Source organism: Coptis chinensis, chromosome 6 (genome assembly GCF_015680905.1).
Source record: "Coptis chinensis isolate HL-2020 chromosome 6, ASM1568090v1, whole genome shotgun sequence".
NCBI lineage: Eukaryota > Viridiplantae > Streptophyta > Magnoliopsida > Ranunculales > Ranunculaceae > Coptis > Coptis chinensis.
In genome coordinates this window covers 13305692-13377780 of record NC_141461.1, presented here as the reverse complement: position 1 = coordinate 13377780, position 72089 = coordinate 13305692, and the positions used below count along the sequence as shown (strand labels likewise).

At 35.9% G+C, this 72089-nt stretch overlaps 2 protein-coding genes, 1 long non-coding RNA gene and 2 pseudogenes across 4 annotated transcripts; 4 read left to right on the top strand and 1 right to left on the bottom strand.

The window, feature by feature from the left end:
• Positions 1 to 31038: 31038 nt before the first annotated feature.
• Positions 31039 to 32430, top strand: LOC147491561 (uncharacterized). The gene is made up of 3 exons (XR_015199489.1): positions 31039 to 31213; positions 31721 to 31781; positions 32023 to 32430. It is a non-coding gene; the product is annotated as an uncharacterized LOC147491561 (long non-coding RNA).
• Positions 32431 to 32777: 347 nt separating this feature from the next.
• Positions 32778 to 33828, top strand: LOC147491560 (beta-ureidopropionase pseudogene; annotated as a pseudogene).
• Positions 33829 to 36823: 2995 nt separating this feature from the next.
• Positions 36824 to 40965, top strand: PHT3;3 (phosphate transporter 3;3). The gene is made up of 6 exons (XM_086567022.1): positions 36824 to 37147; positions 38091 to 38440; positions 38536 to 38579; positions 39265 to 39479; positions 39586 to 39710; positions 40522 to 40965. Exons 1-6 carry the CDS (start codon positions 36974 to 36976, stop codon positions 40565 to 40567), a joined length of 954 nt encoding a protein of 317 aa, XP_086423148.1. The 5' UTR covers positions 36824 to 36973; the 3' UTR covers positions 40568 to 40965.
• Positions 40966 to 62273: 21308 nt separating this feature from the next.
• LOC147491558 (pentatricopeptide repeat-containing protein At2g13600 pseudogene) lies at positions 62274 to 66401 on the top strand (annotated as a pseudogene). The gene is made up of 2 exons (XR_015199777.1): positions 62274 to 65175; positions 66041 to 66401. The product of XR_015199777.1 is annotated as a pentatricopeptide repeat-containing protein At2g13600 pseudogene (transcript).
• Positions 66402 to 67125: 724 nt separating this feature from the next.
• LOC147491557 (eukaryotic translation initiation factor 6-2) lies at positions 67126 to 70318 on the bottom strand. The gene is made up of 9 exons (XM_086567026.1): positions 70199 to 70318; positions 70095 to 70126; positions 69906 to 70002; positions 69709 to 69794; positions 69567 to 69611; positions 68602 to 68732; positions 67731 to 67841; positions 67297 to 67639; positions 67126 to 67224 (listed from the first exon to the last, which is right to left on the bottom strand). Exons 2-8 carry the CDS (start codon positions 70102 to 70104, stop codon positions 67382 to 67384), a joined length of 738 nt encoding a protein of 245 aa, XP_086423152.1. The 5' UTR covers positions 70105 to 70126; positions 70199 to 70318; the 3' UTR covers positions 67126 to 67224; positions 67297 to 67381.
• Positions 70319 to 72089: the final 1771 nt, after the last annotated feature.

Here is a 72089-nt window from a genome sequence, read left to right as displayed (position 1 = left end):
AACAAAACTTGAGTGAATCTATCAGAGAGTTGTAATTGGAACACACCCCTATGAGAGCCCAACTTAAGGACTCTCTCCAAAAGTTTCGGAAACAACTCTGCTTTTGCATTTCACCACTCATGTTTTGCACGTTTATCTTTAGATGATTAAACTATTGTATATATATTATTCTGAGTTCAAATGAGCTTTTCTTTATTCCCCCGCTAATGAGATATAGTATAAACCTCTGAGAATAAATAAGGAAACAAGACCCTTTGTACTAATAAAGGAAGTTTGTGAGTACCGTCTCTAGAAAACTCTCACGAGGCTTAAGCTCATCCACTAAGGAAGTCCCAGTGGTTTAAGGCCTTGTTGCATATGGTCAATGCAATCGCACTCCGTGAAACAAGACTAGTATAATAAATCACACATTTGTGATCTTAGTTTTTTATCTCTCATCTTTTGCTTGAGGACAAGCAAAATGTTGTTTGGGGGTAGTTGATCAGTCCCAAAATATGCGTTTTATTACCTTTACAATGCTTCGAATATACCCTTCTTATGCTTAATGAATAGACAACTTATAGCTTTTGCTACTATTTGCAGGATACAGGCCATTTAGGACACATATTCCTAATACGTGCATTTTAGCACAAAAGGAATGGCTATTTACGCTACTTGGAAAGATTCCAGCTTAGGAGCAACAGTGCCAAAAAGTCAAAGTCAAAAGTCAAATCAACTATTAAAGTCAAAGACTCAAGGACTCAAGACTGATCGAAAGCTACTGACTCAGGGACCTAAAGCCAAAATCAAGACTTCTATTGTATGGGCTTAGGTCAAAAGCCCACAAGATTGTTTCTAGAAGGAAGGGCATAATTGTAAATGGTGGCATATATAAACCAAAGAAATATAGAGAATTAGTTATCCAATATATTAGGGTCCATACCATTTGGTTTGTTAGGAGTAGTGTAACCTAAATTTACATTAAAGTCTTTTTATTTTCTTTTATTTGCTTTATTTGCATTTTCCATTATTATTCTTCAAGTTCTTCAATCAATCCAAGTTTGATTTCATTGTTGTTATTTCAAGTTCAATCAAGTTTTATTCTCTACAAAGTATCCCATGTTTTAATCCTTGTTTTCATTTTCATGTTTTAAACCCCATCCCTTTACTAGTGTTTTCCACCATTAGAAAGTTTAGAAGAGTTTAGAGAAAGAGTTTTCAACCATCACACCCTTCCTCCAAACAAATAGATATAAGATGAACAACAAACCCAACTCCCACTTTCTATACTTGTCACAAACAAGGCGCAATATAAGAGATTAGTTAGGAGATTGATGTATCTTGCACATACTCGGCCTGACTTGGCATATGCACTAAGTGTCGTAAGCCAATTCCTGCACTCTCCAAGTGAAGAACATATGACTACAGTTACCCATATTTTGCACTATTTGAAGTCATCTCCAGGAAAAGGGATTATGTTTAGAAAAGGCGATAATCTGGATGTCAAAGGATACACTGATGCAGATTGAGCTGGATCAACAGATAGGCGATCTATAACAGGATACTATACTTTTATAGGTTGATATTTGGTCACTTGGTGAAGCAAGAAGCAAGTTGTAGTTGCTCTATCTAGTGTTGAATCTGAGTTCAGAGGAATGGCTAAGGCAATATGCAAACTATTGTGGATCCATAATTTATTGGAAGATCTGAATATTAAGCACAACAGTCCAATGAAGCTATATTGTGATAACAAGGTAGCTTGTGATATTGCCCACAACCCAATTCAACATGATCGAACTAAACATGTAGAAGTTGATAGACATTTCATGTAATGCCCGTATTTAAAATATGTATTTATTTATTTATTTATTTAAAATTTGTTAGATTGGATTTGGGATACGTGGGCCTGATTTTTGGGCCCGAGTCTGTGTTGGGCTTAGGTTTCAAACCCAGGTATATATACATATTTTTCCAGAGAATAGGGTTTTTAGATAAAAATAAAATAAAAATGGAGGCGGAGATAAAAGCTCGCTTGCTAGAGTGTTGGAGCGCGACGATTCGGACTATGAGGGATTCGTGGAGCTGTTAATTTATGTGAGTAGATATTTTATAGATTTTTATTTTTTATAAAATCCTTGTTACTGTCGATTTCTTTTCTGTTGACATACTGTATTAGGATTCTGTTTTGGTGTGTTATGGTTCTGTTTTAGTACGACATGTTATTTCGAGTTAACTGCGTTTACCATATTGATTATTGCTTGAAGAACCAACTCTGTCTCCGGAAAACTTGTCCAAAGATGTTGATAAAATGCAAGAAAATCCATTGATTAAAGGTTACTGTAAATTTCGTGGTTGATCTATGTATTGTATATGCGTTTTCTCATTTTTGATTGATTGTAGATTGTTGGGTTATGGGGGATGTCGGGATTGAAATTGGGCGTGGGTGTGAAGCTTGAAATGATCATTAATGGAGTCTTCGTGATTTGGTGGAGGGTGAGTGGTTGGTAGGGGTGCCGTTGAGGTGTATGGGTGAAGTGTATTGATGGAATTGTGGTTGGGGGAAGGGTGATTGGGTTGTGTAGTGAGATGTGGGCTGTTGAAGCTCCGGAGGGGACATTAATGGCGGTCGAGATCTAAGTTTGAGTGATCTCGACAGTAGATAAAAGTGTGTTGTGTGTTAATTAATGTTGTTTTGTTTTTGATGATGAGGGAAACCGCTGGGTTGAAAGGGGAGGACGAGTGAAGGTTGTGGTGGCCGATTTGGGGGCTGGTGGTGGGAGCTGCTGGAGCTAGGAGTGTAAAAAAAAACCGTTGACCCATCATCCGGTAGGGTACCCGGTCTTCACCCGCCACCCAAACCCGCACCGACCCGAAAATAGACCCACCCCGCCCCGCCACCATTTTTATGGGGTCGGGCTATGGGTGTAGGTTATATGCTCAAACCCGACCGGTCAAACCGCCCGACCCGCACCGTGTCAAAAGCCGTTGACCTAAACTCGTTGACCCGCACAATTTCAAGACTCTAACTCTAATATTTTTGTATTTTGTTTATATTTTCTGTTAACTTTTATAGGAATTTGGGAGATATGAACACAAACTTATGAGTTCAACATCAATTTCAAATATTCAAGTTTGAATATTGGGCAAATATCAAAAGTTCAAATTCAACTTTCGAAAATTTTGGAGAAGATGAATCATCCATCCTTGTATTAATTTCGAATTCTTTTATATTATATTTTATTATTTTGTACCTTAGATCTTCGCTCTCATCTTCATTTTATCATGCTATGGAAAACAATCAATTTACAAATGATAAATCACGAGAAAAAAATTTCAAATTTATAGATATAGTTTTGGGTTCAAGTTCAAGTTTTTTTATTTTTGTTTATTTTTTATTGATTTATTCTATTTTTTTCTCTATGTTGTGAATTGGAAATATATTACTTGCAGAATTAGGAAGTTTTTTTTGGGTGAAATTGGGTTAAAATGATAATTTCTACCCGACCCGGATGACCCGCCCGTAATTAAGCTGACCCAACAGACCGGGTGATGGTACTAAGACATGAAAATTCAACCCGCCCTGCCCTATCACTATTTGACCCACGGTTGACCCGGCGATCCCCGTATTACACCCCTAGCTGGAGCTGAGGAAGATGACTCTGTTGGGCCTTGGGCCGAAATTTCTATTTAGTTGGGTTGGGCCAAAATTCTATTATTTTGTCTTGGGCCTTAGTTGGTTTTCTTTGGGCTCGATTTTAGTTTGTTTGGTTGGGTCAGTTCTATTTTACTTTCTTTGGGCCGAATCACTTAATTGTTTGGGGCCAGTTTCTAATATTGTTTGGGGCCAATCTATAGGACTTAATATAGATCCAAATGGGTCTTTAAATATTTAGACTTTTGGGTTTTGGTTTTGGGCTTTGATTGTGGACTGTTTAATTGTGCTACGTTTTATGTTGTAAATCGTATAGACAAATCAAATGCTAAAATGTTGTGGAAGCTTGTATAAATTTGCTTGTCATTATCTAAGAAAAATTTGACGTTGATATTGTGTATTTTTTGACACGTGACGATATATAAATTTTAGGATACCTAATATTCCTAAAACGCTATAAAAATGTTATGCGGTACGTTTGGAGCTATTGTGACGTTATGTGGTATGTTGAAATTGTTGTTTGGTTAAATGATATCATATATTAGAATATCTATTAAATGCAATATTTTTGGGAGAAATAAAGGTAAACGCTCCATTATCATTTTTGTGAGATGCTACTATGAGGTAGTATAATATTTGTGGATATTTCCCACAGGATTGTGGCTTAGTGCAATAATTAATTGGCACATGAAAGAAGGAAAGTTGTTACAAGATGTATTGAGATAATTCTCTAAATATATTTGGCTTAGTGCAATAATGTATTTGACATGCACGTGATATGGTGGAATGATTATGAGATATAAATGTATGACACCTGAATAAATTACGTAACGAAAATCCTAGAACCTAGCTACCACAACTTATGTGATTTGGACCTTGTGAAGGGCGTATGTGATATGATTGGCCCTTCTAACATTTCAGTGAATCTGAATGGCCCTTCTAGCGTAAGTAATTTGATTGGCCCTTCTGGCGGTTTAGTAAATCTGAATGGTCCTTCTAGCGTAGCCGAATAGTGGCTTGATTATTCCGTTCGCAAAACTAGAACGAGACGCGCGATATTTTATGCCGAATAGTGGCAGTACTCACATAATGGCTTCCGTGTGAGGGTTACTTGGTATGTGATATCCCGCTTAGGGTAGCTACGCACGGAGTGGTTCATTATGTGAGGGGAGGCATGTGGATGTACACGTTCAGCATTGGGTAGCGATTGTGGTAGCTAGGGAAACTAGGTAAGACATAGATACGACGTGATTTTAGGGACACGCAAAGAAAGCCTTAAATAATATAATTATGGTAATATATTGGTTAATGATATATCTTTAAATATATGATTATATATAGTTTTGCAGAAGGGTGGGTCAAACTAATTACTTGTGCAGAGATGACCTACTCTGTAATTGAGCATGAAATGCGGTAAGTATAGAATATGCTTGTCTGGTTATTAGTTTAGTTAGTTCCTAAGGCGCCTCAGTAGAGGAACTAAATGCCTTATTTATTATGTGTATGGTTTGTTATGTGGTCAGTGGGAAATTAAGGCGCCTCAGTAGAGGAACTACTTGCCTTAATTATTGTATTAAAGTATGCTGTATTATTCGTTGGAAGTTAAGGCACCTCGGTGGAAGAACTAACTGCCTTATGGATTGTGTATATATATGTATAAGTATATGTTGTATTTTAGGGCTACTCACATCAGCATTGTTTATAATGCTGACCCGATTTGCATGTTTGCTTATCGGGTGTTTTCATTAAATGAACATAGTTGATAAGTCTTGGCAGGATTAATGTTGAAGAAGGTTGGTTGCTGCTTGTAGTTTTCATTAGCGTCACATTCAGGATATGTTTTGTTTTTCTTTAAGGTGTAATAGATTTTGTTTTAGACAAATGTTGTTTTGTATTTTCAGTTGTAATTATAATTAAAGAGTTGTTGAAAGGAGATTTGTAATTTAATCATATTTGTGAGTTCTTGGGAAATGAAGAGGACTTTTGTTTATCTTAAATTTTTATTGGTTTTTAATTATCCACGTATTTAAACTTATTATAGGTTTTTGGGAGGTTGAGAGTGCATCACACCTTGAAAATCGAAGAGTCGGGAACAAATATTGTTTTTTCGAAATCTATCAAAATTTGGGGTGTGACAGTTTGGTATCAGAGCATTTGGTTAGCTTAGACTTAGGTGAGTCTAAGTGATTCTCGGATCGTGGTTTATGGGTAATGTTTAGGAAGTATTATTTTCAAAACTATTTCCGCTAGTTGTTTTATTTTTACAAAGAAAAGAAAATAGATACAGAAATAAAGAGAGTCAATATTTTTTCTTGATTCGTTCGTATGTGTAGTGTGTATATTTATATTAGTTACTTTTGTGGAGTGCATATGAAATGCTTTTCTTTTTCTTTATCATATGAGGAGTAGTTATAGTTGTTGTATGTTAATTATTAACGGATTTGATCAAAATGATGTGTGTTGATATAATGTTGTTTTATTGTTGGTGTTCATTTTCACATGGATTATGGATTAAGTGCAATAACATGTATGTGAACTTTGTATTTGAGTGTTAAGTTAATATTCAAGAAACAAGGAGATATTTTAATTTATATTGAATGAGCTGTATTAACTTATGACTATGTGACGTACTAAGTAAGAAACTAATTGCCTCTGTGTTGGAGGAACTATCTCGCCTCACTCGTACACTTTAATGGATGAATAATGTTTTAAAGTATAAACGATTAATTTGTTAGATGTGATTAGTTATAAATAGAAAGAAAAAAATAAATAAATAAAATATACGGGTATTCCTTTTAAGATGTGTATACTTGCGAATACACGTTTTTTATATTATTGTGTATAGATGAACTATTACTGTGCATATGTGATGATAATATTGTTTCACCAATAAGACATGCATGTGTAGGTTGTTTTCTTAATACTGCTTTATTAATGATTAATTAAACTAGTCGTGATAATTGGTAGTCATAAACCATAATTGGATTAATTGTTCTTAATTAATATATTTAACTTTGTTCATGCCGATATAAATTGTTGTTGCTGATATATTAGAAGTGGGTTTATATAATCCTAAAGAATTTTAAAAATTCGTGTTATACGGTAGCAAGTCTTATTTTAATTGTCATTGTATATGGAGATTAATTTTTGAATCTTTTCACCATTTAAAATAATTAGTAATAATAATAATAGCAATGAGCATCGAGTATTTATTCTTAATTGTTTTGTTTCAGTCTATATGATTTTGATAGATGAATATGAAAAATTATTTTTTGAATACGTGTTATATTTGATATAGTTGCATTCCTGAATTAGGATTCGATGGTTGTTTACATGTTCATGATTTATATAGTTTCAAAAGATTCATTTTTGCTTGCTTAAATGAGAGTATTATATGTTTGATTGTTTATCTTCCTCTCGTGTGGATGAATTATAGTTGCATGAAGTTGAGTTAGAGTTCCTTAATATTTTGTTTGATAATGCAAAGAAATAATGTTTGTAGATGCAATAAAACAATTGAATAAAAGGGTTTCTGATAGCATGACTAAAGTAAATATAAAGTTTTATTATTTGAGGTGGTTATTATCCTGTGGCATGTGGCATTTCAATAGATTTTACATGCATAATAATTAGTGCAATTCATCCGTTCTCTATAGCTTTTGTCGACTAATTAATTTTATTCTTGTGTGATTAAAATGTGTTAGTGTGTCGAAGTTTTCTTACACTTTTAAATCCATGGTTTATCATTGAGCAGTCATGAAATAAACTATAAATTATATGCATTTTGTTGTTTCAATTTTCTTATGAAATACGTAGTATGTCTGTTGCTTAAATTGTCATCCATGATAATAAGAGAACTTGATTTGTTTATTTAGTAAGAAAAAAAAAATAGTTTACTAGTAAAAGAGAATAAATTTTGATATATTAATGAGAAGAAATTGATGTAAAGTGGGATAAGAGTGTTTTAATGCGTTATTGACGATGATACATTAGTGTTTAGAGTAGTGAACGTGATTGATTCATATTATTGTTTGTATTTTTAATTGGATGTTTCCTTTTCGAATTGACTCATTATACGGGAGTATGCTTAATTAAAATGTTTGAGACTATTTTTTGTAGTTTCCATGACATGAGTGATTTTTGTTTTAAGTGTATTAGGGCACTGATTTTTTTCTTTGGTGCATGATAATGAAAGACTCCCTAATGTTTTATGTAGGGATGAACTTACCCCATATTATTGATTAGTTTAAGTAGAATATTATTTTTCGTAGAGGTTGCTACGTGTCAAGAAACTGCATGCTAATGAGAAATAATATATTTATCTGGTGTTTAAGTGACAGTAATAATTTGTTTTAATATAGACAGTTAAACTGTAATAGATTTTGTAATGGCATGAGGACATATATTCTGAAATTATTTAAAAATAATTAATACCAACGTTATCTTGCTTAAGTTTAATCTATGTACATTCTTGTGTATGTTCTAAGTTAATAACCAACGTTATTTCTTCGTATAGCTTACCTTGCTTCCGAATCTCGGGACGAGATTCTTTTAAGATGTGTATAGTTGTAACGCCCATATTTAAAATAAGTATTTATTTATTAATTAAGTTATTTATTTATTTATTTAAAATTTGTTGGATTGGATTTGGGATACATGGGCCTGATTTTTGGGCCCGAGTATGTGTTGGGCTTAAGTTTCAAACCCAGGTATATATACATATTTTTCCAGAGAATAGGGTTTTTAGATAAAAATAAAATAAAAATGGAGGCGGAGATAAAAGCTCGCTTGCTAGAGTGTTAGAGCGCGACGATTCGGACTATGAGGGATTCATGGAGCTGTTAATTTATGTGAGTAGATATTATATAGATTTTTATTTTTATAAAATCCTTGTTACTGTGGATTTCTTTTCTGTTAACATACTGTATTAGGATTCTGTTTTGGTGTGTTATGGTTTTGTTTTAGTACAGCATGTTATTTTGGGTTAACTGCGTTTACCATATTGATTATTGCTTGAAGAACCAACTCTGTCTCCGGAAAACTTGTCCAAAGCTGTTGATAAAATGCAAGAAAATCCATTGATTAAAGGTTACTGTAAATTTTGTGGTTGATCTATGTATTGTATATGTGCTTTCTCGTTTTTGATTGATTGTGGATTGTTGGGTTATTGGGGATGTTGGGATTGAAATTGGGCATGGCTGTGAAGCTTGAAATGTTCATTAATGGCATCTTCGCGATTTGGTAGAGGGTGAGTGGTTGGTAGGGGTGCTGTCTATAGGGCAAGGATCGGGTCGGGTTCGGGTAGGATATGGCTATATCCGAATCCGAATCCAAATAATTTCACAGTATCCAAACCCGAACCCGAACCCGATTATATCTGAAATTTAATATCTGAATCTGACCCGAACCCGACCGAACCCGACTAACCCGATCGGATAACACTAAATTTTTTTAAAAAGCCCAAAAATTGTATCCGAATCTGAACCCAAACTCGACATACCCGAATCCGAATCCGACCCGAATACATAAACAGATATGAAAATCGACCCGAACCTGATGTATTCGGTAATCGGGTGGGGTCGGATTCGGGTCTACCCAACCCGATTCCCTGCCCTAGCTGTCGGGGTGTATGGGTGAAGTGTATTGATGGAATTGTGGTTGGGGGAAGGGTGATTGGGTTGTGTAGTGAGATGTGGGCTGTTGAAGCTCCGGAGGGGACATTAATGGTGGTCAAGATCTAAGTTTGAGTGATCTCGACAGTAGATAAAAGTGTGTTGTGTGTTAATTAATGTTGTTTGGTTTTTGATGAGGAGGGGAACCGCTGGGTTGAAAGGGGAGGACGAGTGGAGATTGTGATGGCCGATTTGGTGGCTGGTGGTGGGAGCTGAGGAAGATGACTCTGTTGGGCCTTGGGCCAAAATTCTATTATTTTGTCTTGGGCCTTAGTTGGTTTTCTTTGGGCCCGATTTTAGTTTGTTTGGTTGGGCCAGTTCTATTTTACTTTCTTTGGGCCGAATCACTTAATTGTTTGGGGCCAGTTTCTAATATTGTTTGGGGCCAGTCCATAGGACTTAATATAGATCCAAATGGGTATTTAAATATTTAGACTTTTGGGTTTCGGTTTTCGGCTTTGATTGTGCACTGTAGACTGTTTAATTGTGCTACGTTTTATGTTGTAAATCATATGGACAAATCAAATGCTAAAATGCTGTGGAAACTTGTATAAATTTGGTTGTCATTATCTAAGAAAGATTTGACGTTGATATTGTGTATTTTTTGACACGTGACGATATAGAAATTTTAGGATACCTAATATTCCTAAAACGCTATAAAAATGTTATGCGGTATGTTTGGAGCTATTGTGACGTTATGTGGTATGTTGAAATTGTTGTTTGGTTAAATGATATCATATGTTAGGATATCTATTAAATGCAATATTTTTGGGAGAAATAAAGGTAAACGCTCCATTATCATTTTTGTGAGATGTTACTATGAGGTAGTATAATATTTGTAGATATTTCCCACGGGATTATGGCTTGGTGCAATAATTAATTGGCACGTGAAAGAAGGAAAGTTGTTATGAGATGTATTGAGATAATTCTCTAAATATATTTGGCTTAGTGCAATAATGTATTTGACATGCACATGATATGGTGGAATGATTATGAGATATAAATGTATACACCTGAATAAATTACGTAACGAAAATCCTATAACCTAGCTACTACAACTCATGTGATTTGGCCCTTGTGATGGGCTTATGTGATATTATTGGCTCTTCTGGCATTTCAGTGAATCTGAATGGCCCTTCTGAGTAAGTAATTTGATTGGCCCTTCTGGCGGTTCAGTAAATCTGAATGGCCTTTCTAGCGTAGCCGAATAGTGGCTTGATTATTCCATTCGCAAAACTAGAACGAGACGCGCGATATTTTATGCCGAATAGTGGCAGTACTCACATAATGGCTTCCGTGTGAGGGTTACTTGGTATGCGATATCTCGCTTAGGGTAGCTACGCACGGAGTGGTTCTTTATGTGAGGGGAGGCATGTGGATGTACATGTTCAGCGTTGGGTAGCGATTGTGGTAGCCAGGGAAACTAGGTCAGACATAGATACAACGTGATTTTAGGGACACAAAGAAATCCTTAAATAATATAATTATGGTAATATGTTGGTTAATGATATATCTTTAAATATATGATTGTATATTGTTTTGCAGAAGGGTGGGTCAAACTAATTACTTGTGCAGAGACGACCCACTCTGTAATTGAGCATGAAATGCGGTAAGTATAGAATATGCTTGCCTGGTTATTAGTTTAGTTAGAACCTAAGGCGCCTCGGTGGAGGAACTAAATGCCTTTGTATTATGGTTGGAAAACTAAGGCGCCTCAATGGAGGAACTACATGCCTTATTTATTATGTGTATGGTTTGTTGTGTGGTTAGTGGGAAGTTAAGGCGCCTCAGTCTCAGTGGAGGAACTAACTGCCTTATGGATTGTGTATATATATGTATAAGTATATGTTGTATTTTAGGGCTACTCACACCAGCATTGTTTATAATGTTGACCCGATTTGCATGTTTGCTTATCGGGTGTGAATGAACATAGTTGATAAGTCTTGGCATGATTAATGTTGAAGAAGGTTGGTTGCTGCTTATGGTTTGCATTAGCGTCACATTCAGGATATGTTTTGTTTTCCTTTAAGGTGTAATAGATTTTAGTTGAGACAAATGTTGTTTTGTATTTTCAGTTATAATTATAATTAAAGAGTTGTTGAAAGGAGATTTGTAATTTAATCATATTTGTGAGTTCTTGGGAAATGAAGAGGACTTTTGTTTATCCTAAATTTTTATTGGTTTTTAATTATCCGCGTATTTAAACTGATTATGGGTTTTTGGGAGTTGAGAGTGCATCACACCTCGAAAATCGAAGAGTCGGGAACAAATATTGTTTTTCCGAATTCTGTCGAAATTCGGGTGTGACATTTCATCAAGGAGAAACTAGAAGCAAGGGTTATTGAAACACCTCATGTTCCGTCTCAAGAACAACTTGCTGACCTACTCACCAAGGTCGTGTCAAGTCAAGCATTTAATTACACTCTAGACAAGTTGGGAATGAGTGACATCTATGCACCAACTTGAAGAGGAGTGTTGACGATTCTAGAAGTAATTCCAAGTTGGTGTACTTCCATATATAGACTGATTATATGTTTCCCTTATTGTAAAGATGTTTTTCCTAGATTATAGATACGCTCTTCTGGCATAGATAGATTCGGTCCTAAACTTTAGGATCTCAACTATGAGAATCAGCTATTTATGTCCATGATCTCACAGAGAAATATATGTGAGTGTTATACTATTTTTGACTGATTGTCGTTGTCAACCAAGACCAGTAATGTAAAGCAGCAAGAGGAGGCATAACATTCGTTGCTCCTAATATAATTGGAACATTTATAAGCCTAATCCACTTCTTATCTCCAAATGTTCGAGAAATAGTCCATACTAACATAGTATCAAGAACTCCAAAAAGGAAGAACCAGTGCTACCACAGGACAGGTTAAAAATGGCACTTTCTTAATAACTTCACATACACCAAAGAATTCTAACAAACTTCTTGTGTGGCATTAAATCACATCCTATGAAGTCCTGTAATTTGTTTATTACGATAATACCGATGAGGACAAAGATAAGTTTTACTACACCTGACCATGTAACTAACCTTGATGTATTCTTAGTTTCTTACTGATGATACCTGCGGGGCATTGATATGTATGGTCTTTTAGAGCTACTTATTGGTAATATATGTTGGAATCTCTTTGTTGTATTTTAATCTACTTAAAAGTGTGCAAAGTGGAGTTTTTGTGCTTGGAAGATAGTCCCACATTGCCTAGCTGATAAACGTAAAAAGAATAGTTTACTACGAAATGAACGTTGAAACTCAAAACGCAAGAAAACTAAACTAAATTACGCGTTGCTATCAAAGATTTCTATACTCTCAATTCTATCGAAATAGAGTGGAGTAAAAAGTTCGTTCCACTCTCAGTTCCTTAGTATTGAAGTTTTCTACAATTGACTAGTAATTCAAAGTTTAATGAGAGCAATGGTGGAGGTTTTATACTATGATGTGAATTCGAACGACAAGATACGAATAATGAAATGACATATATAAAGATGTGAACTTTACTACTTTTAATTAATCAATACTTCAAATCTAATTAATGACTAAGAATTGAATAACAACAATGGAAATTAGATCTAATAAATTGAAATGACAAAAATTGACTATTTTATTTATCTAACTAAATGAAGAACAATGATTCAAAGGATTAATCTAAAACAATGAATTGAAACTAATTAATTTAACTAATTGAATTCAAATAAAACTAGATCTAGAAGCTATTTTAATGACTATTTTTTTACTCTAACCTATCTACCCCTCTAACTTAAGAGCTAAGTCTTATTTTATACAAAGGAGGAGACCAGATCCACAATTTCGGGTCATGGGCTGAGGAGCCATGTTTTGGGCCGGAAAATCGAGCCCAAAGCCCAATTTCTTCAGTCTACAGAGCTCGTTTCAGCTAGCTTCGACTTCAGCAGACTTTTCGTATACTTTTGCTTCTCTGATTTTGTCAAGGCTTAGACCATTGGAAAGCTCTTTCCGAGACGGTCGTTTTGATGTAAGGTAGGCCCAATTCCAAGGTCTGAGTCCAAAGATATGGTCTTCGGAAGTTCTGCCGACTTGTGCACTGTTTCTGCCCGTGTTGACTTTTCAGCTTTTGACCGGGCTTTACAAAGGCTTTGTCTCCTTGAATCTTGGCCTTTATCACAGAACTTCATATCCCAACCAACCCTTGCTCCTTTATCTCGCCAAAGTGGCACATTTCTGCACATAATTAACTTTACTGCCTGAAATACATAAAAACACGTAATCAACATTAACTCTTATTTATTACTCGCATAATTGGTCTAAAAGTATGATTATTGAGGGGTTAAAACTATAGTTTTGGGCTCTTATCAAACCACCCCCAAACAGAATTTTGCTTGTCCTCAAGCAAATATGAGAAATTAGAATAAGTGACCAAAAATGGAGTTCTAACTACTCTCGTTTCGCTGAGTGTGATTGCATTTACCATATGCAACAAGGCCTTAAACCACTAGGAATTCCCTAGTGGACGAGTTATAGTCTCGTGAAAGTTTTCCAGTGAAGGTACTCACAAACTTTATCTATACTACAACGACTAAGAAATAAAACTATTGTTTCCTTATTCATGCTCTAAATTAACTATACATCTCACTAGCAATGAATATAGAATAATCAAGTTGAAACCTAAGATAATATATGCATAATAATCAATCATCTACAATAAACATATATTCAATGAGTAATACTATGAAATGCAATAGCAGGTCCGTTTTAAACTTCGAATAAGCGTCCTTAAGTAGGTCCTCACATAAATGTCAAGACAAAAACCACTCGATTTTTCCGCTCAAGTTTAAGCATCTCCGGTTAATGCGGTGAGCACACTTTACCTTACAATCTCAATGACACACAAGAAAGCCGGAGTCGATCAAACACATCTGCCACTTACTATCACACTAACATATTCCTAATTGAGCTAGAGGTCTTTATTAGGTATTGCGGGGGTTAGGAGATGGTTTAAGAAGGAAGAAAATGGATATTTAAAAAGAACAAGTCTGAGATAATAGAGTCTTCGTATTATGTAACTAGAGAAAACATTGTTTCTTACTTTCGCTTCTACACTTTGTTTCCATCTTTAGCCATATTTTTCTTTTTCTTTGGTTTTTTACTCCTTTGATTCTATTTTTTTTTTTTTTTTTTTTTTTTTTTTGGAGTTCTAACTCTTATCTTCTTTTATTTGTTTCTTTTCTTATTCCTTTTTTTTTTTATTTGGATGGAAACTTTCTTTTCTTATTTGAAGCGACTGACAAATTCTTGATTTCAAAGGTCTTTCTCTTTTCTATTCTTCATCTTTATTCTCAGACTTATTCAAAGAACGGGTAGGCTGATTTTTTTTATTTTTTTTTATTTGTTTTTGTAACAGGTTAAAGGATTTGCAGTTTATGAAAGGCTAAGGAAAGGCTCAGAGGGGCGACTAGCGGAAAATAATTTCATAAGGGTTGAATTTCTAGCTATATCGATCCAAAGAGGGCCTAAATTCTCGCTTAGGATATGGTATAGTGATCAAGCAAGTGGACGTGTGATTTCTCTATCCAGATTTTACTTCTCCCTTGTGTCATTTCTCAAATGTTTCACTCATATAAGGCTTTAGGCTATATTCTCACAGGATTTGTAGAATAAGTACTCTGGCCTAGATTTCGGAAACTTGCTGCTAACAATCATAGATACTCATGTAATATATTTATAGATAGATGCAAAGATTATTACCTACATATTAACCTAAGTTTCTAAAAACTATTCTAATGCAAAAGCTACGTGGGACTTCTAGATTATTAAGAGCATAGAGAAGGAAAACAATACCAATATTCCTAAGTGTATAGCATAAACTTTTTATTTTTATTTTTAAAATTTTTGATATTTTAACTAGAAAATAAGTGCATATTATACATATCTATATCCTAACAGATGCCTTAATTACACGTGTTTCTATGCCCCAAACAAGAAGCATGCTTTGTCCTCAAAGTATTTAAAATAAAGAAGGTAGGGAAAATACGATTGAAGCGCTTGAACTTCAAGAACATCTGCAAAACAAAGTTATAACATACTAATATAGGAAATAAAAACTGACGCAGCTCTATAGGAGTTCCACCCGCTATGGGGTTAATAAGAAATAAATTGTTTGGGACATAAGCAGACACTAACTGAAACTAAAACTTACCTGCACTCCCGCTTACTCGTCCTCTTCCTCATCATCCGCAAAGAGATGAGGTTCCTTCTCGTCCTGCCACACCATGATAACTTGCCAAGCCCGTCGCAGTGTGTCATCTACTTGTGCTAACCTGTCGAGTGTTACTATGTCTGATGGGGTGTAAGGAGCAACCAAGTGAGGTTGCACTTGCCATCCCAGTCAAGTCATGACTCGAAAAGAGCGAACCACCCAATTGGTGGGTCTCATGACTTCGACCCTTTTCCAATCCGTGAACTGGGTACAAAATTCAGGTAGGCAATTGAGCATGATGCGGCAAACTAAAACAGGCATAAGAAGATATTTATGCCTCATGCTTTGGGCTCTCTTAAGATTAGCCACTAATACTTGGGAAATGTCATATCGGCGACGTCCCTCAGCTACAGCAAGGAAAACGTCACCAGCGGTACTATTTGCAGAGGTAAAATGCCAATCCCCTAAAATATTCATCAGGATGAATAACATGGTGGTGCCTACATTTAGGATTGCCGGGCTACCAAGGGCTATGTTGTAACGCCCTTGGTCCATTATACGAAATACCCCTCCCCCATAATACTCATGGAAATATGTATAGTCATAGAGGTAGGCATTATCGGTCATATATCCCCACGTGTGAATAGGATCAGGTATTGGTATTCCCGAAACTAACGCTACGACATACTTATTGAATTCTAGTGGCGTGCCATCTACCGTGACGGAGAATTCTTGTTCTCCGTCTTGGTTACAATAGAACTTAACATTATTGTAAAAAAAATCAATAAGCTTAGGTGAATACGAGTCAGCGTCACTTACCAGTAGATGCCTCCAGCCTAACTGCAAGATTCTTTCGCATAACCAATGTCCATAAGTCTCGCTTCCCAACAAGTGTTCGAAGGACTACTCTGGTATCACTATACTAGGAGTCATCACAAAACTACTTTCTAGAATAGGTACTACTATCCTGGAACAACCCTCGGAAAACTGGAAATTTTTGGTGCCCATTGTGGGTCGTATCGCAGTGCGCAAAGCTATGCTCGATGGGCGCAGGTTGCGCTCTGATGAATTTCGAGTTCCAGGCACTTGGGCGCAGGTGGCGCTCGGGTTTGGGCTGGCTAGGGCGCATGTCGCGCTCAGGGTAGAATTTCTCTGACAGTGCGTAGGGCGCAGGTGCGCTCGAGGAGCTGATAGGCCAAAGTGCGAAGGAAAAATAAGGTAAAGGGGAGTGAAACATGAGAGATGAATGTGAGATGTATTTGGGGTTGTGAGTGTAGAATGAATGCAGTTTTTATAGGTTTTAAATTGCTAAAATGAATCGGGAAGTTGCCAAAAAGCTTTAAGGCAATTGCCAGAAATAATAAAATTTCCAAAACCAAAAACGAAAACAACTCATATTCTTGATTCTAAAACAACCCTAATATCTTTTAAGCTGAATTTAGGATAGAATCTGCCTAACTCATCGAGATTTCATCCTATCACAATACCTATTCATGGCGATGCTCATATCAGCAATATTCTCAACCTTCACTCCAAAACAACTTCTAAAATGGATGATCATATAGCGAATTATGCCTAGCTAAATAATACCACCCCCAAACAAATCGGGAAGGTGGGATTAATGATAAAAACAATGCATAATTCGAAAATATTTTTACATTAAAATTGAATTTTGTATTAAAATTGAATTAAAACAACATAACACAACCAAATTCAAATTTGATTACTGAACTAATATTTTTACATTCGAACTAAATAAAAATAAATACAATAAAACAAATCAACTCATCAATCCCTAAACAACGCACTACTGGTAATGGAATCCGCATGAGAAGGAGATGGCTCTTGGGCTTCCGAAGGGCCAGAGCCATCCGTCCTACGGCGACGACGCTCGTGCCTAACGGTTGCTCCTCGGAAAAGAACCCCCACTGGGGTGGAAAACGTGCAATCATGTCATCTCGGAACAGGCGCTGAGCTTCCATCTCAGCCCTCGTCTGTTCCCACGTACCGCTCATCCTCGCGCATGGCACGAGTCTCAAAGTTATGATGCATGGCAGCCTGTCGAGTCTGGAGGTCTTCACAAATAGTATTTAGGGAACGCATGCCACGATGAATCACAGTCATGCGTTCTGTGTCCGTCCTACACCACTCCAAAGCATCGGCATCAAAACATGTCGTGTCATCCTCATCCTCCGAAATCGGTCTCGTCGGCTACCCTCTCTTTCAGGCAACCTCCAAACTCGTTGGATACACTCGTGATAAATATATGAGGATTTCGGTGCTCTTTCAGGCAAATCCTATCAGACCTTGGAGTCGCTCTCAGGGTCATCATGATTTTCGTAATCAAAACAGGGAGAGGTGCAATACTCTTCCCCACTCCCCTAATCATGTTTCTCAAAAACTCCACAATACAAAACTCATACTTCTGCTGCTAAAGTATCCATAGCACATGAAGGCAGTTCAGACCTATGTCGCTGACTTTCTCCTTCCCTATTACATTCCTACTAATCCACTGAGCTACAGCCAGCTGGTTGGTTCTGAGAGACGCTTAGCGAACACAATGCGAGCTCGCATTGTAGTTCCCTTCAGAAATAGTTGTGTTCATTAAAGGTTCTACAACAGTAAACTGGGAATCCTGTAATGTGGGATCAAGATGGTGTCGAGGCGGAATGCCTAAAATCTCAGCCAACAACCCAATAGTAATCTCTCTCCTCCTCCCAGCCACCTTAACGAAAATTCTATTCCCATCCAACTCCCTCGTCCTGTAAAACTCTCGGACCAAATCTTTGTGGTAAAAATCATCTGTCGAGTACCACAACCCACTCCAGTCTCGCCTAACCATCTCGTCACCATAAAACGGTGCGAATTGGTCAACAGTAAATGCGTGCTCGCAATATGCGACGTCTTTGAGACATTGGAGTTTTGATAAGTGTGTTGGTTGGAATAAGGTAGGGAGGCGTGTTATAAAACACTCTAACTAAAAAATAATGGCAGGAGGCGTGGTGGTGGGGGTGGCAGTTCGAAAATTTTGAAATTCCGGTGGTTTTTGGTTGTTGAAATCGGTGGAGGTGGTGGTGGGTGTAGGTAGGAGGAGATTTGGGGTGGGTTTAAACTTGGGGCGTGGTTGTGTTTAGGTTTTATATTTATATTTATTTTATTTTAGGTTTGAAGCTTTGTAAAAATTTTTTTTGTTAATGGCGTTTTGGAAGAAGAGGAGGAAGAAGGACGCGATGCGTTCTTGGGTTCACTGTGGGCTTGACCCAAGCCCAATTCGAAACCCATAAAAAATTCATTTTTTAGCGCAAATTCAAACTAAAATTGCCGCTTCGTTACCGGTCCGATTTTTGCGAATGAGATATAAGAATGATCAGGAGAGAATTTCCAATCTAATAATCCATAAAACACTTTATTCCGACCGTGGGTGACATATAAGAACATAGAAAATGTCTCGAAATGCGTGCATGACGTAAGTTATGCGCACGAATGAAATCTAACTTAATAGAAAATGTCAATCCGAATCGTAATACGATTAACGGTCTAAACAACACAACTGAAAAGTTGACCAATCCAGGACGGAAACGAACACCCCACCCCCAAACAAATTTTAGACATAGAGTTGAGAAAATTTGTTTTTTAAAAGTGGGTATTTTAAAGTCAGATTCCCGAGACTTCTTAACTTACTATGTTTGTGATTTTAGCAAGTTTTTATTTTTTATGAATAAAATTTTAATATAAGAAAAACAAGAAAGCATTAAAAGCATAATTCACACCATAGAAGGACATGACTCAAAACCCGAGAAAACATGCAAGAGTGGAAAACGTGAATTATGTTAACCGTGGACTTAAGATCCGGTACTTATAGCCACACACTCCATAGGGAGGGCCCGGTTATCTTAACGGTGTACTTACCAATATATGGAAATGAAAGGAAGCACACCAAGCAACAAAATGAGTCGTTTATAGTTACTCGAGACTTGAACAAATAACTGGATATATATATATATATATATATCCAGCAGGTTCCATATATCAACAACCTAAAAAGTTGTGGGTTTTTCCATAAATAAATAACATGGAATGCATTCCCAAACAGAATTAAGCACCAAGATTTCCTACGTCGCAACCTAGTGGAATGAAAGCAAAGTCTGATAGACCTCGAACATAATCGAGCATGCACCTTCTTTTTCATCTATGAACGAGGGGTTATCCAAGTGAATGAGTGTGAAACAATGGATGGTTGTGGATGATATGGTGGATAAGGATAAGTATTAGAAGGAAAGAATGGAAAGAATGAAAATGTTGGTTTAGCACAACCCTCATTCATGGTGTGGGCAGGAAGTGTCTCAATCCTGAAAATGAAGGTGTCTAGTGTCGTTTCCTTGGTAATTATTTTCATATTAGGAGGATTTAGAAAATCATTAAGCATAGAAAAAGCAAGAGGGTCAAGTGCAAACCCTAGGTTCCGTTGAAAAGGTGTAGGATGGGGTACATTGATGGAAGGTGAATAATGTGAGGTGGGTGAATGGTTATCAATAGGAGGGGACTCTCGAGGTGGCGAAGAAGAGTTGCAAAAGAGTTTAAGGAAATCTTCCTCAATTTCCTCAACGTCCACAGAGTCCTTATTAAAGTTGGAACTTCCAAAGGAAAGGAATTTGTGCATCTGATTATTTGGAAACTTGGTTTTAAAATAATCATGAGCTAAACTCTCGATCATGCTAACCTCTCTATCGATATTGATATCAGGAACCTGTGTGATCTGTTTAAATACATTGACCTCAGCGGAAAGATGGCCAAAAGATAAAGACATCGAACCATCGCGACAATTTATAAGAGCGTTGGCAGTTGCCAAGAAGGGGCTCCTTAAAATGATTGGGACAGAGTCATTAGCGACTTCTGTATCGAGGATAACAAAATCCGCAGGATAGTAGAAATCTTGAACCTTAACCAGCGCGTTTTCCACTACACCCTTAGGATACTTGATAGACATATCAGCTAATTGCAACGACATAGTTGTAGGTTGCATTTCTTGTAGACCTATTTGTTTATATAAATAATAAGAGAGTAAGTTAACACTCGCTCCCAGGTCTAATAAAGCAGTGGTCGTGTGAGTATCTCCTAAGGTGCATTATATAGTAGGACGACCAGGGTCCTTGTACTTTACTATTCCATTATGTTCTGATAAAGTTGGAACATGTTCAGTGAGAAAGGCGTCTTTTGGAATATTTGTCATACGCCTAGTAGTGCACAACTCCTTAAGAAACTTAGCGTGGTGAGATAATTTTTTAATTGCGTCGAGAAAGGGTAGGTTAATCGTTAGATTTTTGAAAACTTCCCTAATCTCGTCAAAGTTTGTATCTCTTTTTAACATTGCTAATTTCTGGGGAAACGGTGGTTCCTTACTTTGTTTAGCGTATGGTTCAACTGGATATCTAATATTTGCTTTTTGTTTCTTAGGTTGTGGTTTAACTGGTACCTCTACAGGGGTAGGATCTTCAGTTTCTGTTTCGGTATCTAGTATAATATATGGTGTAGGAACTCCTTGTGGGGTAACTATAGACATCGTTACTTTGTTATCCAACACTCTACCTGAACGGAGAGTGGTGATGGAATTTATCTCTCCTATGTTTTCATTTTTGTTACTAGTATTACCGTTTACTTCAAAGGCTGTGTTTGGTGTTTTAGGATTAGGTATCGCTTGTCTTGGAAACACACCTTTGGGTTGTACCTTCTCTTGAGCTAACTGCTGTAAGGAAAGTTGGATGGCTTGTAAAATATGTTGTTGAGTTTGCATAAAGGTATCAAAGCGATCCGGTTGTGCAGTGGTATTTATTACAGGTTGTGTGACAGGAACTATGTCACATTGATTATTTATGGATAGGTTGTGATAGTTATTATTATTAACCGGAACGATACCTCGATTTGCATTATAATTATTATTGTTATAATTATTATAATTACCCTGACCTTGTCCTTGTCGTGGTTGAGCTTGATTGTTATAATTATAATTACCCTGACCTTGTCCTTGTCTTGGTGGACCTTGGTTGTAATTGTTTGTTGGCCTATCATTTGGGTTAAACAACCTTGGAGGTTGTTGATTATTTCGCCAACCGAAATTAGGGTTTTGTCACCAAGCTGCATTAGGTTCGCTATTAATGGAACAAACATTATCTTGTTGTGATTGTTGTTGTTCATATGCGAACGGACAATAGGAGTCGGGATGCTCTGGACTCAAACAGAAATTACATGGATTGGAGTTGACATTCATGACGGGGATATGCATTTGTTGGACAGAAATAGCCTCTACCTTTTTAGCTAGAGATTCTATTAAAATTTTAAGTTCCTGATCGGGTTTCATCTCAAACATACCGGCGGCTTTAGCTGTTGTAGAAGAACTAGCGGAATGGGAGATATCATCACTACCCCCAATGATTATTCCGCTTAGTCTGATCTTCTAAAAATTTATAAGCCTATGAGGCTCCTTTACTTAAGAAACTACCCCCATTCATTATGTCAAGGACTTCTTTATGGTGGTGTAGAAGCCCATTGAAAAAGGCACGAACTAACATGTCTTTCATTAGGTTATGGTGTGGACACTCTATAAGTAGGTCGGTGAAACGATTCCAAGCCTCTGAAAATGATTCATGAGGATTCTGTCGAAAGAAATGAATCTTGGAAAGCATTTCATTGGTCTTCAGTGGTGGGTAAAAATGTTCCATAAATAGTTGAACAAGTTTAGCCCACGAGTCCACAGAATTAGGCGTTTGGGCAGTTAACCAAGATGCTGCCTTATCGGCTAAAGTGAAGGGAAATACCCTCAGTTTAATTTTTTTTAGCACCAACCGAAGGATGGTGGAAGGTAGTAAGGACTTGGTCAATCCTACGCATGTGCTGATAAGGTTTTTCATGGTCTAACCCATGAAAAACGGGTAACAAATTAAATATATTCGGGGGGATTCGGAAATCCCCCACTGGGTCTAATAAAACGACGCAAGATTTAGGGCTATCGCTCAAGGCTTTATAAAAGTCCGAGAGAGGAGACTCTCTTTCTTCAGCCATAATCTCAGGTGTGGTGTGTGGTGTGCTAGCTAAAGGTAAAGTGAGTGGTATACTAGAAAGGCGTGTTTGTTGACGTTGTCGGTTAATTATGTTAGGTGTTTTTCTTTGGCCTGACCTTAATCTCATGCAAGGCTAAGACCAATCTTAATTAAAACAACAACACTCCAAACAATCCTGATATGCTAGTATGAACCTCTAACAGAAGATGCGAGGTGTGGAAGAAAAGAGTACCTAAAGTCTCCTTGCTTCGCTTATGAATAGCGTCTTGTTTGCGCTTGCTCAGTGTATATAACAAGTTAGAATACTGAAAAACTTGAAAGAAATGGAAATTTGAACAAACCTGTGGAAATCGGGTCGTTTCAAAGATAGGGCTGGTGCCCTCGAGAATATGCCTAGACAGGCGGTGGCTTCGGGCAAAAGTTGGAATTCCAGTGTGGCGCGGGGGTGCTTTGTCTTTTGCCTTGGTAGGGTAGGCAATGTGGCTCAGCAAAATTCGAGATTCCAAGCATGTGGAAGCAGGGGTGCGCTCCACTTTGGCTTGCCCAGTAGCGAAAAGGCCCGAAAGTAATTTTTCGTGGAAACGCGTGCAAATCTGAAACGCATAAACCCACAAAGTGAGAATCCAAACAAGGGTGGGTGGGATATGGGACTTTGAAAAATTATCAAGTCTACAGAAAACAATACTAAAGTGTACTAAGATAGCAGCGGCACCATTTGATAAACGTAAAAATAATAGTTTACTACGAAATGAACGTTGAAACTCAAAATGTAAGAAAACTAAACTAAATTACGCGTTGCTAACAAAGATTTCTATACTCTCAATTCTATTGAAATAAAGTGGAGTAAAAAGTTCGTTCCACTCTCAGTTCCTTAGTATTGAAGTTTTCTACAATTGACTAGTAATCCAAAGTTTAATAAGAGCAATGGTGGAGGTTTTATACTATGACGTGAATTCGAACGACAAGATACGAATAACGAAATGACATATATAAAGATGTGGACTTTACTACTTTTAATTAACCAATACTTCAAATCTAATTAATGACTAAGAATTGAATAACAACAATGGAAATTAGATCTAATAAATTGAAATGACAAAAATTGACTATTTTATTTATCTAACTAAATGAAGAACAATGATTCAAAGGATTAATCTAAAACAATGAATTGAAACTAATTAATTTAACTAATTGAATTCAAATAAAACTAGATCTAGAAGCTATTTTAATGGCTATTTTTTTACTCTAACCTATCTACCCCTCTAACTTAAGTGCTAAGTCTTATTTTATACAAAGGAGGAGACTAGATCCACAATTTCGTGCATGGGCTGAGGAGCCATGTTTTGGGCCGGAAAATCGAGCCCAAAGCCCAATTTCTTCAGTCCACAGAGCCCGTTTCAGCTGGCTTTGACTTCAGCAGACTTTTTGTCCACTTTTTCTCCTCTGATTTGGTCAAGACTTAGACTATTGGAAAGCTCTTTCCGAGCCGGTCGATTTGATGTAAGGTAGGCCCAATTCCGAGGTCTGAGTCCAAAGATATGGTCTTCGGAAGTTCTGCCGACTTGTGCACTGTTTCTTCCCGTGTTGACTTTTCAGCTTTTGACCGGGCTTTACAAAGGCATTGTCTCCTTGAATCTTGGCCTTTATCAGAGAACTTCATATCCCAACCAACCCTTGCTCCTTTATCTCGCCAAAGTGGCACATTTCTGCACATAATTAACTTTACTGCCTGAAATACATAAAAACACGTAATCAGCATTAACTCTTATTTATTACTCACATAATTGGTCTAAAAGTATGATTATTGAGGGGTTAAAACTACAGTTTTGGGCTCTTATCAATAGCCACCACTAACCTTGTTAGTGGGTAGTGGTTTGGCTATTGCCTAAACTTTTTTTGCTTTTGGAGCAAGTTTCGGATTTCTGTTTCCATTAGGTTTCCTATTCTATTTCTGGAAACTGACTGTGACTCTCTATATAACCGGGACTATGCGTCTAGATAAAAAATACTCACAAAAACATATCTCATAAAAACAAAACCCAAGCTTCTCCTTCTCTTTTTACTGTCAGCCGCTAGAGAGAGTTATTATGTCGTTCTAAAGAGAAGTCTAATTAGTGCAAAACCAGCCTTCTATAACCATTGAATCCTGTGATGAGAAGACATCATTGTAGCATTTCTGCACCAGTGGAAGGGGCGAAATCTTTCCTTAATAAAGGACAGTTTTATCGACGCATTGGTTGTTCACTGTTCGTCTATTGTTCCTTCTGTTCTACTCTAGTTGCTGTTTTCATACAACTATTCTAACAATCTTAAGGAAAGATTTTTGTAGTAGAACAAAGGAGAGTGCTTTAATACAGCAATCAAAAGATAAATCTTTTACGTTGAGTTATTGTTTTGTTATTAGGTTATGACTTTAGAAATTTTATAATAATTTTGTTTTTGTTAAGGAAACCAATTAAAGATTGAATCTTATTTATCTTTTGTGGTTTATCAAACCCTATATGGTTGTAGACCTTTCTCCTACGTATGTGGAGTCAAATATGAGATTTCTATCAAGAAAAACGTTAAAGTTTGTCTTTTTAATAGCTGCATCACTCATTACGGAAACTGCTATAATGTTCAGTTCAGAGCTCGGTTTTGCAATCCGCTTCTTGTGTTGGATAGCTGTTTCAAAGAGCTTTCCAATGGTATAAGACTTGATACCCAATTTATCCTGAGCTGGTTTAGTGTTACAGTTCTTTTGAACTATTTTTCTGGAAAGAGGAAAATATGGTAATCCGGTTTTTCAATCGGTTAGGTATCATATTCTTTCACTCTTTGCAATTCTTTTAGTTTGATTATATGATGATATTCTTGCCTTAAGTTGCATGCTAGTTTGATTCTTAGGAGGAAAACCCCTAAGCTTAAACTTCTTTAATAACTTAGTCAACATATTATACGTGTTTATCACTAAGTTATTAATTTGTTTGACTAGTAGTTTTATACTAATTTTTCCTTGTACATATGTAGATGTATGTAGATGGTCTAAGAGAGACCTTAAGATAGTTAATATCAACCACACTCAAATCTTGAGTAGTAATTATAATGTATTCAATGCGTAATTGCTTACCTCTATTGAGTGTACGTGTTGTTAAACGATGGTTATAATTGTAATGTTGTGAAAATACATGTTAAATGAAGTAACTTGTAACTTATATGTAATATAGCATATGTTAAGGTTTTGTTGCATGCTAACTTTAGATATTAATCATCGTGGATTTACTTTGAACTTGATGATAGTTTATTGGTAAATTTTTCTAGTTGAAGACAATAATAGGTTGAACCATTAGATGTTGTGGCAGTACTTGAGGTCTTGTTGATAAGGTATTCTATCTTACTTGAGCTCATGTAAGGAGAGGAGGTGGAGTCCTTAGTTGCTTTGTATATTCAGTGGCTAGATTTGATTAATATCGTATACCTTTTGTTGTGAGGGGTACAGTTAAAGTTTACTTTCCTGAACCTATGATATAATATTAATCATGTTTGGCATGAATGCATTATTTAACATTGGCATGAAGCTTAACCATGTCATATTTTATTAAGTAATGAGCATCGTTGTCTACGAGAGAAAACAATATGGGAAACAATCAATATCCTCCTAAACCTAATTTAGTTAAAGAGATGTAAGGCTATAGATTGTCTTCTTAGACAATATCCTCTAGTGACTATTTTAGACAAGGAGATGTAATGCATGTAGATTATCTTATTAGGCATTATCCTCCTATGACTATGAATAAATAGCCAAGATGATCTACAAGTGCGTGGATTGTCTCATTATGTAAGTTGGAATATCCACGCACTTGTAGATCATCTTGGCTATTTATTCATAGCCATAGGAAGATAATGCCTAATAAGACATTAATGTTGAATGATGAAAACAAGAATGATAATGATATTATCTTGGGTAAAACCCTTTTATCTAATTCTTTTATTCTTTAAAATTCATTAGAATCATTTGTGGATTTCCTTTCATATATATAGCATGAACATAATATAACTATGTTTAATATGATCCATAATCATAGACTTGAGTAAAGTATATTCTTGTCATAAGAGTGCATATTATTATTGTTGTTTCGTTTAGTGTTTATGGTATAATGTGTTTTGCATGTAAGTTTGATAATGTTAAGTAATTATTGAACTGTGGGGGTTGTGACCCATATGCATGACAATGTTTTACCATAAGTTACCTCACAAGATAACTGGAAAGACATTGACCTACAAAGTATGGAAAGGTCTTGGGCCTATCAAAAAATGCTTCAAAATGTGAGAGGTGCCTTGCCAAGGCTATTGTGAATGTATTTAAAAGAAATAATTATTTTTTTAGACCTAGAACTATCTAATATATGTTCATTGGTTAAACTCATAATAGTGATACTTGTTTTTAGTTGTCATAAGTTTTTAACAATCTTGTAGATACCACACTATTATTGAATGTCTTATATGCTAATTTTATTTGAGGTTGTGCTTTCTGTGAAATTGACATAGAGTGGTTGAATATTCATAATGAACTACATAAAAGGATCCCATAATTTCTGAACAAGAAATTTTGAAGACTATCAGTGAGTATATCCACCATTCACGGTGATGACGTTTACATGTTTTTTAAGGAAGATTCATTAACCTATAAGTATGTTGTCTGTTTATGAGAAATGTCCTTTTTTTAAGGATACAACTCCTCTAACTGGACTCTTGATTTACACAATCATTAAAAGGAGGTAGTTAATCTAACTCTTGGGGGATATATAGGTTGAATTTGGATCTTCAAAAGGAAACTAAAACGTGATAGTTGTATTGCAAAATACACGGCTAATAATAATAGCCAAGGGGTTTCACTCAGAGAAAATATTTATACTATTTTGGAACCTTGCTCATGTAACTAGAATTTCTTCTTCATAATTCTAAAGACTCTAGTTGAGTAGTTGTGAGGAACTACAATACCAAGTTGTACCAGGTGATGAGCTTAAGGTATACAATTTAGTTAAATCTTTGTATAAGTTGATTCAAGCACCTATAAATGGCATAATCAATTCAACAACATATTGGTGTCATATGGATGTCAAAGTACCGTTGTTGATAAATATGTGTATTTTATTTAGAGTAAAGCAAGACATATGTGTTAATCTCTCTTTGTTTAGATGGTTTAATATCATGAGTGCTAGCATTGAGAATGTGTATGAGACAGAGAAATTCCTATTTGAAACACATAATAGACCGTTATTGGAAATGATAGTTCATTATGTTGTTAAACTCATTTCTATAACTACTATATTCAGTCGTCAAGATGTTGACGTTTGAATATGGTTGAATCCCACAGCGTACCTTAAACCAGATTGGTCGGATGGTATAAGGGAATGTCGGGCACTACATAATTGAATGACTAGTGAATATAGGAATTATAACTCATGTTGGTCTCATTATGTTATTTTAGCACTTAGTAGAAATATTTTCATTGAAAAGTATGGGTATTACGTTAGTAAGACTGTGTCAACACTTCTTGTGGCAGATATCCATCTTATGAAAAATAATCTACTGGCGTTTTCTCATACTAAATATGTCAATATCATTGGTAGTCTATTGTACTTGATGGATTATATATGTAAGACATGACATTGTTCATTGTCCTTATAAGGAACATTGATATATATTGTCAGATTATCCAATTACTATAGCAGAGCCATTGATTATGGACTGATATTTAGTAGATTTCCATCATTGTTAGAAGGGTAATATGTTATAACTGGATCCAGTCATGTTTATGTGTTTACTTTTGGTAGAAATTGAGTGTCTTGGATATGATCCAAGCTAATCGCCTTTTTAAAAGACATGTGATGATGCTGAGTAGGTTAGCAACCTCTTGGCAAATCTTCCCATTGGCTCTAAACAGCCTCCTAATATGTATATGTTTTGCAATTGTCTCATTGCAATAGCTAAGACATAAAAAAATATGTGCAATGGGAAAGGTATACATATAAGTTTGAGATATAACTTAATCAAGCAGCTCCTAGAGATTATATTAGGTTGGACTTAGTTTGGCCACATGTCTGACCGCACCACTTATTTGGAGGCAAGTGGTTATACGTCAAGGGAGATGGGACTTATGCCCATATATAGGGCGACACTAATGGCAACCCTACCTATGTGATTGGAGATCCCATGAAGTAGGTTCAAAGGAAAAAACAAGTCACTTTGTCGACCTGCAGTACTATCGTCTTATTTTTATGAGACCTCCCACCCTATGGCGAGATGGTACTATAGTATACTTTGTATAACTAGAATTGCAGTGAGTAAGGATGAGTTTTTTTTAACTCTTATTGGATTCCATAGCCCATTTTTTAATGAGGTGGTGTAGTTAAACTTCAATGTACACCTGATGGAAATCTACCTACGTGAATATAGAACTGGGTCGGTTTTTATGAGTATTCGGGCATGTAATCTAGAGCATTCATGGAACACAGACAGCTAGGGCCAAAAAGCGCAATACCGCATAACTGGCATATAATGACAAAACAATGTGGGTACATGTCATCTATTTCACTATAAGGAAAGTTGGTTCAAAGATTTTTTAATCTACCGCTTTCACGTGAGAAAAGACATGTTACCCTATGACTGGTTCAAGCCCGAAAGGCACCAGTATCTTAGGCATTGCAATTTTGTTTATCTCTGGCATTTTGTAAACCCTTTCTTTTGTAATATCTTATTCCAAAATAGTGGGGGACTATAAGTATTTTGAAATAGTGGGGGATTGTTGGAATCTCTTTGTTGTATTTCAATCTACTTAAAAGTGTGCAAAGTGGAGGAGATGAATATAGAGTGTTCTCTCCACTTTTGTTCTTGGAAGATAGTCCCACATTGCCTAGCCACCACTAACCTTGTTAGTGGGTAGTGGCTTGGTTTGCCTAAACTTGTTTTGCTTTTGAAGCAAGTTTCGGATTTCTGTTTCCAGTAAGTTTCCTATTCTCGTTTTACGAAACCGACCGCGACTCTCTATATAACCGTGGATCGTAAGGCCCGATATAAAAATACTCACAGAAACAGATCTCGCAAAAACAAACCCCAAGCTTCTCCTTCTCTTCTTACTTCATCAGGTGGCAGAGAGAGTTATTATGTCGTTCTAAAGAGAAGTCTGATTAGTGCAAAACCAGTCTTCTGTAACCATTGAATCCTGTGAGGAGAAGACATCATTGTAGCCTTTCTGCACAAGTGGAAGGGGCGAAATCTTTCCTTAATTAAGGACAGTCTTATCGACACCTTGGTTGTTCACTGTTCGTCTACTGTTCCTTCTGTTCTACTCTAGTTAATATTTTCATACAACTATTCTAACAACATATACCTTAGAAATCCTATTGCAAACCTAGTTTTCAAATCTTATGCAACATCAACTATGAATCATGCTCACGCCTTCTTTTATGATTTTAAATTACCCCACTATATGAAAATCCCTCCCAAATCAATGTTCATTGCTCAGGTATGAACTTGATTAAGATAGCTTTAACTTACGTCGTATACTCAAATAGTTCGAATTGAAGACACCACTGTTAAGTAGTGGTGTCAAATGGGCTGGGATGGGCTGGCCCGGCCCTTAAACAATGAAGCCCTCATGCTTTGAGGGCCGGGCCAGCCCTACCCTCATTTACCTTTAGGGCCGGGTCGGGTCGGGCCAATGCTTAAATCTCGAAGCCTTTATCCGCCCCTCAACCCTCTCGAGAGGGCTTGAAAGGCCGGGCTTGAGGGCCAAACGTGAGGGCCGGATACTATGTTATACATTTGATTTACAAAATAAATTTAGAAACATTAATTAAAAATGATAAAATCGAATGCACTTCACAATTAAACCTTTAAACTACTACAAAAACATGTTAAAGTTGTATTAGTCAATTAAGATCAGTTAAATTCATTTCATAAAATATTATAATGAAATTATAAGGTTGGAAAACTTAATAGATAAACATTCTTTTAAGTGATTTTTAGCATATTAATGTTAAAATGAAATATATTGTAAAAAAATTTATTAAAATATATATAATAAATGTGGAGGGCCTAATGAGGGTCGGGCTTAAGGGAGGGCTTAAGTTTCAAAGTCTAGGCCCTTACCCTCCCCTCAAAAGCTTGAGAGCCGGGTTGGCCCAGCCCACGAATGTGTGAGGGCCTCATTTTAAGGGCTTTTTCGGCCCATGGGCCGGGTCGGGGTGGGCTAAGGGTTTGAGGGCCATTTTGACACCCCTACTGTTAAGTGGCTTAAATGTGTTTTCCGTAGATCGTTGGTGCATCAGTCTCATATCTTACTATATAGAAAAATATGGGGTATGATGAATAGTATTTTCACGTACGTCACAGGGGCAATTTGGTAATTTCTCTATCTATTTTGGGGGTATTTTGGTCTTTTCACTATATGAAGGTATTATCTCTACGGTTCTCAAATATTCTCGCTCTTATTCTCTCTCTCTAAAATCTCCAATAATAGGATGGTTGATTCATCTACGTATTAATTATTTGTTGAATTGATCAAATTTATTTCCTATGCATACATCTCTGCAAACGATTCAGGTAGCCGAAGCAATTGAATTCTCCATTGGAAGTTCTTGAGCAAGAGATTTATGATATATCGAGCTTGAGAAAGCTAGACGATCGAAAGTGATTTTTTCTCTTTTCATTACTTTTTATTCAATATCTCTGTGTTTTGAATATGTAATTGAAGTTTGAGCAAGTACGTTTTGTTTGCTTTATCTCCTTCATGTTAAATTTACAACTAAAAAGGATTTTTTCTTCTTCTATTTTTAGAAAATTTCTCATTGTTCTCTTTGTCATTTTATCATTCGTTGAATAAATTGTTTACAATAAATTATTTCAATTTTAGTTAATTTTTGAGGAAATAAAAGTTAAAAGGACTTTATGTAATTTTATGAAACTATAGTCGATAAAATAACATGAGTTTGTTGTGAGCAACTCTTTAATTTGTGAGTGGATACAAGTGTAGAGAAGAGTGAAAGCACTAACGAGGGTTACGAGGGTATCTCAGTGTTCTTTTTTTCATTTAGATTTGGCAACTACAGTGCATGTACGCTACTAGAAATTTTTTATTTATGGCATACCCTTTTTGTTTGTGGTAAATAATTGTTTGGCATATTTCAAAAATGGCAGTGTGCTTTGAATATGGAGAAGTATGAAATTGCTCAACGATTGAGTAAACAAGCTTACAGAGGTACCTCTATCAAATTTAAATGCTTATCTTTTCACTATCTAATGGTTCTCTGTAGATTTCTCGAATATTCCCCGCTTCGTGTTTGCAATTTCTCATTATTCGCCCTGTCTTGGTCTCCGACCGGTATTATTCACAACCTTCGACCGGTACTATTCACACGTAAAGGAATACTATATGATTTTTTCAATCTTGAATCTAAAATATATATAGCTGAAACAAATTTTGTGGCGCCGTTTTGTAGTGATTATCTATTCAAGCTTTTGCTCATTGGATATTATGGTGTTTGGCAAATCATGTCTGCTCCCGAGATTTACTGATGTAAGTTATACTTATGGCATAATTTTTAATATTCACAGCTTGAAGGAATCAGGCCTTTGGAGGTTAGCTCCAAGGTCTTGGGGTATGATTTCCAAACTAAGCGGGGGTTAAAAATCCTGATTGTCAGTGCATTATTATGTGTTGTGAGATTATGTATGTCATTGAGAAGTTGCTACTTCTCTAGACACTGATATGAAATTTACCTATAGATTTCTATGTGGAGTTGCTCTCATTTTTCCTGACCTTATTCATATTCATGGTGTACATGATGACTCATATCTGGTAGTGTGAGAAGGCAAACACTGTTCTTAAAGATTTGAATTTCTCGCCACTTTCTATATATATATATTTATTTCTTCTATGTGATTGTTATCCAAATGACTACTATTGTTCGCACATAGAGGAATACTCATGAGAATGTAAGAGAATAAATATCAAATGTTCTGTTCATGTTGAAAGTATATCTTACTATATTAGGAAAATATGGGATCTGGGTATGTGTTTTTTGCATAATATTGCTCATTGTGTTCATACAATTCGAGGATAGCAATTTTGTAATTTCAATTTCCTCTGTCCAAATTGAGTATACTATTACTGATTTGTTTGGGTGGGTACTGGGGACTAGGGAATACACACTCTAATCTTTAGTTAATTATTTTGCAAGAATTAATTATTTTGATGGAATTGAGATGCATGCTCACAGGACTAAACGGTGGAAAACCACTTGAATCATCCGGTCTCCCTGATTCTGCAATTGATCTATCTTCAAAATATTACTTCGACATGCAGGTAAAATATGATCCCAGAATCCTTTCATGAGTTGTATAAATTGGCTTTGCCAAAAAGCCAGCTAAGGCACTGATAGATTTGTGTCATCGTATATGTCAAGGTAAATGGTAAGATATGCATGATCAGGTTATTGGAAACATTGTTGTAGTTCCTAAACTCACGTACATACACAAGTGTAACTTTCACCGTGGGTTTTGTCGTAATATAGTGACTCTTCTCTTGATTTTTGTAGGCCTTCTGTTTCTATGATGAAAAAGAAGTTTTATGAGAGCCTCGAATGCATGGTTCGAGTAGGTCTCATTCAGAACTCTATTGCTCTTCCCACCACTACACCCTTTTCAAACCAGAATAGAGTCATTTTCGAGAAAGTGAAACCTCTTATAGATGTTGCAAGCACTTCAAGAGTCAATGTATTATGCTTACAAGTGAGTCACTAACGAAGACAAACTATGTATATGAATAATTTTACATAATTGCGACATCCACAAATATTATACATAGATGTATTTCCATCTAATATTAATATTTCAAAATGTGTTTATATTTTGATCCCAAGAGGCATGGACAATGTTGTTTGCATTTTGTACCAAAGAGAACAGATGGTGTGAGTTTGTTGAGCCAGTCGATGGGGAATCGATCCAATTTCTTTAAGACCTGGCACAAAAATATAATATGGTCATAGTGAGTACTGATGTTGTTTGAACTTTTTCTGAATGGTATGTGCAACAGAATCACATACCATGTGTTTGATACTGCATATGGGAAGATAGTTGTTAACATATGATCTGGAAGACACCATCCTTTGAACTGGTTAGCCTTCGGTTTGAATGGTGCTGAGATTGTCATCAACCCTTTTGCTACTGTTGGTGAATGCAATGAACCAATGTGGCCCATTGAAATTATCTTTTGCCCTTTTTACATTATGCTGCAGTTGCCATAATTGGATTAGTTCTTTTGCTGCCGGTAAATTAATCATGTATAATTTCATCTCTAACACATTCAATTGTTTACAGAAATTAAAAAAGGAGTTACGCAAGCTATCATCCATTGCATCGTCAGAGATTTTAAAAGAGTCCAGTACCAGCATAAAGTAAACTTTTGATGCGAGAGCCTCCTCAAGCACCTCCAACACTAAGAATGAGTACAAACTACAAAGTATACAGTGTAGATAAGGTTCAAATGAGATGCGTCATTCAAGGGAAATTGAATTTTAAGAGGTGAAGGACAACAAGTTTGGCCCACAACTTTGTGGCAACCACTTCTGATATATGGTACAATCTTTGTATGTAAGGTGCGCTTCTATTGAGTTGTTGTCTCCTACCTCAGTTAATTTCCCAACTTTTCCCCCTTGTGTTTTTGAGAGTAAATAGTATTGAACAATATTGTTAAGATTTTTATTGTTGTGGATGTATTGTTAATACGTGCATCGCACGTGCATAATGCTATTACAGCTAATCTGTGTTCGGCCTGGTGGCTTCTGTCCTCTGTGGATAACATTTGTGATCTAGAAAAGCTTCCGAAGGGAAGCCCTTGGACATGCCCTGGTGATCATTTATTGCTTAGTATGGGGCTGATTTGGGGTGCAGTTGGTCCAAGTCGCGTGTTTGCACCAAATGGTCAGTTAAATTCGACTCCGCATTGTTCACAAAATTTGGGACAGCTCGCAATATTCTAATTAAAGTTTGGATGAAGTACATTGCCCATCCAGTCAAATGTCACAATACCAAAACAAGTAAAGATAGATTCAGAACCAGAACCAACGTAGTATCCCGGATGAAATCTTATTTTAACTTTTTTTAAGAGTAGGTTATGTATGAGTACTAGGGGAGCCATTTTTTTTTTCCAAAAACCCGATATTTTTGAATTCCGATTCGATATTTTTTGGAATTTAAATGATATTTGTGTTCCGATCTCCAAATTTCGATATCTGATTTTTTTTCAAAAAATAATTGGATCAGAATTGGATGTGTTTTCAAAATCCGATTTGATCTGATTTCCGATTAATTTCCAAAATTTTAATATATAGTTGTTTATTTCATATAGTTACTAAATTAAAAACTACATATAGTTTATAAACCAAATAAAAACCCTAGAGAAATAGAACATTGTCTCTCTCACAACTTCAAAAAAATCAATATATATTGTCATTCTAGCGCATGTCTCTCTTTCTCTCATCTTCTTATTTACTGAATTAATGCATTAACATGAAGAAAAAACTTGTTGAATGAACATGTTAAAAGGTCTAAGTTATTTTCTGAATTAATACATTTCAAAATGATTGCTAAATGAATGTATTAACTGGATAAAAAATGGTTTTCCTAAAAGAGAATCCGATTATATAATTCAAATTTCATATTTACTTTCGATTTTGAAATTTCCAAAAAAAATTCGATTTCTGAACATTCCAAATTCGAAAATTCATAAAGAAATTGCCATAGAAAAATAATTACATTAGATTTGGAAAAGATATTGTCATCCGAAAAAAGAATTCCGATCCGAAGTCACCCCTATGACTGACCCTATGTACAGATAATAACTCTGAACAGAGCGGAGGAAAGTCAAAAACACTACATTACCATATGGAGTATTAGATGCTGGCATTTAGCAATGGAATCTGTAGCATGGTTGCACTGTTGCAGTCCCTATGTACACAGTAACACAGATTAAACTTTCTATGGTGATATTTTCGTTTTATCAATGAAGAGTCTCAAAAAATTTATTGTTAAGGCCTTCATGAATCACGATTGCTCTCCTGGCAATCAATGGATAGAGGTAAATGTGGATGGCGATAAAACTGGATGAATAGCTAGCAGGGATTAAATGTTGCGGCACTCTCCATAAGAAATATTGCCATAGCGGTGGAAAATGAGTGTATGATTGAGAAACAGTAGCCGGTCCATCACCAATTAATTAGCTCAATTGATAAAATTTTGATAACTTCTTTTGACTCTTGACTAAAATCTTTCACTCCTTGACCGACCTTGAGACGCAGGAAAGCTCATTGCGAATACATATATGCAGGTCATTGCTTTAATAGCTCGCTCAAAGTGCAACTATATAAGAAAATGCTGTTGCCACTTGCCAATAATTCTCTTGGATGTTTTAAAGCAAGGGAACCCCAATTTAATCATGCATCTTCTAAACTTTTGGAGAAAGTGGAGAAAGTTGCAACGAATTCATATATTAATTAACTTACTTTTTCATAAAATGTACATAATAATAGTCTTTATAGCTTGCTTATATGAAAAATTTAGGGTGTGTTTGTTAAATTTTAACTCATGGAATGGAAAGGAAATAAAATGGGTGGTCCACTATGGAATGGAATGAAAAAGAAATAATTTTAAATGGTATGTGTTTGGTGGAAAGGAAAGTAAAAAAAGCTGGGGGAAAGGAATAATTATGTTTGTTTTGCAAAAAGCTGGAAAATGAATAATTGTATTGTTGGGTCATAGGTGTATTAGTAGTAAGTCCCTATCTATTTATTTCTTTTCCTTTCCTTTCCACAAAAAATTTGAGGGGTTAGTAGGACACAAAAAACTTTTTCCATTTCAATAATTTTGTTTCCATATGGAAAAGCGTTCCCATTTTCTTTCCAGTAAAACAAACACCTTTATAAACTATGGAAAGATTGGGCCATTTTATTTTCCTTTCCTTTTCATAGTGTTTCATCATAAAAAACAACCCTTGTGTTTTTAACTCTGTACTCTATACTAGTAAACTCACTATAATATGCCCAAAACAACCCTAAAAGGGTCAAAGTACTCTGGACTAATTAGGGTTTAGGGGTTTACACACTTTTAACTCTAAAATCTCAATAAATTACAAAAAGCAGCTTTTAAACGAGCCACATGAAAACAACAGAGTTGGTCTCTGTTTTAAGCCTTGTGTTTTTGTCCATGTAAACGTGGACAAATTCCCAGCTAGTGTATTACATACACATACTTGCTTATTCATTCAAACACTCTCTCGAAGCCTTCCTTCCTTGGCAAAAGACTGCTCACCGTTCCTTCTCCACATGTTCCCCTCTCTTTTCTCTCTTCTTGACTTATCAACATTACTTTGTAGGTGACTTTATATACAGAGATATGGGGTTGATGGTGGAAGAAATGGAAAGTAAAATGAGAAGAAGAGTTGATGGGAGAATATGTGAGGAGTTTTCAGCTGGGTATTATGGTATATGTACAGTCAGTGGAATGTTAAGTGCTGGAACAACTCATCTTGCTATTACTCCTCTTGATGTTTTGAAAGTTAATATGCAGGTTTGTTTTTGTCATTTTTTTTACTCAATGCTTGTATTTGACGATGCCCCTTTTGATTTATGATTTTTCGACGAATGGTTATCAATCAGATTACATAGTGTTGATTATGAAGAATGAGTGTCTCCCCTGCATGTTTGTTCATGATTATGTTATAGCATTTAGGAATTGTTGATTGTATTTGTATGTTTGCGTAATTATCAACTAATGAAAATTGAGCAACCAATTAGGACCGTGCTTCCATGTTCCATTTTATAACTTACTAGTGCCCGTAGTTCGAAATAAGTTCATGGTCTACCTGATAGTCTACTGATTTTTGTGTTAATGTTTAATAGTGGCAAAACTTGTAAACAAGAGATTATAAAGGCTGCTACCAAAAAAGGAGATATATAGGCACATATTGCAGGAACGAGGGAAATATGTAAATGGGAGTCGCTCTTCAGATAGTTTATTCATTGGTTAAGTTTTAGTTCTAGATGACTGGAATTTTGTAGGATGTGCTCATGGTACTGGACAACCGATTTTTAGTGACTATGCCTTAGAAATGGACAAGTGGAGAGGAATCTCAGTAGAATGTAACGGTGAAAATATGTCCTTCAAATGGCACCCAGATAGATGTTACAACTTACAGGACTTGAGTGATGATGATAATGGGATTTTTATGTTGGTGAACTATGATTCTAAAGCAACTGATTAGATTCTAATGTACAGGGAAAAATACAAAAGCCTTCCCTTTCTATCCTAGTAACGACCCTTTCCCTTAAATTTGATCATCGTTATTTTTCTATGCCTTTCTAATAGTTATGGAGGTTCTGCATTTGGTGTTGAATATTTGCTATTGTCTGCTGTATCTCTCTTTCCCTCTCATATTTCCACTCTCATGAACATGTTTATCTTTTGATAATTGTTGGTATCTTAAGGGGACCTAATAAATTCATCGTTTTAGGTGAACCCTGTCAAGTACCACAGCATTTATTCAGGTTTCAATTCTCTCTGGAGGGAACAAGGTGCTCCAGCGCTTTGGAGAGGTTGGGGTAGCAAATTGTTCGGCTATGGTGCTCAAGGTGGCTGCAAATTTGGCCTTTATGAGTACTTCAAGAAGTTTTATTCAGATGCGTTAGTAGGCCATGATAAGAGCCTCATCTTCCTTGCGAGCAGTGCATCTGCTCAAGTATTTGCTGATGTTGCCCTCTGCCCTTTTGAAGCTGTAAAAGTCCGTGTTCAAGTAAAACCTTATTATGGAAAGGGCTTGATTGATGGATTCCCAAAGTTATATGCAACTGAAGGTGTCTTTGGGTATACAAATCAAATTCTTATTTCTCTCATTTCCTTTTTCCCCTTTCTCTGATTCTATTTACTTTTGTGTTAAAGAATATTTTCTTCCACTGCAGATTCTATAAAGGCCTACTTCCACTCTGGGGACGTAACCTTCCATGTAATTCTCATTCTCATTTTCATTCTCATTCTCATTTTTTTTCTTTTGGAATATATGTATATTCCATTGTGACCTGTTATACTAAATATGCAGAGGTTTGGGTGTATTCTTTAATGTATCGCGCCAAATGAGAAACTAAGATGCATACTTTTTGTTGACCTCACTTCATGAAGAAGATATGGTCCCAGAATCTTTCCTATTCGTCATATAATCCTCCTTTTGTTTTACGCTTCCTGAATTCGACCTGTGAGATGACGTGCCCAAGAAGTTGTGATGAACTAGGAAATTTTTAATGTGGGATGTACTGTACTTACTGTAGATTACTGTGTTGGTTCTAAACTACTGTAGATCTACCATTACTTGTTTTGGTATTGCCACATTTGAGTGGATGCAGTACTTCATCCAGATTCTGATTTATAAAGGCAGCCTTGTTCTTTCTACCCACTAGCTATATAATGTACAAAAATCTTGGTTATTAGTGGGCATATATACATTTGATGAGCATTGTTCTATTTCTTCTTTTTCGCATTTCCGTGTTATGTACTTGGACAGGAAAACTTAAGATATCTCACAAATGGAGCTTACTATTAGTATATGTGACTTGGACTATCAACTTTTCGTTTGTCTCATTTGCCTAGATAGGTATTCTATTACATACTAATCTCATTAGACTTGTGTTTTACAGTTTCAATTGTTATGTTCTCGACGTTTGAGCATTCTGTGGACTTCATATATAGTAATATGATTCAAAGAAGAAAGGAAGATTGCTCTAGAGCTCAGCAACTTGCAGTGACATGTGCAGCTGGCTATGCAGCCGGAGCTGTTGGTACTTTTGTTTCTAATCCTGCAGACAACATTGTTTCTTCTCTGTATAACAAGAAGGCTGACACTGTGATGCAGGTTCTCTCTCAAAATGCTTTTTGACATTCTTTGGTTTAGTTTTAACTTCTTGAATCCAAAGTTCAGTTAGAATATAAGTACTAATATTTGCTCTCTGGTATGTCAGGCTGTGAAGAACATTGGTTTTGTAAATTTGTTTACAAGAAGTCTTCCTATTCGAGTTGCACTTGTCGGACCCGTCGTAACTTCACAATGGTTCTTGTACGACACCATTAAAGTGCTAACTGGACTGTAAGTAAATGTTATGAGCATATTATTGAAATTTCTCATACTTACGATTTCTGCCTACTTTCTTCCATTCACGAGGGAAATGCTGCGGCCGCCTAGGTCTTTTCTGTTGTTATATGGGTCAAATATACCTGGACTTTTAACTAAAATGAATATCTCATGAAGAATAAACTGAAGGTTCTTGTCCAATAAAACAAAAGAAAGTAACTGGAATTGCTTGGCCTGTCCCATATTGCCATAACCACTATTTCATTTTCCTGAACAATACATCTCATTGTTTTCAATGTTTGTTGAGGTCTTTTAAGATCTTTGAACTAACAGTTGGTCCAATGGATGACAAGTACATGTGTAAAACCCATTATTTCTCTATGGTGCTATATCGCAGTAAAAGTTCGTTATTGACGTTAGTCATTCATTTTTAGAGTTCCTTGTTCATGATCATGAATTCATTTGCAGATTCATTGTAATGTTAATAGCTCTTCTATATCATACGTGTAGAGAGGTGGAGAAGGGATGTCACTAATATGGTTCATGCAGTGAACAACTCCATCACTCTTGACTATTTTCTACCCCTTGTTGTAATTTGCTTATGTGGACTTTATTGAGAGTTGACATAAATAATCATTAATGCCTAGTTTAGTTCAGAATATAAACAAAATACAAAATGTGTACCCTGTAACAGAATTATTGGCTACGACTTGAAAAAATGTGGTTAATTTAAGAGAATGTAAAAAAATGCCATGTCCCAAAAAAACCATCTATGTCCATCTTTTATTGTTCATACTATTACTATGATTCATTGGAAATTTTTCAGGCCAACTAGTGGAGGTCTTCCTAGCCGTTTGCAAGAAGTGAAGTGATAGCTTAAGTCCTTCTAAAATGTGACCAATAGGTCAACCATACTTATTTTTTTACTAGAAGCACTCATCACCGAGAAGACTGGGGAAGCCTCTTCCTACTGGAATTGATTCTCCAATGGAAAAGCATGTAATGAAAGCAACAGTTCTGCTCTACAACCATTTTCTGGATTTTCTTCTCATGGTCTCGCAAACAGATGAGAGACAGATACCCTTCGGTTCAAGTTCAATATTGTGACCAACAGCTTAAATTTAATGTAACCATTTTTAACATTGAGGATATATGGTTTTGCCTCATGCAACATTGTATGTTGAAAATATTTGTGGAATGTAAAGTGTGTGATACTATAGTAGCTCGATCAGGCCACAGTGCGTATATGAAATATTAATTTTAGCAGCAACCTTTTTTCAAGTTTGCAATTGTGTTCATGATCTATTATAGAATTATGATTACGCAATTACATGAGCCATTTTCTTCTGGTTGTTTTACTTGTTTGTAAATTGTGAGAAGTACGAGCGGGAAATTTTGTAGCATTTGGTAAATCATTTTATAAACTGCAGCATTTTTTCACAGATAGGAATTTTAGGTCCGTGTGGTGGATGGTTCACTTTCTGACTAAATGCTGCTGTAGTGCTATACTGCTATGAGGGTTGTTAAGCGCAGACCTGTTTGTCTAATTTTAAGGGATGTATATTACCTATAGAGATCAATAGTAATTTTTTCCCCAAAAATGTTATGGTATAGGCAGACCTACACCTGCATTACACAACCGAATATTACACATGATGTACCCTTGCAATTAGTGGGCAACAAATCTTCCTAAAGTTAAGAATTAGAAGAAATAGTTAAAATTTTGCTTCGTGATGCGCATTGGGAAAGCTCCTATGAAACTATGTTTGGAATTAAAATAAAGCTTCATTTATCTTTGGATTTTAGTGATGATAGTATATAGCTTTAGTGTTATGGTTCTAAGTAAATTCTTTCTGATTTTCTTTCCATATTTTATAATTTAATTACGTGCTCATACGAGTGTAAATGCATAATGCTGGAAAAATGAGGAGAAGACAATATTTATGTTTTTTTTTATAAGTGATCTTTATTAAGAGGGTTGTGCATACCACAAAAGTTAAAAAAAAAAACAAAACAAAACAAAACAAAATGTAAAACAGAGAGTGAGTACTCACTTGTTTACAAATAAAACAAAACAAACAAACAAACTACCCTCCAAGTACCAGCATCCTCTTGTATAAAACAAGTTCTTTGAACCTATAATTTGATATGTAGTGGACATCCAATACCACAGCAGCTATTTAACATCTAGCATAGTACTCCAAAATATATATATGATTATTTTTTGTTTTTCATACCACCCAAATAATAGTATACCGTAATAAACTCATATCTATCTTGTAACCAAAGCATCAATATCTTCTGCTAGGACCAAGACAATATTTCTTTCCAACAATTCAAACGGACATACATCAATTTCCTCCAAAATCTCAAGTTATAGTAATGAATGATCTTCCCAGACATTGTACATTATAATTGAAGACACTTGATTCGAATTCAGAAACATAGAAATTATGTTGTGGATGAATTAACTTGAAAGGCGTACCACACTCTTTAAACAACAATAGGCTAACGAAGGTCATATCAACCGAGTGAAGGAGTTGTCAAATTTGTGTAACACAGAAATCTTTATTTATACATGCAAAAGAAACTCAATATTTTTTATTTTTTTAATGAGAAAATAAACTCAATATTTGAATGCACTAAACTAGAATTTGAAAGTAAATTCTGCGTGAACAAGAATCATGTTATTCTAGTGTATATATATTAGCGTTCACATCAAACCAGAAAACGATAACAAACAACATTTCACCAAATTTCCACTGTCGAAACTTTCAATATATCCGTTCCAGACTTACAGATTCTCGAAAAACCAAAAAGTTCGCAGAGATATCAAATATTTCAGCGAAATTACGTCTTTACTCCACACACAACACATTCTCACATCTTACTATATTAGAAAAATATGGGATATGAGGAATAGTGATTTGGTGTCACGTTTGTGTCCGTCACAGGGGCAAAATTGTAATTTCATTAGCTTCTACCTAATTCTCGATTTTTCCTCTCTCTAATCGCTCTCTCTCTCGGTCTCCCCATTTCTCCCATTTGCAACTTTTAGATATCTCATCTTCTTGCTCCACGCCTCCACCGAATCTCCTTCATTCCTAATTTCATCCAAGAATTATGTCCAAAGTCATTTCAAAATCAATACTTACAGCCATTCTTAATCACTTTGAGGATCAAAAGGTTATAAGGGGCAACTAAATGGGATTACAGATTAATAAACACTTTTGATTTCTCTAATGCTTCAACCAGATCAGAAAATAGGAAGATAGTTGGGGATGCTCGCGAACCGATATCATCATCATCATCTGAAGGTAAAGCTTTATCAATAACTCTAACAAACTCTGTATAATCAATTTTGCCAATAAGAAATCCTTTGGTGAGGTAGAAGAAGTCGATACCTTCTTGCTTTAATTTTAGTTTCAAATGAAGCAAATGGATGAGATAGAAGAAGCCGATACCTTCTTTCTTTCATTTTGAACAGCATGAAGATAGTAATTCTTTGTAAGTTAGTATGACAAATTTTAATGCAGTTTAAAAGTAATTGACTTTGAATAATTACGAAACTTATATATGTTAAAACACATTAATCTTCCTGTGAGAATGTTAGTATACTAATTGTTTATCTCTCTTGCCTTATTTAATTTTGGTAGTAACTGCCATTTGATTTAAAATGGATGATAATTCAGCTACAAATCAAATAGTAATAATAATCGGTTGGAGCGAAAGCGAAAGCGATATAGAGAGTGTCGCCAGATGATGACTGAGGAACAGCTAGAGATTCGAAAAGAATGTTGGCATTTGCAATATAGAGAATATAAACAAAATATGAGTGATGAGCAAATTGCCACTGAAAGAGAGCGTGTGATGAGGTTTCATGTAAGTGCCCGTCAGGAAGTTGTCGAACGAGCACCTAATCTATTTTCAGTTAGTGCTGATGAACAGTTGAAGGTTTTAGCTGATAGGTTTCATAAGCATGGTGGTTATGGTTTATGGTTTTGTCCCTGTGACGGACACAAACGTGACACCAAATCACTAATCCTCATACCCCATATTTTTCTAATATAGTAAGATGGTCTGATAGAGATAGTTCTTAATTGTTTCAGACTGAAAATGGTTTACTTTCGGTGAGGTTTTTTCCGAAAGGCGTTGGTCATAATGTTAAACCTTATGGGCTTGGACAGAACGAGAATTTAGAGGATGAAACTGAGGGGAATCGAAGGAATGATTATAGGAGGAGGTCTAGAAAGAGGGTTACTTATCCGCGTGAGTCATATAATACTGAGTTCAATAGTGGAGCATTTCAAATACTATTGATAAAAGATAAAACAGATGTAGAGGGTGGCTTGAATAAATTAAGCATTTCAGTTAGTATAGAAGAAATGAGGGTGAAGTCGCGATCGATGGTAAAGTCTAGGGAAGGAGATGGTAGGGTTTTGTCACATAAAAATTTGAGGAATAAATGGGATAGATAAAAACAGTTATTACATGATATAGAGAAGAACCATTTATATTGCGCAAAGATGTAGAAATGGGGGTATTGTGTCATTGTATCATTTTTTTGTTATCAACTTTCAGTTTCTCGATCAGGATTGTAACCATGTAGTGGTTAGACATAACATCTTGATAATTTGTGCTCATATCTAATTTCCCAAATGTCTGTATGTTGAATTCATTGTCACAAGGTATGACACAACTTGATCCTTCTACAACGACTATATACAATGGTCATTTGTAAGCCTTTCAAGCTCTTTATAGTGGTCGGAATAGTTTCTTAAAATCAGCCTGAGTTCCTCCTTTCTTAGTTATGAAAGTTTTAGCTTACTGCTATATATGAGAACCATGATACTTACAGAGACATTAATAATGTTTTGATGGTATTAGTACATACTTAGCACTAATTTAAAAAATCAAAGGAAAAAGTTACAAAATAAAAAAATTACTTTCAATTTTGTTTAATTTCAATAGTCAAAAATTTATGGATTATGTTTCAATAAAAGATTCTATTCATGAGGGTGAGGAGTAGCGGTCTTTTTTCAATTTTAGTTCTCTCTCCCCAATACATATTGTTTTAGCTTTTGTTCAAGTCTTGGGATACTTTCAACTTAGTATTGCAATAAATATATAAGGTCATATTGTCAGCATGATTGGTCTAAAAATCATGTTGGTGCAGTGGTGCTTTTCATAGGAAAGCAAGCAACGGAACCGCTGCAACTACATTAAGGATTCTGGATACTGCAGATAAAATGGTGAGTGAGAAGGTACCTTTGAAGCTGAGTGCCTAAGAGGTTAGAAGCAAAGATAGTTGTAATTCTGTTGGAAAGTTGTAGCTAGACAATAACTTAGTACTGATGAGAAAGCTGAGAAATGAATCAGATGATCTGGATTAGCAACAAAAAGATAAAGTCCCAAGCATTGGACCTCTTTTTTCAAATTTTTGTTTGGAGTTGTAATAGACTTATAAGTTTTTTGGAGTAACCTCAGCAGAAACTTGGCAATCTCAAGACATGCTATGGGGCAATTTTTATTTTCTTATGCCTTCTATGGGGCAATTTTTGCTATCAACTATGTTACATGCTATGGGGCAATTTTTATTTTCTTATGCGTTTTTTACTGACTACTATGTATGTGATATTTTGCATCTGTATATTTATCTGATATTTGGTTTTTTTGCATTGGTATATATGGTTTTTCAACTCCCCTAACATATCTTGATTTACAATTTTCACCAACATCGATTTAAACATAGAGTGACAATTACCAAAATCATGAACATATACAGACTTGCACCATTTTAGATATGCTAATACTTATACAATTAGGTTGGCGTAAAAACACGTGTGTATGCACGTGCATCATGATAGTAACCATCAAGAAGTGAAATGAGATCAATCTTGTACAAACCTTTTCGTACGTACTTTGAATGTTTTTCAAGTTTCCATGCACCCGCTCAAAATGCAAAATCACTCACCAAAAACTAGTTTATTATATTTACCGAGAAAACCACGCAAAAGAAATCATGAACTCGATCTAGCTTTATACCTCAACTTTTCCACGCGAAAGGAATTCTCCAAAATACTTTCTGTAGCTATGAAAGCTTGTGGAACAATACCTAATGCTCAAAAAATTGGCCAAACGAATCCCCACTTTAGAAGTGTAGTTATGTCTAGACTTGAATAAAATTAGGGGTTCATTGTTGAGATGCAAATCGAAATTGTCAAGCAAAAGTTTGATTTCTTGAAAATCAATAATTACTAATATAAACTAGTCTAAACAATTTTCAACCTACTCGTATCTATATATATATTTTTCTGCTGTGATGCTAAAAATCCAGGTTTTCGGTGAGTGATATTGGTCAGACCCAAGATCGAAAACAATCACATCCCCAACCAAAAAATAAAATCGGAAAATTACCTATGAACTGAATTTTCGAATTTCTATGACAAGTCAAATAGTAATTTACAATTTTCGTTACCAAAAACTAGACTAACCAAAGAGCCCAGTTACATTAACCCCAATAAAGTGTTTTATTACTTTTTTTTCAATTTTTAAAATGGTGTATGATTCTCTCTTCTTTTCTCTGTGTTTTTCATCATTAAGTCTTTTCATTTGAAATAAGATATTAGAATACCCCATTCAAAGTGGTCTCCTTCTCAAAAAAATAAAAGTGATCGATCTCTGTCGCTCTAGCTAACTTTCCATATATTTTAATGCAATTCTTCAAATCTACATGTACATGCTAACATTGTTTCTAGTTTCTACATACATGTAAAGGGTAAGGTTGTTAGTTGTTACCAAAATAAAATTAAAAAAAAAAAAAAAAAAAAAAATTGGAAAAGAACTTGGAGACGGATATTTATAGAAAACATAGTGAATTTACACCTTCTCGAGTTAGTCTTATCCGGCTCCCCTTAGTTACTCTGGTTTTCGGTAACAAAAATTGTAGATTACCATTTGACTGGTTGATAAGCACCCAAAACTGTAATATTAAATCCCGAGAGACATAGCATTTTGGTCAATTATGTTATTAATAATCATGTAATAATTATATTTTCGTACTTTTGCAGGTTTCCGCAGTTAACGTGAATATAATGATAAAACATGCATCGAAGTACGGGAATACTAGAATATTTGAAGTCTTTCGACACAGCCCCAGTGAATCCCAACAAAGCCTGACTAGAGCCGATGTTTCCAAAGGAACAAAACCAGTGCAGAACGGGTCCACATGTAAAGAAGCAGCAAACTTCCGAAGCTCACATCTTTCAAACCTGGATGCCGACTTCGGCTAGTGAACTTCCAGAGCAATCAGGGTGACGAATTCTATGCAAAGACAGAAAGTTGTAAAAACGCCAAAATCGGCGCCGCCACTAGACACACCACGTGGACCCACTCTGTGGGCCCAAAAGGCATGACGAGTCAGCATAGACAGGTGGCAAGTGATGGTCACAATTTTGTGCCACCTTGCAAAAGGAAAAGACACGTATCAATTCAATGTTTGAATTGAATTGGCTGTAGACAAAACATTAATTGCAAATTTTGTTTCCTAAACAAAACTTTGGAAGGAATACAAATGAGGAAAAGACAAAAAGCAAAGTAAACAAGGTAAAGACAAAACTTTGTATTTCAAAGTTTTGAAGGATTCAATTTAACAAATTAAAAGGACGAAATAGATTAAAAGGCTTCACGAGGGAGACCAGCCTATATATATATGTGAGGGGGGTCTTCAATATTTCTCCTTCAGCATTTTATGCTTTAGTCTTTGCTCATTAGTTAGTTAGCTTTAGTTTATCGTCTGTAGCTTCATTCCAGTAGGTAGTTTACATTCCGTCATTTTCCCTTCCAGCAGCTTCAGTATTGTAAGTCTTTCTTCTTAATAAAAGTCATTTCTTTTCAAGTTTAATTCCTGTCCTGCATTTACTTATTTATTGTATACAACAAGTTTAATTATTCCTCCAATGACTATGAGCTAATCCCCTCCCCCCCCTCAAGGAGAGGGTTATGCTGCTCGTGTGAGAATCCGGATTGACACTTTAATATTATAGAATCACTACTTAGGAATTAGGTGTAGATTATACATCCGGTCCCAAAATGATTGAGACTATACAAATTTGGAGTGCTGATGCTCCAGAACAGTCTCGCGCGCGACTCTTTGATGTCAGATAGCTCTCCAATTTGTCCAGCTGATGTAGAATCGAACCAGGAGCTGAAATGATATTCCAGAGATGAAATATTAGTTCAACTCCTTATGCTAGTAAGATATGCTCAGAGATGTGTGTATTTCGCTAGGGATCGATACTCGACGTCGTCTCGAGTTTGTCTATGAACTCGAGACGGATTAGAGCTGTAGTGATATGGTAGTATAAACTGTTGAAAATGATTCTTGTATGAATACGATTAACCCTCTCTCTGTTTCTCTATCTTTGTTTATTTACGTCGAAATCACCGTTATTTATTTACATTATTTGCATTACTGTTAATTTACTTAAACCAACTAAATAACCTAAAATCCTACTCACCAAAAATTGTAAATCCAGATGTAAACCTTGCCGAGCCTTAAGGTTTGGACGATCCCTTACTCGACCTATCCTACCAAACCCACGTGAGTAAGGTAACTTGACTAAACGAATGACTATACGGACTTTGGACTTTGGACTTTGGTCTTCGGACTTCGGACTTAAGTATAAAACCAAAACGTACAATTTAACGTTTTATCAAATAGCACCGCTGCACGCCGAAGGACTCTGGACATTTAACGTAATAACTGTAATACATCAAACATAACCCCCTCCCCTACCCCCTCATTTTTTTTTATTTCTATTTCTTTTGCAATACTAACGTGTTACGTACCTGTTTGCCACAATTTTTTCTACTAACAGATACCTATGAACCAGATCTTGTTTATCTTTATTAGCACAGTCTAAGTATTCCGTAGGAACTTGAAGTACTGAACTAATAAAAGAGTCTCGGACTAGACTATATTAGTAGCGCGCGACACTAACATGTAGTATCAACACTCCGGTTTTTAGGTACAGACCACTTTCTTTCTCAGTACTATTTTGGACTCTCTAGTCCTATTTATTACCCATCCAGTAAGATTCACGAGCTCGAGTTAATTCGATCGTTGTACGAGGAATCGCGGGACGCCAGGTTTCGAATTCTTAAACTCCTCAAACTTTGTCAAGGATATTATTTGCTATAACCTGTTTCACCTCGCATATTTGTGTGTTGGCATAAAAATCTTTGCATGTAAATGTGGTTCGTCATTACATATTCACGTTAATACGATTAATATGATTCGAATATATTTGGATGTAATAGTAATTTCAAACCACCTACTTAGAATATTTTTGTATGTATATGTTACATCAATTCACGTACGCGGTATTCATTTACATGAGTTCATTCTCAACATTCCCCTAGCTCACATATAGTTGCACTTATCGGTAGCTATAGATTATTGCATGCATAGAACATAATTCTATTCACATATAAGTAATATAGATTTGCATGTGTAGACTTGCTGTGTAAAACTAGCATGTGTTAATTGTATGTTTAGTTTCTATTTTGGCATCTATCGTCTTTAATTGCATGTTTCGTAATCACGTCTCCATAATACATTAATTACGTAAACTAAAAATAATAAAATAAAAAAATAATTAAAATCCTAATAATTAAAATTTCATCATAATCATCTTAATAATACCCCGCATAATACACCATCATAAATCATTATCCTATTCCATCAGTGTCTAGGAAACTTGAAAGATTGAGATTGCCTAATTAAGGAACGTGCTAGCACAAACAACCTCCCTCAATTCTCTCAGGTGACCTAGCTGCTGGAATATTCACATGTTATCCTAGCTTACCTGCTCGAGTTAGCAACAGCTCAGGAAAACATGCTTCACCTCCCTCATTCCTTAATTCTAAATCATCCTGTCATAAATTGTTCCTTATGAGCCTAAAATTAAAACTTGTGTTTGTATGAGACTACGGTCTGGTACTAATAAGGAATTAGAACTTACATATCGTCATCGGAAATACAATAAACAACTGCTTAAGCTATCTCCTAGACATAGTTCCTCCTCCGTAAACCAACCTCGTCAAGTATCTTCGTTGTCATTATCTCCCTTAGTTATGGCTCAGGAAAATCCCACAATCGAGAAACCACTTTCGGACTTCTATATTGCCTTACAAGAAGGACTTGCTTCCTACATTAAACTCGATGAGATTGTAGGAGATTTTCGCATTCCGCCAAACATTTTTGGTTTGTTACCTGTTTACTATGGTCTAGATCATGAAAGACCATACAATCACCTTCGTCGGATGCAACAAGTAGTCACCACTTTCCGCCATCCGACCGTTACCAATGAACAAGTCTTGCTTAGGTTATTTCCCATCACCTTAGCTGATAAAACTTCAATTTGGCTCGCAGGCGAAGCGCCGCAATCTATTGACATATGGGCCAAACTCGTACAAGCATTCATGATAAAGTTTTATACTCAGAAGAAAACTACATAAATGCTTTAGAAGATTCAATTTTTTCGCCAGCACCCCCAGGAATCCTTTTCAGAAGCATGAAGCAGATTTACTGATCTGCTTCTCGAATGTCCCCATCATCAACTCGGCACCGCTGTTTTAGTCCGTTCATTCTTTAATGGTCTCTCTGACCATCAAAAGGAAACATTAGATATCATTAACGGCGGTTGTTTCATGGACAAAGGCGCTACTGAAGCATACACTTTTCTTGAGAAACAGGCTTCACGAAGCACCCATTGGGGAAACACTGATTCTTCCAGATCTTCTAAAGACACTCCTACCAAGGTTACGTCTATGTTCGAGGTCAAACCCGATCCTAAATTAAAAACTTTGATCGAGTCCCTAAACAAAAAGGTCAATGCTCTTTCGGTTCAAGTAAATGATCAAAAACCCAAACAAGTCATGGCTACCAATGCTTCCCCATGTCTTCTTTGCTTAAGTCCTGAGCACGCCAATTCTTATTGTCCTTTGGTATAAGAGTGCTCTCCACAACCATCTGAAGAGGCTTGTGCTTTCAACATCCCTAATGCACCTTGGCGACAACATCCGAATTTGGCTTGGGCCCCCCTGCCCAACAACAAGCTACTCCGAGTGTCAACAACGCTCCTGTACGACCACCCACGAACTACAATTCCTACCGTCACGGAAATCCTCCGCAATTCTAGCAAGGGCAAAGTCATTTTCCCAACAACGCAAATATAGGGTACCAAAACAACCGCAGCCTTGTTCCCACTAATCAAGGATATGGCTACCAAAATCAACCCATAAACAATAATTGTGAACTTGTTCCTGCCGCTCCACTGGTACAATCCACTACCAATAAAATAGCTGAAACTTTTCTGACTTACATGAATCAACATAATCAAATCCTAGCATCTATCCAACAGTCTATTCAGCTGTTAGCACAGGATAAAAGTCAAAAGGGCGTGTTTTCAGGCTAAGCAGTTCCAAATCCTAAGCCCACCAACACTGCCTTTGAACTCAACAATGCACTAGGATCTAGTAATCCCAGCCAAGGTGAGGTAAATGTCATCACCACTCTTCGTTCTGGCCGAACCATCGACAACAACATATGTATGCCAGACATTGAATCGACAAAAGCCACGGCTGACGTCCTTCCAACTCCTACCTCGCAACTTATAGCGGACAAAGTTGTTCCTTCCATATCTACATCCACGTCCCTAGGGAAAGACATCACTGATCCATATGCGCGATTCCGCCCAAAAGATCTATTACCTACCCGTTTGGCAAAGAACAAACCTGGCGAACATTTTGATAAGATCCGTGAAACCTTCAAAAATTTGACCATAAACTTACCTTTTCTAGATGCGCTTAAGCATTTACCCAAGCATGCCAAGTTTTAGAAAGAGATGTGCACCAAAAAACGACGTACGAATGTTCCTCAACAAGCGTTCCTCACTGAGCAATTTCCCTCAATTACTACTACCAATGGTGTGGTTAAATACAAAGACCCAGGTCGACCAACTGTACCATGCACGTTGGGCGACAAGTATACCGCTACCGCACTTTAGACCTAGGCGCCAGTGTTAACCTACTTCCCTACTACTTATTTAAGCAATTAGGTCTTCATGAATTAAAACCTACCAATATGACTCTGCAACTCGCGGATCGCTCCATCAAGTACCCAAAGGGCATAGTAGAAAACGTCATAGTCAATGTCCAAGATTTTTACTACCCAGTTGATTTTGTCATTCTAGATACCGAAGTAGCCTGTGACTCCATTCCTATCATTTTGGGACGTCCATTTCTTGCAACTACTAACGCCCTCATCAATTGTTAGGACGGTTCAATGACATTGTCTTTCGAGAACCTTTCTGTCGAAGTCAACGTGTTCAAATTAATGAAATAATTTCCCGATCCTATAATGGAGGGTGAGATTAGCTTGGTCGATAATATGGAATAAGAATATTTCGAAAACTCTTTTCCCCCAGACAAGGTACACCAATTTCTTTCTTTTGATAATCCTAAGTTTACTCGTACATTAAGGATGTCCACGCATTATTAGAGTCAGTACCTCTATTTGACCCTACTGCTGCATTATCAACTGATTCAGAAGAACCGGACTCGCTCTTTTCCATTGAAGAGACAGCCCCTCACGATTCCTTGATCCTCACTCCTCCAACTCCAGATTTAAAACCTCTACCCTTTGATTTGAAGTACGTGCGTCTCGATCCCTATGGTTGTCACCCTATAATAATTTCTTCTCACTTGACTACCAACGAAAAAGCACGTTTGATTCATGTCATTCGTGAACATCGCTCCACTATTGGATGGTCCTTAGATGATATCAAAGGAATAGACCCTAGCGTATGCACGCATCACATACATCTCGATAACGGCACAAAGATATCGCGGGAACCGCAACGTCCTCTTAACCCCGCCATGAAAGAGGTGGTGAGGGAGGAAGTTTTACGTTTACTTGATGCAGGTATAATATACCCTATCTCTGATAGTGACTGGGTTAGTCCTGTCCACGTTGTTCTCAAAAAGTCCGGCATTCAAGTTGTACAAAATGTAATTGGTATGTTGCTGGGACAGGGCATGGAACGTCTTACAAGCTGATTTTGAGGCAGTGGAGAAATGTCAATCCCCCATGATGTTCAGAAGAAAAAATAATCTAACAGTGTGCTTTCACTTTTATGATGTATAATATATAGTGTGTTACAATAAATTTCTGTGGAAGATGTCAGCTATATTTTTGCTCAAAGCCTCTCAGGTATATTCTTTCTTCCTTTTAACACTTTGAGGACACAAATCCGATTTGTTTGGGGTGGCGAGAACCTTTCGCAAAAATTAAGCATTCATAGTTGTATATAGTTTTATTTTATGTCTAAATAAACGTATTTAGTGACAAATTCTCGTTTTCTTTTCTGTGATGAAAAATATTTAGATATCTCACCCTAGCATTTGAATTAGGACTTTTTCTTAGAAACTTGAGTTAATACGTATGCAATAGTTTTTACATCTTTTCATGAGCATTCATGCACTGATTATCATTAAATGTACACATCAATAAGTTTCTTGGACCCACGGTTAGACAACTTAGTTTCCATATCTTGTAAGAATCTAACCAAAAAGCCTCAAAATGTGTGATATGTGAGTAATGACACAGAGAAGTAGTTTTTCCAAATAGAGAAGTTCACACGTCTACTTACTTGATCACTACCCGAATCTTATGCGAGAATTTAGGGGTTCTTTGGATCGATATAGCCAAAAATTAACACCTGTAAAAAAATTTACCGCTAGTCGCCCATTGAACCTTTCATTAACCCTTTCTATTTCACCAAAAATTCATTACCCATCTATTAACCACAAATAAATAAGCCTACCTAGATGATGATGAGTATGAGAAATAAGATGAAGTGCGGAAAAATGAAGAGAAAAACTTGTCACAAATCAAAATCAGTTACCTGCTTCAAAAGAAAAGAAAAAGAAAAATAGAAATATGTTTCCAAAAATCAAAAGAAATATCGGAGTTAGAATTTCCCCCAAAATCAAATGAAAAGGGAATACAAAAGCTTAAAAAAAGTCAAGTATGGAAACCCATGTTAGGAGCAGAAAAGAAAATAAGGATTTCTCTAGTATAAATATCTCAAAGATCTTATTCTCTCATACTTATCATTTTTTAATTTTTCATTCCATTTTCTTCTATACTACCACCTAAGCCCCATAAAACCTAATAAAGACATCTAGCTTAATTAGGAGTAGGGTGGTGTGATAATAAGTAGTAGATGTGAATTCTCGACCTCGGCTCCTCTGACTGTCATTGAGTATGTGAGGAAATATGTGCCCACTACACACTGGAGTTAGCAAAACTTGAGTGGAAAAATAAGAGAGAAATTGTGTTTCGACACATACCTGTGAGAACCTACTTAAGGACGCTATCCAAAGGATCGAGAAACGGCCCTGCTCGTACATTTCATTAGAAATATCACTGCATCCATGCTCATATGTAGATATTTTGATTATTGTATGTATATTAACTTGAATTTCGAAAGAATTAAATCCTTGTTTCCCCCGCTAGTGAGCTGTATGGATATCTGAGATTAATTAAGGAAATGGGCCTTTGTTACTGAGTCGTTGTAGTATAATTGAAGTTTGTGAGTATCTTCTATGGAAAACTCTCACGAGGCTATAACTCGTCCACTAGGGAATTCCTAGTGGTTCAAGGCCTTGTTGCATACGGTCAATACAACCGCACTCTGAGAAATAAGACTTAGCTTAGGACAACACATTTTTGGCCACTTATCATTTTAATGTCTCTTCTTTGCTTGAGGACAAGCAAAGTACTGTTTGGGGGTGGTGTGATAAGCACCCAAAACTGTAATATTAAACCCCGAGAGACATAGCATTTTGGTCAATTATGTTATTAATAATCATGTAATAATTATATTTTCGTACTTTTGCAGGTTTCCACAGTTAACGTGAATATAATGATAAAACATGAATCGAAGTACGGGAATACTAGAATATTTGAGGTCTTCCCACGACAGCCCCAGTGAAGCCCAACAAAGCCTGACTAGAGTCGAAGTTTCCAAAGGAACAAAACCAGTGCAAAACGGGTCTACATGTAAAGAAGCAGCAAACTTCTGAAGCTCGCATCTTTCAAACCTGGAAGCCGACTTTGGCTAGTGAACTTCTAGAGCAACCAGGGCGACGAACTCTATGCAAAGACAAAAAGTTGTAAAAACGCCAAAATTGGCGCCACACTGGACACACCACGTGGACCCACTCTACGGGCCCAAAAGGCATGACGAGTCAGCATAGGCAAGTGGCAAGTGATGGTCACAATTTTGTGCCACCTTGCAAAAGGAAAAGACACGTATCAATTCAATGTTTGAATTGAATTGGCTGAAGACAAAACATTAATTGCAAGTTTTGTTTCCTAAACAAAACTTTGGAAGGAATACAAATGAGGAAAAGACAAAAAGCAAAGTAAACCAGGTAAAGACAAAACTTTGTATTTCAAAGTTTTGAAGGATTCAATTTAACAAAAGGACAAAATAGATTAATAGGCTTCACGAGGGAGACCAGCCTATATATATGTGAGGGGGGTCTTCAATTTTTCTCCTTCAGCATTTTATGTTTTAGCCTTTGCTCATTAGTTAGTTAGCTTTAGTTTATCGTCTGTAGCTTCATTCCAGTAGGTAGTTTACATTCCGTCATTTTCCCTTCCAGCAGCTTCAGTATTGTAAGTCTTTCTTCTTAATAAAAGTCATTTCTTTTCAAGTTTAATTCATGTCCTGCATTTACTTATTTATTGTATACAGCAAGTTTAATTTTTCCTCCAATGACCATGAGCTAATCCCCCTCCCCTCAGGGGGAGGGTTATGCTGCTCGTGTGAGAATCCGGATTGACACTTTAGTGTTCTAGAATCACTACTTAGGAATTAGGTGTAGATTATACATCCGGTCCTAAAATGATTGAGACTATACAAATTTGGAGTGTTGATGCTCTAGAACAATCTTGCGAGAGACCCAAAATGTCTCGCGCGCGACTCTCTGGTGTCACACAGCTCTCCAATTTGTCCAGCTGATGTAGAATTGAACAAGGAGCTGAAATGATATTCCAGATATGAAATATTAGTTCAACTCCTTATGATAGTAAGATGCGCTTAGAGATATGTGTATTTCGCTAGGGATCGATACTCGACGTCGTCTCCGGTTTGTCTATGAACTCGAGACGGATTATAATTGTAGTGATATAGTAGTATAAACTGTTGAAAATGATTCTTGCATGAGTACGATTAACCCTCTCTCTGTTTCTCTATCTTTGTTTATTTACGTCGAAATCACCGTTATTTATTTATATTATTTGCATTATCGTTAATTTACTTAAACCAACTAAATAACCTAAAATCCTACTCACCAAAAGTTGTAAACCTTGTCGAGCCCTAAGGTTTGGACGATCCCTTACTTGACCTATCCTACCAAACCTACGTGAGTAAGGTAACTTGACTAAACGGACGACTATACGAACTTTGGACTTTGGACTTTAGTCTTCGGACTTCGGACTTAAGTATAAAACCAAAACGTACAATTTAACGTTTTATCACTGGTCTTAAAAGTTAGGCCACCTGGTTTTTTGTCATAGAAATTCAAAGTTCCACTTATAGGTAATTTTCCAAAATAAAATAAATCTTTTTAAAATTTTGAAGTATCATTATAGTGACTCCAAAGTTACTCCACCCCTAAAAGTGGACTTACAACTTACAAGATGAAATAAGGGGTGATTTTTGGTGGAGCGCAAATATACATCGATCTTATAGTGAAGAACACTCCTGCAAAAATTTAGTTCAATTATATTGAATTTGTTTAACCTTTTCAAAAGTTATATTGAAATTAGAATAATCGAAAACCGTTGGATAATTTCATAATATTCCAAACGATTTTCAACAAGGTTGTACATCTTCAAATGAGTTGATTTTTTGTGAAGATCATCTCTATTGTGTAGAGAACATCTCCAACAAAAGTCAGCTTCCAATTCATTATTTTTAGTGGTAGAGTTCGTTTTAGTGGAGTTCATATAACCATCCCATCAAAATGTGCAACAATTTAGATCAACATTACGTTCCCCTAAAAGATTTTATGAAATTGAAAATGTGCAACATTATGTTGTCTTTCTCACCTCTTGCAATGGAGCAGCTGCACAACTTCTTTACAAATAGTGTACATCAAACTTGCATTATTAATACATAATAGAGATCTTGTGAATGATCTAGAAATGCTCTGATCTGCACCATTAACTAGAGTCACCTATTATGAAGATGTTTTTTTTAAAGCTACTCCTCTATATCCTATTTGTGTAACCCGTATCCTAACTCCTAAGTGGATTTCTCTGCCTTTGTTTAAATATACCTACTACCATTTTGGTATGTGGAGAATTGCCTCCGGATCTGTTATTTGGTACAAAATGCATGTGTTTCTCCATGACATGTCTTTTGAATGTTGCCAAACAGTTTAATAGTTTCTTTTTGCCCAGAAATTTGCGGTAACGGTACGAATGATCGATGACGGAGAGGTGTTGGATTAATCTAATTGAAAATATTTAGTGGTCATCGATCTACCATGGTCATTTGAAATTTTAATGGCATGGTTTAAGGTTTCTAGGTTTGGTAGACTTAAGAATGCGGTTGATATTTTTCCATAACTTAATTGATTTTCAAAGTTAGGATTGATTTCCAATATATAAGAATAATGTCTTTATTTATTTGTAATAAGGAGATAAATGGAACTGTGAGTGTTGTTGTAATATGGAAAATAAACAGAACCGATGACATCTTGGGAATGAGAGTTGGGGTTTTGGGAAGTAAAAATTGGGAATCAAACTATTCAAATATGGGTCAAATCAGTAATCGTTCGTGAATGTAGATGGATAAGAGGTGACGGTGACAGTACATGAGGAGGTAATTAATTAATAAGAAATTGGTCCTAAGGCCCATTTGCTAGTGAAAATCATTCACAGAACCAATGTTTTTTTTTAATAACTCTAAGGGACAATTTTCAAGTGTAAATAACTCGGAAAACCAATTTTCGAATAAAAATAACTCGTAAGGACAAATAGCCTAGATTTGAAATAAATATTTTCCAATTTTACATTTTCAGTCGTTTTGCTATGAACAATGAGTATTCATACATTATGCTAATATATGAACATTGATTGTTCATACCTACATAGATGAGCGTATCTCATACAATATGTTGAAGTATTTATACTCTAATATGTGTTTTTACTGATTATACATTATGTTGAGGTATGAACATTGATTGTTCATAACCAAAATAGGTATGAACAGTCATTGTTCCTACTCCAAAATGTGTTCTTACTAATCATACATTATGTTGAGGTATGAACATTGATTATTCATACTATACCCCAAATAGGTATGAACAATGATTGTTCATATCTCATGTTGAGGTATAAATAGTGATTGTTCATACTCCAAATAGCTAGGTATGAACAATCATTGTTCATACTCTAATAGGTATTCTTACTAATCATACATTACATTAAGGTGTGAACAGTAATTGTTCATATGAACAATCATTGTTAATAGCTCATGTTGAGGTATGAATAATCATTGTTCATACTCTAATAGGTGTTCTTACTAATCATACATTATATTGAGGTGTGAATAGTGATTGTTCATACCCCAAATAGGTATGAACAATGAGTGTTCATAGCTCATGTTGAGGTACGAACAGTGATTGTTCATACCCTAAATAGGTATGAACAATACTCCAATAGGTGTTCTTACTTATCATACATTATATTGAGATATGAACATTGATTATTCATACCCCAAATAGGTATGAACAATGAGTGTTCATATAGCTCATGTTAAAGTATGAACAATAGGGGTATGAACAATGATTGTCCATACTCTAATAGGTGTTCTTACTGAACATATATTATGTTGAGGTATGAACAGTGATTGTTCATACCTCAAATAGGTGTGAACAATGAATGCTCATATGAAAAGTGATTGTTCATACTATATACACTGAGTCATTTCGGTTGGGCCGAGCCATTTTTAATTTTGCGTCAAGGGTATACTTGACCTTTCATCTACCCGAGTCGTTTTTAATTTTGCATATTGGGTATACTTGACCTTTTATCTATCCGGTCTTTGTAAGTGATTAAAAAAACAAGTGTCCTTGAGAGTTACGTTTTCCCCCTATTTGTCTTGGAGAGTTTCATGAGAAGACTAATTAATCTTGGTCACCGAATAAAACATTAACATTCCCTGTAACTAACTCATAACTAACACGTTTACTGGCAATTTGGCATACCTGTTAACTACATCATTTTAATAGAATGTCCCAAACATATTTGGGGTATTGAAAATAAAAAATAATGATAACAATAATAATAATAATAGATTCAAAATAAAAATCGGACTTCTTTTCAATTTGATTTGCAAAACCCACATCTTAAAAACCAAATCTTTTGTTCTCTAGACAAAATTTCAAATGGTCATGGCAAATCGATGGCCACTAAATATTTTCAATTATATTAATCCAACATCTCTCCTTCGTCATGGATCATACCGTTACCGCAATTTTTTGGGCAAAACAATTTATTAAAAGACGTTTCGAGTTTTATTTTTCAATTGAGTTATGCGAATATATATGTTGAATTCTATGTTAGTGGTGATGCTATGAGAGTTGTGACCTTGATATATTAGAGAAACCAAGAAAAAGAACTAAGAAGACTATAGATTGATTAGGGTTGGAATATAGAGTCTGAGAGAGTTTGTTCTCTATCCAGAGTTATATACTTATACTAAACTAAAACATGATAATAGAAACTACTATATATGGATGTCCACACTTATAAAAATATGGGACTTTCCATATTTGACATATTCTAATACTCCCCCCAAGCTGTAATTACGCAAACTATGCAAATTACAACTTGGATTACAAAAAACAAAAGATAAGAATACTGCTCCCCCTTTCGTATAGAAATGTCTTTAGTTGAAGAACTCGAACAACTGTTTAGACGTTATGGAGCTGAAACTGTCGATGTAGGCAATGGCCTAACGTGAATACTGAAGGTGTACCACAATCACAAACTAAAATCATAACACCGATTTAGTGGCGCGTTGCTTGGCTACTACTCACTCCATTCGTTGTTATGATTGTCATAATATAAATTGAAAACAATAACACTGACTTGATGTGCGCTTCTTGCCTGCTACTATCAATATCACTGTTAATGTTAACAAAATACTATTATAGATACTTCTGAATACTAAATACTAGTGCAATTATAACTTGACTGCTACCTAAATCCTAATGAATGCAATTTAGGCTTGACTGCTACCTAAAACATACTTGCAGTTTAGGCTTGACTGCTACCTGAAACATATGTGCAGTTTTGGTGTGACTGCAACCTGAAACATACGTGCAGTTTAAGCTTGACTGCTACCTGAATAATAAAGACTGAATAGTGGAGATATCATACTAAAGACTGAATAGTGGATATGCCTTGTCATGAAGAGTTCGTCAAGGCTTGCTGGAATATGGAGACATGAGTACTCTTTCTCATGCGTCTCCATATTCTCCTTCCCTCATATACTACTGAATGTCTTCATATCTCCCTATTCCCCCTCTCAAGTTGGAATATACAAAGCTGAGTAGGAACATACAAAGACTTGTCTATTCCGACTTGAACTTGAAATAGAGAAAACCAAATACCAACTTATACAACCAACCAATGCCCACTTCAAAAAACTATACTTCATACTCTAATACACAAAAAAAATTCTAACAGAACATGCATCAAACAATATTCACTATAGAGGGTGAAGGGTGGGTCGCGCCTTTTTATGACTGCGAACTTCTAGAACAGTGAAAGATGGAAAGAATAATTCCTCGTGAGATAGAGGTCATGTACCCATATAATACTTCAAACAAACAACTTGATCATGTTCTAGAAACTGAGACAGAAGACGGCATCAATACCAACTGCGCAGAAACTAGAAACCCAAACATCCATAACGGCATACAAATAATACTACCCCTCCAATCTTGGATGAGAGTGCAAACTACCTTCCAAAGGCTTGATACTTCAAAAATCTCAAAAATTGATGTGTGGAGACATGGGCGCGGTCGCGCTCTTGGCAAGGCCTATTGGAGGGCGTGCGCGCCCTCCACTATTCCAACTTCCAATACTCAGGGTGCATGCGCACCTTGGGCAAGGATGTACTTAAGGGCGCGTGCCCTCTTCTCTGAGTACAAAACAAACAATACTGAAAACAACTTTTGGTGTGTGATTGAGCGCATGCGCATCTCATCCAATACTAACTTCAAAGACACCGAGATACAAAGAGGTTGTGCCCCTCTTATCAGTACTAAGACAGAGAGATTGCGGAAGATGTAGATTGCGGAAGCGAAACAATACTAAAAAACCATGCCAATACTAAAAAACTTCGGATCTCTCTCCTAGCATTCTTCAAACAAACTTTAAACACTAGCGGAATCTTAAAAACTTATTTTAACATGACGATGAACAGTACCGAAAATAGTGTCAGTAAACAGTGCTAGTAAATAGTGCCGGTGAACAGTAAATCCTTCCAGAGAAAGATTGAAACTTGAATTGAGATATAAGAACTTTTTCTTGTGAGAAATCATTCTTCTTCTTGAATACTATACTGAAAAACTTAAAGAACCTTGATTTTTTTTCTTGGTAATGGATTCCTCTCCTAGCATACCACTGAACCTCGCTCTGATGCCATATTGAATTCTATGTTAGTGGTGATGCTAGGAAAGTTGTGACATTGATATATTAGAGAAACTAAGAATAAGAACTAAGAAGATTAGAGATTGATTAGGGTTGGAATATAGAGTCTGAGAGAGTTTGTTCTCTATCCAGAGTTACATACTTACACTAAACTAAAACATGATAATAGAAACTACTAGATATGGATGTCCACACTTATAGAAATATGAGACTTTCCATATTTGACATATTCTAATAATATATGATCATGCCTTTGATTCTAAAATATCTTTTAAACCATTCTAGGGCAAATTAAAAATGGTTGATGTTTACATGTCTTAGAATTTTGATTTATATATGATCAAGAACTAAAGATTTATTTGATATCACTATTAGTATAGGTACTATATTTGCAAAACAATTACAAAGCCAATACCAACTCCCTCCAATCCAATCCAATCCAATGGCGTCGTCCTGTAGGATCTGGCCCAAAGTTATGGAGTTTGTCAAGGAGAATGTACTAACTGAGGACGCAGCAGCTGCAAACTGGAAAGAAGTTGCCAAACTCACTAGGAAGTTTTCTCACATGATGCAAAGGAAAAAACTCTACAGCTCATTAGGGACATCAATACACCCCCTCAATGTTTTTAGAGAATTGTTCATCTAGAAAAAAAAAGTCTCTTATAAATCTTTGGAGAGTCTTTTATAAATCTAGCAGCCCAGTTGGTCTCCTTATAGCAGACTAGCAGTGCTAGTGGTGGTTGACACTCCTGTAACTATGGTGCAGTGAATGTACTCATATATTCGTTCCAGATTCTCAAAAAACCAAAATATTTCGCCGAGATATCCAATATTTCAGCGAAATTGCGTATTCACTTTTCCCACAAAAATATGAACAAGTGAATAGATCGTAGAAACCTTTACGTTGGTAGTTTTGAATGTTTTTAAAGTTTCCATGCACCCGCTCAAAATGCAAAACTACTCAACAACAACTAGTTCGTTATATTTACCAAGAAAGCCACGCAAAAGAAAGCATGAACTCTTTATACCTCAACTTCTCCAAACAAAAACCTTACATGGAATTCTCCAAAACACTTTCTGAAGCTATGAAAGCTTGTGGAACAATACCTAATGCTCAAAAACTCCATGCACATTTAATCTCCACTGGTTTTGCTTCTTCGATATTCCTTCAAAACCATTTGTTGAACATGTACTCAAAGTGTGGATTAGTTGATGATGCTATACTTGTTTTTGAGGAGATTGAGGAACGTAATGTGTTTAGTTGGAATACTATGATAAGTGGGTTAGCTGATTCTGGGAGAATGAAGGAAGCTAGAAAACTGTTTGATGAAATGGGTGAGAGAGATTGTGTGTCTTGGAATTCTATGATGTCGGGTTATTTTCAGAATGGAGAAAGTGGGGAGACTTTAAATGTGTTTGCTTTAATGATGAGGGATTTTAGTTGTGAGCCTGATCCTTTTTCTTTGTCGTGTGTTTTGAAGGCGTGTGGAAGTCTGGGGTTGCTTGAGTTAGGATTGCAATTGCATTGTCTCGTTAAGAAGTTTGGTTTTGGAAGAGACCCTTTTCTGGAAACTTCGATTCTTGATATGTACATTAAATGTGGAGCAATGGGTTACGCTGAGAAAGTATCGCGTATGATTTCTAGGCCGAGTTTGTTTTGTTATAACAGTATGATGTATTGTTATGCGAAAGGATCTCGGGTAGAACTTGCAATTGATATGTTCCATAGGATGCCAGAGCGAGATAATGTTTCATGGAACACGATGATTTCAATCTTGTCGCAACATGGGTATGGCGTTCAGACTCTTTCTATGTTTATTGAAATGTGGAATCAAGGCTTTGTAGCGAATTCCATGACATATGCTAGTGTTCTTAGTGCATGTGCAAGTATTCATGATTTATACTGGGGTAAGCATTTGCATGCTCGGTTCATTAGATCAAAATCTTCTATTGATGTCTATGTGGGTAGTGGTTTGATTGATATGTATGCAAAGTGTGGACATTTGGTAGCTGCTAAGAAAGTATTTAATAGCTTACCTGAACAGAATACAGTTTCGTGGACTACTCTTATTGGGGGACTTGCACAGTTTGGGTCAGAAGAAGAAGCTATGGGGCTATTTATTGAAATGAGAAAAGTGCCAATGGCCTCAGATAGGTTCACACTTGCTACGGTTCTTGCAGCATGTTCTAGTATAAAGGATGTTTCTTTAGGGACTCAACTCCATCCTTATACTATTAAGATCGGACTTGAGTCTGCCATCCCTGTAGCTAATGCTCTTCTGACAATGTATGCTAAATGTGGAAAGATTAAAACTGCACATCATGTGTTTCAGTTGATGCCTGCTAAAGACATCATATCTTGGACAGCAATGCTCACTGCATTCTCTCAAATTGGTGATCTTGAGAACGCCCGTCAATGTTTCAACAGTATGCCCGGGCGGAATGTCATTACTTGGAACTCCATGTTAGCTGCATACACACAGCATGGGCATTGGGAAGAAGGATTCAAGTTATACACTGTGATGCTAAGGGAAAGCGTCCGGACAGATTGGACAACATATGCAACTCTTTTTGGCGCTTGTGCTGATTCAGCCACATTACGACTTGGCAATCAAATCATTGCTCAAACTACAAAGATTGGAGTTGATGCGAACATATCGGTTGTAAATGGTATGATTACTATGTACTCAAAATGTGGTAGGATTGAAGAAGCACAGGAGGTTTTCGATTCAATAAGTGAGATGAACTTAATTTCTTGGAACGCCATGATCTCAGGGTATGCTCAAAATGGCCAAGGAACAAAAGCAGTGCAGATTTTTGAGAGCATGTTGAAATCAGGTCTCGCCCCTGATCATATAAGCTATGTTGCTGTTCTATCAGGTTGTAGTCATTCGGGACTCGTTATGGAAGGAAAACAGTACTTTGATTCCATGACAAAAGATCACGGTATATCTCCAACTTCAGAGCATTTTGCTTGTATGGTTGACCTTCTTGGACGTGCTGGGTTGCTAGAGGATGCCAAGAAAATGATTGATGAGATGCCCATGGAAGCATGTGCTGGTGCTTGGGGAGCTTTACTTAGTGCATGTCGTACCCATGGTAATGCAGACTTAGCACATTGTGCTGTGAAGCATTTGTTTGAGTTGGATCCAAAACATTCAGGAAGTTATGTCCTGCTAGCCAACCTGTATGCAGACTCGGGAAATCTGAATGCCCTTTCAGATGTGAGGAAACTGATGAGAGAAAGAGGCATTAGGAAAAATCCTGGTTGTAGCTGGATTGAAGCTGGGAACAGGATACATGTGTTCACTGTAGATGATACAGACCACCCACAAATCAATGATGTTCGTAGAAAGTTAGAAGAGCTTCTTAAGAAGATTGAAGATACAGGTGATTACATAAATAAGAATGGTTCTGAGGAATCCTGGGGCTACCATAGTGAGAAACTTGCAGTTGCTTTTGGGTTGCTGAGCTTACCTGGGTGTGTACCAGTTCATGTCATGAAAAACTTAAGGGTGTGCACCGATTGTCACACTTTCTTGAAGTTGACTTCTCTCGTTACAGCAAGGAAATTAGTAGTGCGGGATGTGCACCGTTTCCATCATTTCAGAAGTGGATCTTGCTCTTGTGGGGATTATTGGTAGCAAATGATGCTTTTATGTTTTATACAAGGTAATGGAACTCTACTTCCAATTCTTTTCATTTTTCATATAACAGAATCACTGTAACTTATGTAAAAGAAAAAGAAATAAAAAAAGAGTAATTTCCATAAAAATGTTTAGGTATCTTAGGCATAGAAATCATACTAATTAGCGGTAAATTCAAAACTGATGAGATAACAGTCCTTCTGTAGATATTTTGAAGTACTTTTAATTAGAGTATATATCTGCTTACTGTATCAAGTTTGTATATTGTTCACTGGTATCTTCTTTTTAACAAATATGTAAGTACCTATGCTATTGTGAATGCAAAAATATTGGAGAATTTTTTTTATTCGAGATTAAGTACATTTTTTCTTGCCAAAATCTGTTTAATTTCATGGATTGGACTTGATGCAACGTTTAAGACTAGTGACTTATCTTACTTGGAAAGAAATGCTTGGAAAATTCGTTTTTGAAAAATGGTTAAGCTGCAAACTTTTTAAGCTTCTGTAATGGTTAAATCCTTTCTTCACACTTTCAAAATGTCAATCGATTTATGGAGGAATTACCCGAATTAGAATGATTGAAATTTTCACCCAGGCAATAAGGATTAAGAAATACGTAATAGGAGAAGAAATGTACAGGACTCTAGGCATTCTAGCTCATTACATATATATTTAAGGTCTGCAACACAATAGATTCTTGGCCACCAAAACAACTGGTGAGGAAGAGTAGACTGACTTATTCAAATGTCTATTAAAGGAAAATCAATAATAATTCAGACATCATTTTCTTCAGTTTGCAATATATACAATTACCAACATAATGCACCAATTTGTATCATTGGTATTCAATTGAACAAAGTACTAAAACTGAGAACAAGCAATGTCGGACAGCGCTCAAATGGTTAGGAATGACGAATCTGAAGAGCAGAAGAATGAGGAAAAGAAGGCGAGCTTGCAACAGTTGCCATTGCAGAGCAGTCCTTACCTGAGATATTCTGATCTACAGGAGTACAAGAGTCGTGGATATGGCACTCAGGACCACATTAACCGAAGCCTAGCAGGGTGGAGGAACCTCCAACCGTATCCGGATCTAGTCATTTAACTGGTCAGGGTGCAACATTTTGATGTCAACTTGAAAGAGTTTATCCTGATTCACATGTAATTTTGTTCCACATTTTTTACTCCAATTTGTAGATAAATTCGTGTAGCCTAGTACGTACCATTTCATGTCAATGAATACAACGTTTCTATTTGGTTGGGAGTTGGGACGAATCAGTTCGTCGGTTGATCTGTAGCCACTTCATCTGTAGTTTTTGTACATGGACCAAAATATTAATGGTTCAAGTGTCAATCAAACACCAAAATATCAGAATACGAAATGAAGAACCCTATTGCCGACTCTAGAAATTCATTTCGCTTGTTTAATAAATAGATCGAGGCATAGTTATACTTATAATAAGTTATAACTTGTGACTCCCTTGCAACACAATCCTGTTTGTAAACCTGGCTTAGGCAAACCAGCCTTTTGGACTGTGCAATAGACTCAAAAGAATTCTGATCAAGTCATTTTGGTTCAACAGGTGTATGTCAACGATTTTGTTCTCAAAAGTTTTTGACAGGCCGACCGCATGTCACAAGAGCCTTTTTTTTTTTTTTTGTCTACAACGTCACAAGAGCTTATAATCGAGCATGGACAAATTAAATTTACCACCTTTATCTGTTAATTTAGACAGATGAAGATTAGGGCATGCGCGTCTGATAGATAAGGACTTTGTTCTTGTTTGGTTAAAATTGCTTCTTTAATCAAAACGGCGCTGACAAATACGCCCAATTCCTTAAGCTTGTTAAGAAGAAAACAAACAAAACTCATTGAATTTTCGGGCAAAGTTTGCTACTTTTTTTGGCTAATTTTCCTAAATTGATTTATACTTGCTAAATCATCCAAACTCAAACTCTCAGTGTCCAGTACCAGGAAAGGAATAAGACGATTTATGTGCAACTCCAAACCAATACTTTCTGTATTTCAAAGTTGCATGACTTCTGCTTTAACAAAAAACAACGAGTTTAAGTTTATGCCATTGTAAATCCATGTAACCTTTTGGACTTGTATGCTTAATGCCTCTAAATGGATTCAATTTTTCAAACCTACTTAGTAAAAACATAATCAACAAGATAACAAACTAACAACAACTTCAGCAAGTAATTGACACCAAGGGAAGGTGGCTCAAGTACTCAAACATAGGTATCAATCAACGACCTCCTCATTTCATCAACTATAGCATTGGGTTGGCCTTCCCTCAACTTAAACACACTTTCAATAACAGAGAGTTCTGTAGCAGTGGTGTCCGAACCACAAAAAGCTGTCCAGTCATTGACAACCATACCAGCACCAATGACTTCACTGCCTCGGTTAACAGTCCCAGCTACAAGAGGAACTTGAAGTAGTGTTGAAAGTTCATCCAAATCTTCAATGGATGTGTGGGGATGGACCTGTTAAGGGAAGATTTTTAAAAGGAATAGGTCAAACAAGGGTGGGATCTCTTTCAATCATTTAAACACTATAGAGAGTTCTGTTTCTTACCAGCCCGCCTTTGTTAGAGAAGGCACAATAACTACCAACAAGAATGTTTCCTGCAATTGTCTGTCTAAACACCTCAACTCCAAGAGTATCTGCAATAAACTCCTCAGTTTCCTGTAAAAAAACCATAGATATAGCATACAGCATGAGTAAGCATTAAGATACACCTATATGTTTCATTAGTATTCAAGTGCAGGTGACAAAACGTCCAATGCATTAAGATACACCTATATGTTTCTCAACAGTCAAGCCAACGATCCAGTGTAAGACCACAGTTGACCACAATATTTAATAGGAGAATAATGATTCTACAAGGTAGACCTTCCAGAATAATAAGGTGGATGGATAATGAACAACTCACGACAGCAACGTTATTGCACGCTGATCTAAAGAAGCAAGTACGCAAAACATTTTACATCCAACTGAGATAAAATTGTCCTTTGTTGACCTTGAGTATTGTCAGGGTTAGTGAGAATGAGATCATATATTCATATGATTATTAGTGATTTTTTTTCTTTCTTGATAGTTAAAACTTCATTCCCTAAACCCTTAAATTCCCTTTTTCCCCGGTGAAGGTGGGAACCAAACCCAAGACGAGTAGCCCTAGACACCTTCGCCAAGGCATGTACTTCCCTAACTCCACCAAGGCCTGTATTGTTGAATCGCGACGAACTTGCGGATAAAAATAAATTTGCATAATCTATTTGTTAGCCAAGAGAAAACCAGGAGTAACCTCCCTCTTTTATTAGCAGAGGCCTTCTTTTATTAATAGAGTCCTGTTAGTGAAAAAGGCCACAAAATTTTGTGCAAGGAAGTCATTGTTAAACACAAAAATAACTTAAATAAGTAATATAGAAGTAAATAAATACTATACCCTGTCAAGATCAGTATGTGTCAGAGCAACGTGGTCATTGCAAGCAATGCAATTCCCCAAAGCAGACAGTCTTTCTTCAATACGTTGAACGGCTACTTCCTCTGGTAAACTGTTTCTCAAGTGTTGAAGCTCTAAAATGAAGGAAAAGGATAACAAATCAAACAAGGAAACAACATATAAATTGTTTTACCCAGCATACAAAAAATATCAACAAAATTTGTCAAGCGTATATACAATTATAAGACATGCCCTCCAAATACAATTAAATTATTGCATATGTAGATGATACAATCAACAAGGTTGAAGAAAATATTCATATTAAATTTTATGACATACATTTTATACAACACAAGATTTTATAAATATATAAAAATTGTTTATGCACTCAAAGATTGGAACTCATCTGAACAATTTGAAGGATCCTAATGACACAATCAATCGAATCAAAATATGACTTAGCAGCCATTAACTTGAAAAGCGTATCAAGTTTTAAAAAGGAAACATCAAGAACTTGACCTAGGTCGTCTACAAGCATTGTCCACTGTTTTTTGGACACTGTTGACAAGTGGAATGCCATCAGGAATAGAACCCAAACAACAAGCGCTACACAGTAAATGATTGGAAGCTACTATAATCACTATAAAGCTAAAAACTAAATAATACAAAAAGATGTCCAAATATATTCCTTGTACTATGCAAGAATAGCAGTTGCATTCTTGTCTTTGTAAAAATTATGGAGTTAGTTATTTACAGTGGAAAACCACAACTAGTTTTATCCAAGTTCATTTTCCAGTCTACCGGTCTAACCAGAAAGATTATATCTCAATTAGTGCACATTGTTCCATCGCACTATCATTTCTTTAATAAAGGTATACATCCAGAGCAATAAAAAAAAAGTTAAAACTTGGGAGTACTACATTATAATCAGTTAATCACCCCCTCTATAAATTTGCTCTCAAAATTACCTTGGTCAGTAGTATTGTGTGGAAGGAGAAGCCCATTTTTATTACCTGCCACAACAGAAACAACAAAATTAGACATGTTAAACTCGAGCGGTAAAAAAAGACCTCAAAAAACTCAAGCTAAAGTGATCCAAAGTGTACTCACCAACACAAAGTCTCCCAACTATTCTAGTGCCAGCAATAGATGTTTTGACAACAGGAATAAACTCTGCGAGATCAGACTCGAACGTACTGCAAAATCACAAAGCCGATCAATCATTTTTTAATACACCAAACATAAAAACTATAAAAAAAAAACCCCACATAAACTTATTATAGTCTAACCAACATATACATACAGACCTATAGAAATTCTCTGAACCTCCAATAGCAACTAAGCAATAAGCATTTGTAAGCTTTGAAAACACCCCAATGTCACAATTATTCTCAAACTGAAGACCTGTCAATTATACCATCCCCTCCAACATGTCAATATATTAATCATTAAAACGATATATATACATGCACTCATAACAAAAATATTAAACTTACGAGTTGCCATGATGAATAATAACAGCTACAACCTGCATCGAAAACATATTAATAAATGAAAACAGTTAAAATATATAAACCCTAATTTGAGAAATTTTTGGTACCTTTGGCTGAAGGGGATTTGTTTTTAGGGTTTCTTTCTGTCTTGTGTTTTTAGGCTGTGGTTTTTTTTTTTTTTATCTGATGATGTGGTGTGAGACAGGGGTTTTAGTAATTTGGTGTAGCGGTATTTAATGCCGTTGGATGATACGTTCTATACACGTGTAGGATTAGATTGAGTGTGTTTTGGTGGGTTGTATATTAGTAGTATACTTGGGCTCCAAGGAAGTTGACCCAAGTTGTGGGTCAGAGGAATGTCATGGTCTCATGGAGTCCAGTGAGTCGATGTAGGTTGGCAATTTTGGTGAGATATGCTGCTTACAGGCAACTCTAAAGTTGCTGTGGTAAGAGTAGGGCTGTCAATGGTTTTCATAACAACCCGATAACCGACCCGAATCAAACCGATAAAAAATAGTTTGGGTTTTGGTAATTTGGATCTCACTCCACCGATCCGAAAGCGAACCGAACTGATAAGATATTGGTTTGGTTTTGGATTTGTCCTCCACGGCTCCACCGAACCGATATGAACCCAAACCGATAAAATGGCATTTTAGTAATATTTATGATTAATTTTGTATATATTTATCGGCTAAAATTAATTGATTTAATTTAGGATTTAATTCAATTTATAGTTTTTCAATTCAAGTCGGTTCGATTTTGGATTCTCAATTTTTTTATCGGTTTGGGTTCGGATTTTTGAATCCATTTGTCATTTTTGTGGCTAAAAAAATAACCAGTGATTTTGTATTATTACCTTTAGCAAGTTTGGATGTACAGATTTTTTGGATTCTCAATTTTTTGGCATCGGTTTGGATGTTCATTTTGTTTTTTTTTGGGATAAGTAAATCCAATTTTCCTAAATATTTTTAGTCCTATCCATTGAATTTTAAGTTCCCATAAATAAGAATGCAAATTTAAATTTACATTTTTATGAAAACCAATGGTTTTGTCTTATATTATTTGTCATTTTTGTGGCTAAAAAAATAACCAGTGATTTTGTATTATTACCTTTAGCCACTGTGCGGCAAGTCTTTGGATGTACAGCAGGGCTTCTGGTTTTTGTGTTATAATTAGACATCACTCGCATAGATGGCAATTTGGCAAGTCATATATGACAACCATTCGAGATGCTTCATTTTGTTTTCTTTTGGGATAAGTAATTGGGCTAAGAGCTCAATTTTCCTAAATATTTTCGTCCTAAGTCCACTTCAATTTTAAGTTCGACATAAGTCCTATGTAAATACTATATGCAAATTTAAATTTACATTTGCATATGAAAATTTAAATTTAAATTGAAAAAATACTATATGTAAATATTCATATGCAAATTTAAATTTACATATGTAAAAATACAATATTATATGTAAATTTTCATATGTAAGATACTATATGTAAATTAAATTTACATATGAAAATGAAACTATGTAAATTTATATTTGCATATGAACATATATATTTTCATATGCAAATTTAAATTTACATATGAAAAGAAAACTATGAAAATATATATTTACATAAGACTTATGGTGAAATAAAAATTGAAAATGTGTTCTTGAGCCGAAATTATAAGTAAAAAATGATAATGTCAAGTTTAGGACTTATGGCAAAATGAAAAATCAATGTGAACTTATTACAAAATTATTATTGGGCTTTGTCCTTAGGTCGTAATATCTGTAAACTTTATTAGAATGGTGCAAAAGAACAACAACTACGTTCATTTTCATAATAATTGTTACGCAAATATGGGTCAAATTAAGTGTTTTTATCGGATATAACATTTTTGGGAGACAACTCAAAATTTTACACAATTATTCACAATAAAACAAGTGAAATTGATACAAGTTATGATCTCTGACAAAGAAGATCTCAATGTCATGCAAATCATCATATTCAAAA

Coding starts and splice junctions, on each gene's coding strand:
- LOC147491557 (XM_086567026.1), bottom strand. Junction 69,795..69,905: donor GGTTCAGAGAATTTCTATAG/GTCTGTATGTAT, acceptor GTGATTTTGCAG/TACGTTCGAGTCTGATCTCG. Junction 67,842..68,601: donor CACATACTGATCTTGACAGG/GTATAGTATTTA, acceptor GTTTTTTTACAG/GAAACTGAGGAGTTTATTGC.